At 40.0% G+C, this 72,089-nt stretch overlaps 1 protein-coding gene and 1 long non-coding RNA gene across 4 annotated transcripts; one reads left to right on the top strand and one right to left on the bottom strand.

Moving 5' to 3' along the window:
• The first annotated feature begins 13,833 nt into the window (after window positions 1-13,833).
• On the top strand, window positions 13,834-27,140 carry SLITRK4 (SLIT and NTRK like family member 4). Of its 3 annotated transcripts, none has more exons than XM_036888202.2 (2): window positions 13,834-14,656; window positions 19,058-27,140. In XM_036888202.2, the coding sequence occupies exon 2, from the start codon at window positions 19,108-19,110 to the stop codon at window positions 21,622-21,624; it is 2,517 nt and encodes an 838-aa protein (XP_036744097.2). In that variant the 5' UTR covers window positions 13,834-14,656; window positions 19,058-19,107; the 3' UTR covers window positions 21,625-27,140. The 3 variants fall into 3 exon arrangements, with proteins under 3 accessions (XP_036744097.2, XP_036744096.2, XP_036744098.2); XM_036888201.2 differs by lacking the exon at window positions 13,834-14,656 and adding an exon at window positions 15,236-15,455; XM_036888203.2 differs by lacking the exon at window positions 13,834-14,656 and adding an exon at window positions 15,638-15,971.
• A 22,379-nt stretch (window positions 27,141-49,519) lies between these two features.
• LOC118913894 (uncharacterized) lies at window positions 49,520-51,894 on the bottom strand. Its single transcript, XR_005025394.2, has 3 exons — window positions 51,832-51,894; window positions 51,602-51,738; window positions 49,520-49,815 (listed from the first exon to the last, which is right to left on the bottom strand). It is a non-coding gene; the product is annotated as an uncharacterized LOC118913894 (long non-coding RNA).
• Between the last annotated feature and the right edge of the window lie 20,195 nt (window positions 51,895-72,089).

Genomic DNA, 72,089 nt, shown 5'->3' with positions numbered 1-72,089 from the left:
CAACGATTAATGCATGCTTTAAATATCCTTAATTTTGATCACTTAAAGGGTGTCAGATGATCGGCTATGGAGGTACACTTTTCTGATAATATTCCTTTCTCTTAAAAAAAAAAAAGTAGTTCCTGTGTGGTGACCTCCAATGAGTTCTACACAACGGTATAAAGGGCATATCAAAGTGTGGGCAAAGGGTCTGTTTGTATTTATACAGAGGATCAAAGCCTAATTTGGCTAGCCAGAAAATGAACTAAGATACGATATGAAGAAGAACTTCCAACATCAGCACTCTCTGGAAGAGTCACATAAGAAGATGATCATCAAAAAACCTGAACAAAGATCCAGGCGATGCTGCAGTTGTAGCTGCATTCATCCCACTGGTTCCTGGACTTGCCATTGGAGTGAAGAAGGAGATAGCTAAGCTGGCCTGTGCATACAGTAAAACAACAAATTTGACTGGATCTACACTGTTGGAACTCAACCAAGAATTAGGAGAAGTGCAAGTTGTAGCACTCCAAAATCTTACAACTACAGACTATCTACTGTTAAAAGAACATATGGGAGGTGAACAGTCCCCAGGAATGGGTTGTTTTAATTTGTCTGATTTCTCTCAGACTGTTCAAGTTCAGTTGGACAATATCCATCATATCATAGATAAGTTTTCACAAATGCCTAGGGTACCTAACTGGTTTTCTTGGCTTCACTGGAGATGGCTGGTAATTATAGATATGCTTTGGTTATGTAACTGTATTCCTATTATGTTAATGTGTGTGCGCAATTTAATTAGTAGTTTAAAAACTATACATGCTTAAGTTACTCTACAAGAAGATATGTCAAAGAAATAATCAATCTTCCCATGTTTTCTTCCATCTGCTACTCCTATAGCTTTTCTTCTTCCCTCCTAATTACAACCCTTAAATAGAATTCGTGCCTCATATCGAATTTACCGAGTATCATAATTCCACCAAGTGGTAAAGATACCTCAAGACAATTGCTGGGCATAGAACCCACACGGCATAAATCTGCAAAGAAGTAAAAAGCTAACCTTTTCAAACAATATGGCTTCTCTCTCACTTACCAACTTTACATTTCCCTGTATGGCTCTGGAAGATGACTGGTTAGCCAGAGACGGGTAAGATTCCTCAAGGGAGGAACAACCTAAGACAGGCACAGTCACAGGGGGGCCATCAGGTGAGAAATTGGGGATCAACAGAGGTGAGGCTTAGAACCTCACCCCCTCCCCTGTTTTGAGAGAAATCTTCTGCATCCGTGGATGTTTTATTGCCCTTGTCTAGCTTGGATTAACACATAGTCTACAGGCACACACCTGATCATCTACATTTGCTCTCTTGCAACACTAAGCTATGTTTTCTACCTTTATCTTGCATCTACCTACCACTTCAGCATTTTATTAAAAAAAATAATAATAATAATAATAAAGGGAGAAATGTGGGATTTACATATAAATCAAGTATAAAAATCAAACAAATATTCATATTTGACCTGATTGTTTATAGTTCATAATGAGTGATCAAAACCGAAAGTTTCTGTGATGACTGCCCTTGTACTGTTCACCATGTAAGAACTTATTCACTATGTAAGAACTTGTTCACCATGTAAGAACTTGTTTGTTATGCTTCAGAAGATTGGAGACTGACAAGAACTAGGCTGGGGGTGGATCAATGATTGTGCATTGAGCATTGACTCCCCTATACAGAATTTTATTGTTGTTAACAACCATTTGATCAATAAATATGAGAGATGCCCTCTCAAAAAAAAATGCTGAAACATAAAGATTACTCAAGCACTATCCATGACATTTTTAACTGCATGCAAGATTGTAAAATGTTGGCTGATTAAAAATTATTTAAAGAAAAGATGATTCAAGTACTTTGAAGTTACCACCAGAAACATTCTATAGTAACTTGCATGGAATTACAATGGAATTTACTTTGAGGGGCAACATAAATCACTTAAAATTCTGATGCTATGATCATCATAATTCACTGGTAAGTATTGGAGGTTATCTAAGCAACACTGGTTTAGCCTGTAGCCTGCTTGGTGAGGTACCTTCATTTGTATGGGGCATGGAAGCTATAATTAACCATTTGGCAAAGAGGATAAGAGAACTCCTTGCAGGTCGCTAGCCACTGGCAAATAAATCCAAGTGACAAGGAACAAGCCCTTGCTCATAGGTGTGAGCAGTTTATGTGTGAAAGCCTAAACTAGCTCAAACTTGTTAGCCTTTACTTTCCAGTTCTTTTTCTGGGCCTTTCAGTATGTATATTAAGATGGGTTTTCTAAAGAAAAGTCTCCAAATACCTATTAGCTCCTCACCCCAAATAAGGCTTGGAGTCTAAGGACTTCTGATCAGTTACCACTGAGTCAGGCCCACATATTGTTTTATCTTTAACACTGTAACCCAACTACCTATAATTCCATTTCATTCAACTCACCTGACATGTATAAAGCATGCCTGGTACTGGGACATATATATATATAAAACCTATGTGCTACTGGATAGGGGAGCAGAGGAGGTAAATAGAAAAATAAATTAACACAGTAGTACCATGGGAAGTCTACAGTTTGTTGGGGAAGGATGTTAGGTATAATTGACTAAAAGATAGTAAAGTACTTACACTAGTTTGAGACTACACAACTGGTTGAAAAGCTGAATCAAAGGTGTTGAGGTGACAGCATTGGGATCCAGCTTGAAGTATCTTCCCAGGACTTCCATAGGCATAGATGGGCTTCGTAAGGCTTCCAGGCAAAGGGAACAACAGTGGCAAATACTGAGCATCCAAAGCCATAGATTGCTGTTTTTCTGGAATAGTTCTGATTGAAAATGATCTCTTAATATCAGATTGGATGGGAGGCAATTTTTTTTAGAAAACACAAATAGTATCCTAATCTAGCAAGAGAGTAAGAAATTATAGACAAGGAACAATGACTGTAATAACTGAAAGAAGCCTGAGATCTATATCACCCATCACATGATTTCCTAAAACTGTAATTCGCATGAGGCCAGGGACTGTTTAGTTCCACCACTAAAATCCTAGTGCTTAGCAGTAGTTCCTGACACAAAGTAAGTGTTCAAAAATGATTTGCTGAATGAATGAAGCAATGTTATTTCTGTTTGCCTCTTTCTTTTTTTTCTCATAGTGATTAGCAGGAAAACACTTCAATTAGGGGTATGTGAGAGGACAGAAAAGAGAAACTGCTAAATCCTAATCTGCAGCCAGTCCTATAGAGCAGAGGACCCCCAGGGGCTATGATGTGTGGCAGAAACAAAAAAGATGAGAGAAATACAAGGTAATGTATGAAGTCTGTGTAACGGAAAAAAGAGGAATATTCAGAGAGCTGGCTGAACCAAAGGTATTCCGTATGGAAGGCCTGTGTAGTTCCTCTAAATCGACCGATTATTGAATTGTCAAATCTACCTGTTGCCCTGTAATCAGCAAGGCATAGTCTACATTTTCCACTAGGCTGCCCAGGACAATGTGTGCTGTCCTTTCCATTTTGTCATTCTTCAGCATACAGCTATTGTTGCCTCCTGTGGCCATCACAGGCCAAGAGATCGCAAGGTTGGCATCAAAAACAGTTGTAATTTAATAAACTGATATTATTGAACAATGTGACAATGAAAGTTGTCTGACATCTATAGTGGTTTCATCTCGGAAGATTAATCCTGATTACCAAGGATAGCTTTGGGTGCTGTTACAAAACACAAACAGAAATGAATCTGCTTGGAACGGCCTTCTTAGTACTTCCATGCTGCCTCTTAATACTTGACCAATAGAAAAGGTCAATGGAAAACTAATGGAAAAGGTAGGCAGGGGTGATAGGACTAAAGGTTCAAAGGCTTCAAGAAGGAAAGTTTGAGTCTGATTGCTGACTTAGGACAAAGGACACGTGGACAGGGTAATGGAAGAAAGGGGTTATAATATTATTTACAACCTCATGAAAGAAAAAAATACTGTAGCAGCTGCACATATTTCCTCCCTTGCTTGTTGTATATGTGTATGCATACACAAACATATATTGCATAGTAACTAGTATATATATTCTATATATATATACACACACAAATATATATATATATATATGGTTTCACTCATAGTAACTAGTACTATATTATATATATCCTTTAATATAGTATATATATTTTTTCTCACTCCTCTTTTCCCCTTGTTATTTTATATAAGGAATGTTGCCAGCAATTCATTTTACAAGTTGGTCTTTAGGTTATATCATGTTTAGGTGGAATTAAAAGAGTTTTTTTAATATCAGCTAGAGATAGACCTCATGACTATAGGGATTTCACATTGGCAGAAAGGGAGAAGCATCTTCATTTGGGGGGAGCATAGAGTTAAATATGGGTAGAAGGATGGCTATGGGTATCATGTAACCAAAGAGTAGGCTGTCAGGTGCTTCCATACACTGCTCGGTTACCCTGGCACTGGGCCTCTGAAAACCACATTTCTCCTTTGCTAACTGGCTCCCCATTAAGTTTTGCCAATGGAGAGCTAGGAGGAGGCTGCTGGTTTGGAGGAAGGAGGGGACGGGATCCTTCCTGATGGCTTGCTGATGCTGTCAGCAGTGCCCCAACCACTGCCATCTACTCGGCAGCAGCAGTGGGTTTCAGTCTCCAGTTTCCTTCTGCATCCCAAACCATTTTTCTTTTCATCCTAGCTCCCAACTTATCAACTTATGTGACTTTAATCATGTTAGCTTTAGTCTGTTTCTTATATCCTAAAGTATTATTATGACGACTTCTTTATAATCTATCAGAGTGTTGTGAGCATTAAAAGAAAATATCTGTGAAGCTTCTTAGAAATGGGAAAAGATATAATTGTGAACTAAGATTTAATATGGCCAAAGAAATGTTTCCATATTAAACCTTTGGGAAAATATAGAGGCATCAATCCAGATGAATGACTAATAAACTAAAAATTAGTCAAATAATAATACAGCCACAGCAGGGAAAACGCAGGGTTTTTTCTTCTCAAATAATTTTGTAAAGAAAAACACTAAACCTCAAGAAGATAGAATAGCAAAAGAGGATTTCAGTGTAAGATGCCAAACACCAAATGTTTGGGGATGGCTGCTTTCTTTACTTTCCTTCGATCTTTCTTCCTTTTTGGAAGCGAGAGTAAGTGGAGGTGGGGGTGGGGGTTGGTTTATACAGTAAAGCAATGGAACTGAGACAAATAATGGCCAGTCCTGACTACCAACTGCTGATGAAACTCTGCTCAAGTTCCAATGCAACAGTCTCTCCAGGATTGTTTATTAGTGGTGGACTGAGCAAAAGCACTAATTAAATGCCATGTTAAAAGAAAGAATCAAAGCAAACAATAAAAAGGTGTAAAGTCTCTTGACATCCATAAACAACAATTAGAAAGCATCACTGTCAGGCTGAGGGAGGAGTCCCAAAGGTAAACGACTCTACAAAGTAAATCTGCAGTGGTTGTGACCTCCTAAAACTGTCAAAAAATGTGAAGGGACCCACTTTTCAGTCTTGGTAAAATAATTTCGGTAAGATTCTTTTCTTTCCTGACATATTTTTCAAATGACTGATTTAAATATTGTAGCGTATTTGTGTATATCAGTAAAGAATAAACAAAGTAATAATGTGAAACCAGACCTTCTCATATGTAGGATATTTTGCCAGCAACTCTTGAGAATAAGTGTGTGTGTGTGTGTGTGTGTATATATATATATATACACACACACACACACACACACTAAGTAGAGAAGATAGTTGTATTTTTCTGTCAGGTCCACCTGAGAAGCTAAGTTCCTAACACACCTATGTAACTTTGATACTCCTGGAAATCACAAGAGCTTCTTTTCCTTGTCTGTCTCCCTTCTTTAAGTTTTCATGATTTCAAGATCAAATTTGAAGAGGCTTACTATCTTGGTGTCTTCTTTTCATTTTGTCTCTTTTGGTTATATTGGTTATTTCAATTTCTGGCACTTCCAAATAATGTAATTTCTTATTTTATAGAGCATTTCCTGTTAATGTCCTTTCCAAATCTGCCTGGCACACAGTAAGTTTTAACTCTATATTCTGGAGGACTACCAACATTTTGGACTCTGTCGTCTCCAGAAGGACACACAAGTTGGTGACCTTGCCATTTGATGGAAGGGAATGTTCTGATTTTCTTAATTTCCTTGAATATGTGCCATGGAAGCCTACTATTACTGCCTTCAACTACAGCATTTCACGATATTTAATAAAAGTGAAAAAGTTGGTGAAGTTTAAGAATGAGCATTCAGTGGTTTGATGGCATTTCCATTCAATACATTATAGAATATTGTTATAGTCTCGTCCACCTTACCACTAAACTAAGAGATCTTGGAGGACAGGCAGCGCCTTTCACCTTGGTATTCAAAGTCTGATGTATAATAGGTATTCAATAAGGATTTAAAATGAACTGAGCTTTATGGGTGAGCAGATTATTTGCAGTTAGGCTATCTCAACTAACTTTCACACATTCTTGAATTCATAGAGTTATTGGAGGAAAGGGATTTTCTATTCCTAGGACAGATAGAGTAGATGAAACATACTGATTTGCTTTCAGTATACATTTTGACTCTTTCAACGTGCAGCTACCAAATCAACGACTGGGCTGGCGATGGGAAGAGAGAGTGTATTTATGTGTTAATTTTAGAGGCTGTGGGGTAAGATGCAACATGGCTCTCTAGGAACTCTAAGTATCAACTTTGACTTTTTCCAGAAAAGCTCTGAGCACAAATGTGTTTAATACAGAATTTACAGTTGGTGGAAAAGAAGAGAAAATGCTTGTTTAAAAAAATAATTCCTTGAAGAGGGTAATGATTTGAATGAGGAAAGAAACCTACTTGAGAGTTATGTGTAATTTATATACCATATGCATGGCTATGCTAAAATATCACTTGTTTCTCCTTTATCCATTCTTCCCTTCTAAACCAATCTCTTCTTGCCACTTGTCTTAATATATGATAAAAGCAGAATCTCTAATGAACTAGAGATACCTTACATAATAATATTTTATAATGAACTGGAAAAGGACCCCAGAACATGTACCTTTTGAGCTAAAAGCCACTTAATCACCAGCTCTTGCCAGTCTTTTGTTACTATGGAAATAATGTATGAAATTATCTCCCTATAGTGTTTCCAGCATGTTTTCCAAATTCAACTTCTTTTATTGCAAGACATCCCCCCATCTTTAGAAATCTCTTTTTTATAAAATCCTACAAAATTTAAACAAACACATATTAGCAAAATAGAAGCTCTAATTCATATATTGTATTTCAAGTTTAAATGTTAATGCTAACTTAGAGTCATTCAACCTGTGTTACAGGTCTTTGGGTTTGCAAGTATAACTGGCCAACTGGCCAACACAAGTCTGATCATTCACTGAATGTTAAATGCAGAATGGCACTTCCTACACTTTCGAACAAAAGCCCTCTTTACATGGAAGGATAGGAATGGACTATCCAGTTCCCAAGACCACTGGCTCCACACAGGGATGTCCTGCCACTTGTCACATAGGACGGATTCTCAAGGAGAAATCAGAATGGCTATCAATGAGACTCCTCTCCCTTCAAGGCTCAGGAAACTCACATCTCTTAAAATACAAGCAGAGAAATGCGAGGAGTCATCATTATAAGGTCCATTTGTAATTTTTTTCTCATTGCCCTGGGTATTTGGATCCTACAGTTTTGGTTTTCTGGATATTCTTTCATCCATAAAGATAATAAAAATGAAATTGTATAGGATAGCTTCAGCTATAAGAAGTAAAATGCCCAGCAACTTCTTTTAACCTGTGAAAAAAACATTGGTTAGAGGTCGTACCTTGAATATTTTTTACATTAGAATTCTTTTACTATAGAGAAATCCAAATAGAACCTAAACAATATGTTAGAGTTCAACATTTCCAATAATGAATATTATAAGAAAAGTCAATTAACAGTAGATCAGAAAACATGCCTATCAACAGTATATCTGTCTGCATAGTTATTGGATGATTGACATCGAATTAATTTATATATAGTTTATCACACTTATGTGATCTTAGATATAATTCCATCACATCTTGTCAGATCTGACTTTCTATGCTCTGAAAACAACATTTGCCATTCTCATGAAAAAATAATTTGTAGTTAGAAGAATGCTACTTCTTTAGGTCATTAAGTTTCTAAAAATATATGTTTTCTATGGATAAAATAATCAAATTACTGCCCCTAAGTCACTTGAACTTTTCTTTATACATATGTTACAAATAATGCTCCAAATAATATTGTATAAATAACAGCTATATATATTTTGGTTCCTTTTCCCTCTTTTCTTTTTCCCTTTCTGTTTATTTTCCCAAAAAGATAATTAGTGATAGGCTTCAATATATTTTAAACATTCTCTCCAGGGCTATTATGAAGAACTTGGTTGAAATAAAGCTATTTCCCACTTCTCGTAGGTCTGGTGTGCAGAAGATGAGATTCTAGACTAGAATCTTGCCTGACAAGCAAGACTCTTTCACAAAATAATGATAGTGTTTGTAATGCTCAGCTCTGCACAGGTTTTTGTTGAAATTAATGTTTAAAAATCTAATGATTGATAACAATAGGAAAGTAACTAAAGGATACCAAGAAGTGTAAGCTCCCAGAGACTTATCTTAATATAATGATTTCTAGGTTTTGAAATAATAAAAAATAAACAAACAAATAACTCCATCACTGTCTTCTATGTAACATCCTTAGATAGACTTAAGTAGGAAACCAATATATATAGTTTGCATCCTTTACTCTTTGTACATGTCGAGGTTTATGCTACTTATGAATAGAAGGAGATAATAATTCTCTGGGCCTGAAGGGCACCATTCTAGGTGTTTTGTAAACATTATCTTAGTTAATTCTCATAAAATCCAAGGAGATTGAGTTTGCCATACCAATTTTATAGAAGAGGCAATGAATGTTCAGAAAAGTTATCTGCCTTAAATCATAGAGCTATTAAATAGTGAAGCAAGAATTTCACCCCAAGCCCATCAGGTTCCAAATTTCATATTCTTTAAAATCCTCATATGCCAAATTATATGTTCTATTCACATTTACAAAACAGAACAAATTTCAAAAATTCCATAATTAATTTTCTTGGTGATTCACTGTACGTTCTGCCCTCAGTGAGTGCCCCATCACTGGGTGTATTCAAGCATTTCAGGGTTCATCTGATGAAAATGCCAGCTTTGACTAGAAGTAGTTAAACATTAAGAATTTTAACATCCCTTTAAACCTTGAAACTCTATGATTAACATTACTTTGCCCATAACAGATACAGCAGGAATTCTCTGAGATGACAACTTTTCCTATGCCAAGAGACCGAGGACAGTTTTCTCATGAAGACCTTATGTGGGTAGACATTACTCAATTTGAGTCAGATCCAGGAAATAGAAGATCCAATTCTGAACTGAAAGAGAAGGTCCTCAATCACAGATACGTGACACTCATTAACACAGATGTTCTGCTTTCCTCTGACTCACCCTTTGAGCCTCAGAAAGGGATACAGTTTATTCTGGATATAGTAATTGGGATACAGTCACACCATAACTCATATCTTCATATTATGCCTTTTCTGCCACGTTTTAGGCCCCTAATTTTGATCCATGTTCTGAATTGTCCAAAAGGAATCTGTAAAACAAGAGGGGCTAGAAATGATAAATTTTGAAAGAGAATTTAAGTTTAAATTTCTAAGGAAAATGAATACTCTTATAAAAGCACTGGAAAAACGACCCTCAATATTTTTGCAAAATAAAAACATGTTTTGCTGGCTGAGGAGAGTGTACCCTGGTTCCCCAGATAAAACTGAGCAGGGTAAAGATGGAAGGATTCTCATCAACTTTATGTTTTTCTGACAAAGCTTCTGTTGGTGTTATGGAACTTGTACAGCCCATGGGAGTAATTCTCACAGTAGACTGCCTGGCTATTAACTTCGTATTTTTTATTTCATGATCCTTATTATCTTTCAGTTATCTGGGGGCATTTGGGCTTCTTGGCCCTAATCTTTGACAGTGAGTGAGAAAGATGAGATTTCTTCAAGTTAGAGAATACTCAGAGAGAAAATGCATAAACAGAACAGACACTATTATATTAGCATCTGTGGCCTATAAAGGTGATATTCTAGAGAGTATAGGTGGCATGAATGAGCCATATGAACAGGTATCCTTAGGAGCCAAAATTACAAAGATCCTTCAAAACAACATACTCTTCTCTATGAATCCTCCAGAAACAATTTGTGAATGGAATATCTTGTGAAAAATCAGCCAATGCCTGGGGTTCTCAGACTTTAATACATTAACAGCTGACACCTCAGGTTGTCAGCTAAAACAAAACAATTTGATGAAAACAAAAAACAGGTTATCAGCTATAATATAAAGAGGTAGCCTGGGAAAAATGGAAGGTTAAGTTAGTTGACATAATCTAATCAATTAACCAACTAATCTCCCCTCTTCCAATTCACTCTGTGCCCTATCTGGTAACAGTTCTTCTGCCCTCAATTCTGGAATAAGTCTAGGGATGAACACTACTGGTTCCATTTGGCAGTAGCAAAAGCAACTCTCTCTAATAAGGGACAATTGAGACATCATGACAAGTTCAGAATCAACTCAGGCATAGAAAAGTTGAAAGAGCAGGATGGATGGAACAAGCCCACTATTGGCAAAGGGTAAATCAGCTTTAAGAGATCAGATTTAAGAGACCCTGTTATATATAATTGGTATGAACTGTTTTTCTTGTCCTTTATTGGTTTATCCTAGTGTTGAGTATTAATACTTTACTACTTGCAAGCATTTATGCCCCAAGTGTTTATCGTTATGTGAGGGGTGGGGGGATCTATTATGCTTTCAGAATTAAAAGTATCTTAATTCTTATGTGGACAAGGAAATGTGGAGTTATCAGGAAGACCTCAAAAGACCTGGAGTCAACTCTTGACTGTCACACACTCACTGTGTGACCTTAGGGTTAACTTCCCTGAGTCTCATTTTTCAAAGAATCTCTTCATTTTAGTATTGTTCAGAGAACTAAATGAAATAATGTTTGGAGGCAACATGGCCAAGAGGAGGCACTCAGTAGATAGCAGTTACTATGGTATAAATTAGATGATGATCTGAAAGCGACCTTTCAGTTTTTAAATTCCATAGAATTTGCAAAAGTTAGCAACCAGTACAAGGTTTTTCAAAGTGTATATGATTTTTAAAAAGGATTCCATTGTCAAATAAGTTTGGGAAATGCTACATGCTATATATCCTTTCCCCTTGTAAGTTAGAATTCATTTTTATTATCTTGAATTTGCTGAAAAATCCCAAAGTGAAAAAAAATTGCTTAGCTTTATGGAATCAAGTGTCCTCCAAACTTATTTTATCATAGAAACCTCTTCTCCCAGAAGATATGGTAACATCCTAAGAACTTTCTTGTATTCCACTTAGAGAAATGCCAGGTTTGGAATTTTTTTTAAAACCAGAGTATAAATGACTCTTTGAAATTAAGATACATTGAATGATCTGTGATACCTGGATACCAAATTAAGGCTAATATGATTTTAAACAACAGCAAGATAAGGCAGAATAAAGAGAGAATACAATGAAAGTGAAAGACCATCGACTAGGGCCAAGTTTTGTTGGTGTTATAATCAAGTTAGGTTGCTAGAGTTCGATTGCCTAAAACTGCCTTTGGAATTAAGGCTATCCAGGAGCTTGGTGAAATAAAAAAAACACTTGTTTATTTGCCCTGAAGGAGGGATCACAATGTATCAGCACAGTCCTAGGGTTCCAGTTGTACGCCTTGCAAAGCCAAGATGAAGTACAGTGGAACATTTATAGAAAAGCTATGGGGCTATTGCAAATCCGTCTCACAATATTTGTTTTCGTATATTTTAAGAAGAACATCAACTTTGGTTTTCTTTCAATTGCCATACATAGTGCTGAACTTTTCTTAATACTTTTATTTATTTATATATTTCCTTCCTTTTTTAACGCTAACAATTTCCTCAGTTTACTATTGTTCTTTCTATATGGATATCACCTGTAGTTATAGGCTATAGAAAAAAGAGACCACAAGACTAAAGGATTGGGTTTTTTAATTACTTTGAAAACAAGAGAAGCAGAAGGCATGGAAGCTGTTACTTCTGTGTTATTTTTATGATTTTTTAATATCATATTTAAGTAGCAAAATATTTTATATTAAAATGTTCACTTTAATGAGTTGGATATTAATCACCAATAAATTCTTAGAACTATTATTCATTATAATTTATTGATATTGTAGCTGTACTTGTTTTCAGATTTCTGTCTCCATACCCATAGGAAAAAGAACATTCCACAGTTATTACAGTCAAATATAGTGAACTCTCAGAACAGTTCCTGAAGTTGAATAAAGATAGGCATTTAAATCATCTGATATTTACTGTCCAAATCTGGCCTTTTCAGCTATCACAGTGCTTGGAATGTGCATTATATTTTCAGGTAAAATTTTTTGTTCATTCTGTTGAATCTTGTTAACATTTATAGTAAAGGACAAACAATTCACCTATCCTGATAAAATATATCGTAGCTTCCTTGAATCCTTTGCATTTTGAATGAATGCCAATTTGTTTTGGTATCCGTTACCACTTTCAAATTGCATTATACAATATAATGCAAATGTGAGTTCTTAATTAGCAGGATCTGTTTTGTTCAAATGTACAACAGTAGAGGGAATTTTTTCAACATACTGCAGCTGTTAACCTATGGAGGAAACAAATTTCACCTTACTGACAGGAGCTGCACAAGTACATATGTTCTTATGGATGGATCCCTTAGTGTTTCCATAAGCAATGCCATTTCATAATGGATTTCACATTGAATACAGCAAATTTTACCAGTGCTGCCCACTTTATTCTGCCTCTAGGTTGTTTTTGAAAGAGAAGATGAAATTTTTGAGGGCAATGAGGAATGGGGATGGAGAAAGGGTTCTTTATGAAAGATGCAATATTTACCAAGGTCATAAAGAAATATGCCTATATACACATATCTATTTAAATATTTAAATATTGTATGTGCATCTCTGTATACATGCTATGCCCAGCAAACATTTGCATGAATATAAACTGAAACTGAAGGCAGCCTCATGAAATGATAAAAATGAAAACATTAAACATATATGAATAGGTATTAGTGATAATATAGAAGGTAGGACAGTATCTACAAATAATGTAATAAATCCTTTGCTCATTGGATTTTTTTTACCTCGATTGGGGGCCTTTAAACATCAATTATAGTAAATGTTTAACTGTAGGAAGTTCGGGCAGAGACCCAAATTCTGGTTTCAAAGCTATTGCTAGTTTTAGCTTGAAGAGTTTTTCATTTTGAAGTAAAAGCATTTCCGGGGACTGGCTATCCCTATCGTGGTAGCTAGAGCTAATGGAATTTGGATAACTGTTTTGTTCAAATGTACAACAGTAGAGGGAATTTTTTAAAGCTAAAAGACAGAACACACGTCCTGAAGAAATGGGTCCTGCAATATTGCTTGAAATGTGGCAAAGAATGGGCTACTAGGAGTCCTAGGGAAATACTTTCCATTTATAATTTAGCTCTGTTTACTTAGAGCCAGTTTATTCCCACAGACACAAAGTAAAGAGAGAATTGTTTTTCTCAGCCAAGCACCTACAAAAAACGGCAGGTTGGGGGAAGGCGAGCAAAACCACCACTTTCGCCTTTTCTTGCTAGGAAAGCCAGGTATTTGAAATAGACTAAGGATAGCCAAACTCCCTGCCCCACAGGTACGTTTGTTTTCTTACCAAGCTTTTTAACTAAATTACTAATCTTCATGAAATTGGTTTGAACATTAGCCCTTCCTCAGGATAATCCTACCCTCGTGGGTGAGCACTAACAAATGGGTAGAGAGGGGCCTAGCCAATGCACGCGCTGGAGTTGCAGCCTGGATATTTGCAGTTCAACTGCTAAAGCGTCTTTGGTATAAACATGACAGTGAGGGGGCTACAAAAGTGACTTTTCATAGTCCATTCCTCTCCTTTTCCGTCTCCCCGAGGTTTCCTGTGGGTCTCTTCCCATTCTCTCGCTGCAGACCCTTCCATATAGCCCAAAACCTCCACAGACCTTGTCCCCCTTCCCTAAAATCTCACATTCACCCCCATCCTCCCCAACCAAAGTCCCCTCCCAGTCACCACCAAAGCCCGGAGAAGTGGAACGCACACAATGCCTCCCTTATAGGGCTTGAGCTGAGAACTGGGCATGCTCAGTAGCCGGAGCAGTTTTTTTTTTTTTTCATCTTTTGGTCTCAAGTGCGGCATCTCTCCCAGTCCCACACCTCTCTAGTCTCTATCCCTTTCCCCTCTCCCCACCCCCAGCTCTTTAATCACCCTCCTTAACCCGTTCTACACCAAAGACTCGCAGAGTTCTGAGGTGCGGAGAATTAACCCGTCTCCTCCTACACCCGTGCACTAGTCCACTTTGAGCTAAAGCTTCACACTTTTGCCTTAAAGCCCCCAGCCCCTTCCGCGCAGACAGGTAGAGGGAGTGCGACTACTACCGGAGCCCAGGAAACTGGCCCAAGAAGGCTTCATCCAGGATCGCCCACTACTGAAGAAGTATTCCCGGAGCCCTCTGTTCTGCGGGGTGACAATTAGCCAAAGGTACCGTACCCGGGATACAAAGCCCAAGTGCGACTGTTGTCTTTGAATGTCATTGTTGTTGACTCACCCCCCTTGATCCTGGGATTATTCAATTCCGCGTAGACTCGACGCCCCTCTCTACCTCCCTCGACCCCCCTTCCCCCGGCTCTCCGACGATTCTTGGGCTCTGCCTGGGTTCTTGCTTGCTCTCTCAAAGGAACGCCCCGAGTGTGTGTGCGCGCGCGCGCGTGTGTGTGTGTGTGTGTGTGTGTGTGTGTATGTACGTGCCTCTTTCTTAGGGGACTGGGGGAGGATGTGGTGGGAGGATGGAGATTGGCGTGCTCGCGGTAGGGGACTGGGGTCCCTCCGCGTGAGGAAAGGGGTCGCTCCTCCCTAGGGGGTGTTTTGGGCATAAAGAGGGGGCGGATGCCGGAAGGAAACTGCGCTGTCTTCCCTGGACTGTGGGCAGAGGAGGAATCAAGTGGGGGAGTCTGGGTGGGGGATTGGGGGCCTCGGAAATGTGCGGGGGTCTAGGTGCTTGAGCCTCTGGAGGGAGGCTGCGGGGGACGGGGGCGGAGACTCGGCGCGTGGATGTAAAGGTGCAGCCCGTGTGCGAGGGGCCGGGTGCGCGCGCGCTGTCTGGCCGGGTGCGCGCGCGCGCGCGCCGCTGCCCGCCTGATTGCCTGCTGGGGCTTCTTGGTGGGTTTGACTGGAGAGCGGGCCGGGAGGACCTCGATCCGGGCTAACGTAGCGACCCTCGAGGAAACTGCAGCGCCTATCGCGGCGCGGCCGGCAGTGCGAGAGCTGTCGGGCTCCAGAGGTGGGTGAATTTCCAGCGGGGGCTGCACGAGCTGCACCGACACGCGCTGCCTCTTCCCCACTCGGCTCGGCACCGCGCGCGCGCGTGTGGTGTGTGTGTGTGTGTGTGTGTGTGTGTGTGTGTGTGTGCGCGCACGCGCGCACACGCGCGCCAATGGGGGCAGGTAGATTATTATTTTTAGTTTAGGTCGTGTTGGTTTGCGGCCGGCGGAGTGGCCAAAGCGGCTACCCTCTCCCCACCCCGCTTGCCTGCCCGCAGCGCGGTCTCAAGTCCCTGAAGACCGAAAGAATCTGATGTCCTCAGCATCGCTGCCTCCGGGCGGGCAGGGCGGCGGGGAAAGTGTCCTGGTCTAGGGCGGCTCGGGCTGTCGGGGTCGCTACGCGGGGCTGGGCTTTGTTTTCTGCGTCCCGCTTGCTGGCACTCTAGGCGTACTTGGATCTGGGGCTCGGGGCAGTGGCCCACGAGCTGCTTGGAGACTGCTGCCACTCAGCAGGACAGGGAACACGAGATAAGCCGGTGGGTAACTCTAAAAGCCCTGCAAAGCTGGGCAGCGCGGGCAGCGCGACTTTGCAAGCTGCCCGAATGTTGAACCGGTTTCTGGCTTGGTGAAGGCAGCGTTCCGGGGCTGCTCAGCGCACGGGGGCAGGGGAGCCCTGGGCCGCCGCTCTCGGCCACGGAGCCACCGGGTCACTCTGCCGGTGACAGCGGGCCAGTGACGCCCCAGTGGCCATAGCCCTCGTGGCCCGAGCTGGCCATCTCTTCCCCCCTCAACCACGCCACGGCCGGGTCTAGATAGGTGGATGGCAACTCCAGCAGCGGGACGGGAGCGCGCGGAGAAATGTGTGCGCAGCGGGGCTGAAGACCCCCCGCGACATCCCGAGCGGTGCCCGCCTCCGCGGCCCGCACCACGAGGCCGCAGCTTGGGCCCGGGGCCGGGGAGGGGGCTGCGTGCGGGCTCCAGGCACTGGGATGCGGCAAAACATTGCGGTACGCGCCATCGCCGGCGGCCCCTCTAGCCGCGCCGCAGCCGGCCCGAGGGAGCGCACGGGGGGCGGCACTGACCGCGTCTCCACACGCAGCCCCTGTCCCCGCCCTGAGCGGGCGGGCGAAGGTTTCCCGTGCCACCTCCAGGGGAGCCACCTGGGCCCAGCCTTGCCAGTTGCCTGCCCCCCCGCAGGCCCGCTCCTCCGCATCCGCGCCGAGCGCCAGGCGCAGCGCTTTGGAAGAAGCCGCCTTTGTGGTAAGGCTAGGTTTGTGCAGACCTGGCCAGCCGTGAGAGCCGAGCGCCTAGCGGGGCGCGGGGAGAGGGACAGAGACGGGAGGTGTAGGTAGGGAGACGGGCTGCTCCTAGCAGCACGAAAGAGGGCTTTTGGTACTCAACTCATACTTTGTGCGGTTTTTTTCCTTTTTTGCTTTTTTTTTTGCCTGATTGTAAAATGTGCATGTTTGAAGGGGACCATGTGAACGTGAGGTTTCTTTTGCTTGCATCCGGCTTCCCTTTCCCCTCATGAGAGCTCCCTTCTAGCTCTTTTCCTTCCCCTCTCCACTTCTTCACGGTCTCGGGCTCTCTCCCTTGGCCTCTCTTGCCTGCTCTGCCTGGTGGAACGACTTCCCCGCTCCCTCTCCTGGTCCTCCAGCTGCCTTCGGCCGGCTTCCTCTGCTTCACACGAGCTGCACTGGGAACTTCCTAGCTCGTCCTTGTGCCTTTTCCCCCCTTGCTACTTAAAGTAGAAATTACGAGGAGGAGGGCCGCTTATGCAATTTCAATCTGTTGAAACTACTTGTTCTTGTTTTTGTACTGAATTCAGGTTATTGGGGGGAGGGGGTTTGTTTTTCAGTTTGATATAGGGTGTCTCTTGAGCGGGGGAGGGGGGCTAACAAGAAATGACTCAACTGAACCAAAATAGCTGTTGAAAACCGATCAATAGGAAGGCAGAGAGATCATATGAAATTTTATTTCACAATGAAAGTTGGTTTGGATGATGTCATGCTTAAGAATTTATGACTTCTTTTTTGCACTGCCAGTCAAGCTATCATGGTGAATAGGGGGAAATGGACATCTATGTGGTCAGCCAAGGAGCATCGCGGCAGTGCAGGCTGTAGTCTGGACCAAACTACTTCAAAGGCAAATCTTCCTGGGTCGTGGCTAATGGATTGTCTACCTTGCGACATGTTCGGTTTTATCACTAGCTGATGCCGCGTGGGCAAAATAAACAAAGGAGTTTCTGTGTGACACTTTTTTCTTTGAAGCATCCCTCATTGTGTTCCTGGGTAATTTATTTATTTAATTAATATTTGGTGGTGACCATACTGAAATTGCAGCCAGCTTCCCATTCAAGATGGAAAAGACATGGCTAAAATTGCACCAATAAAATGCACAGTGCTTGTTCCTTTCAGTCTTTTCCAGGAAGCATTGCATATATTTGCATATTCATGCACCGGTTAAGGAATTGGCTACCGCGGGTTAATTTCCTAAACCTTAAACCCCACTAAGTGGTTCTTGGTTTGGTTATAGACCACCAAGACCTGGGGTGTTAATATTGGGAGGGGGATGTTTAGGGACTGATGATTTTAGAACAATCACTGGCTGTACTAAATGTATCTGGTGCTGCAGATAAAGCCACTCAAGGATTGTAGTGTGTGAACTCCTCTTCCTCAGCAGGGTCAGTCTGTGGTCAAAGTGAAGGAGATAACCATTTGAGCCAAGTGTCAGTCAGACCTGGGTTCAAAATGGCATGTAAAGCAATGGGAGAGGGCTAGGTAGGCAGGAGAGCCGGTTCTCAAGACAGTGCGAAAGCTGTCTGGACCTCAGTGAGGCAATGCAGGAGCAAGCAGGTTTCTCTCCTGCTTTCAGGAACCCAAAGACAAAAGGCCTTTTAACCCTGTTTGGGAGATGACAAACAGGAAACTAGATAGCATTTATTTACCTGAAATTAAAATTTGGCCATCCCCTGCTCAGCTATCTTTCTGGAACTTCCCATGGGTCATCTGTGTTTTTTAGGCAGCAGCGTACAAAAGTGAGCTGATTCGTGGCAGTGTGCTTACCTGTGGGCTGGAGCTCAGGCAGGTCTCGTCCCAGAGCTCTCTCCTCCTTGATCTTTTGAAGTTCCCCATCTACAGCAACCCAGTCCTCCCATTGCCATCCTCCGTTGAACCCAGGGCTCCAATATCTTCTCTGCTCAGTCTCTTAGGCTAAAGCTTAGAGAGTTGGAAATGGATTTGTGGTGCTAACGATGTGGAACAGTTGATGGTCTGAGATCAGTCATTAGCATTGCAAATAGAAAGCTTAAGGTCTGTGTTCAAGGGCAGAGCTTGGTGGTTGATATAAAATATTTTCAGATTGTTAAGGTTTAAGCATAATCAACAATCTTTTTTCCCATTGTGTGTTCTTCACATACACAATTTGTATGAACTATAGGAACAGAACTAAAATGTATGGCATTTGGTGGTTATTGTTCAACTGAGTAAGAATACTTGGAGTTTTTGGTGCCTTAAAAATACAGAGCTAATAACTGTAGCCATGTGTTCACTCTGGTATGATTTAAATACAAATAACTTTCAAGTAATGATCATTGAAAAAATGTTTTCTTTTTATTTTTTAGATTATTTCTCTTTATTCAGAAGCATTAAGTTGTTTGCTGATTGCAAGAAGATGTTGCTTTGGCTCTTTCTGATTTTGTCAGCCCTGATTTCTTCAACAAATGCAGATTCTGACATATCGGTGGAAATTTGCAATGTGTGCTCCTGCGTGTCAGTTGAGAATGTGCTCTATGTCAACTGTGAGAAGGTTTCAGTCTACAGACCAAATCAACTGAAACCGCCTTGGTCTAATTTTTATCACCTCAATTTCCAAAACAATTTTCTAAATATCCTCTATCCAAATACGTTCCTGAATTTTTCACATGCAGTATCCCTGCAGCTGGGAAATAATAAACTGCAGAACATTGAGGGAGGAGCCTTTCTTGGGCTCAGTGCATTAAAGCAGTTGCACTTGAACAACAATGAATTAAAGATTCTCCGAGCTGACACTTTCCTTGGCATAGAGAACTTGGAGTATCTCCAGGCTGACTACAATTTAATCAAGTATATTGAACGAGGAGCCTTCAATAAGCTCCACAAACTGAAAGTTCTCATTCTTAATGACAATCTGATTTCATTCCTTCCTGATAATATTTTCCGATTTGCTTCTTTGACCCATCTGGATATACGAGGAAATAGAATCCAGAAGCTCCCCTATATCGGGGTTCTGGAACATATAGGCCGTGTCGTCGAATTGCAACTGGAAGATAACCCTTGGAACTGTAGCTGTGATTTGTTGCCTTTAAAAGCTTGGCTGGAGAATATGCCATATAACATTTACATAGGAGAAGCTATCTGTGAAACTCCTAGTGACTTATATGGAAGGCTTTTAAAAGAAACCAACAAACAAGAATTATGCCCCATGGGCACAGGTAGTGATTTTGATGTGCGAATCCTGCCTCCGTCTCAGCTGGAAAATGGCTACACCACTCCCAATGGTCACACTACCCAAACGTCCTTGCACAGATTAGTGACCAAGCCACCGAAAACAACAAATCCTTCCAAGATCTCTGGAATTGTGGCAGGCAAAGCCCTCTCCAACCGCAATCTCAGTCAGATTGTGTTTTACCAAACGAGGGTGCCTCCCCTTACCCCTTGCCCAGCGCCTTGCTTCTGCAAAACACATCCTTCGGATCTTGGACTGAGTGTCAACTGCCAAGAGAAAAACATACAGTCCATGTCTGAACTGATACCAAAACCTTTCAATGCCAAGAAGTTGCATGTCAATGGCAATGGCATCAAAGATGTGGACATCTCCGACTTCACTGAGTTTGAAGGACTGGATTTGCTCCATTTAGGCAGCAATCAGATTACAGTGATCAAGGGAGACGTATTCCACAATCTCACTAATTTACGCAGGCTCTATCTCAATGGTAATCAGATCGAAAGACTCTATCCCGAAGTATTTTCAGGCCTTCATAATCTGCAATATCTGTATTTGGAATACAATTTGATTAAGGAAATCTTAGCGGGCACCTTTGACTCCATGCCAAATTTGCAGTTACTGTATTTAAACAATAATCTCTTAAAGAGCCTGCCCGTTTACATTTTTTCTGGAGCACCCCTTGCTAGATTGAACCTGAGGAACAACAAATTCATGTACCTACCTGTCAGTGGGGTCCTTGACCAGCTGCAGTCTCTTACACAGATTGACTTGGAGGGCAACCCATGGGACTGCACTTGCGACTTGGTGGCATTGAAGCTCTGGCTGGAGAAGCTGAATGAAGGGATTGTTGTGAAAGAACTAAAATGTGAGACACCTGTGCAGTTTGCCAACATTGAACTGAAGTCCCTCAAGAATGAAATCTTATGTCCCAAACTCTTAAACAAGCCATCTTCGCCACTCACGAGCCCTGCGCCTGCCATCACGTTCACCACCCCGCTGGGTCCCATTCGAAGCCCTCCTGGTGGCCCAGTGCCCCTGTCTATTCTAATCTTAAGTATCTTAGTGGTCCTCATTTTAACTGTGTTTGTTGCTTTTTGCCTTCTTGTCTTTGTACTGCGACGAAACAAGAAACCCGCAGTGAAGCACGAAGGCCTCGGGAATCCTGAGTGCGGCTCCATGCAGCTGCAGCTGAGGAAGCATGACCACAAAACCAATAAAAAAGAAGGACTGAGCACAGAAGCTTTCGTTCCGCAAACCATAGAACAGATGAGCAAAAGCCACACCTGTGGCTTGAAAGAGTCCGAAACTGGGTTCATGTTTTCAGATCCTCCGGGACAGAAGGTCATTATGAGAAATGTTTCCGACAAGGAGAAAGATTTATTGCACGTGGATACCAGGAAGAGACTGAGCACAATTGATGAGCTGGATGAATTATTCCCAAGCAGGGATTCCAATGTGTTTATTCAGAATTTTCTTGAAAGCAAAAAGGAGTACAATAGCATAGGTGTCAGTGGCTTTGAGATCCGCTATCCAGAAAAACAACAAGACAAAAAAAACAAGAAGTCACTGATAGGCGGCAACCACAGTAAAATTGTTGTGGAGCAAAGGAAGAGCAGCGAGTATTTTGAACTGAAGGCAAAACTCCAGAGTTCCCCTGACTACCTACAGGTCCTTGAGGAGCAGACAGCTTTGAACAAGATCTAGGTCATGCAATCTTACTTCATACAGAGGACATTTATTTAATGATGAAAGTGCCTTTTGTTGACTTCTAACTTCCAAATACTATATTATCAATAGGCATAGAGGCAGGTGTTTCCAAGGGAGTCTCATTAACTGTAGCTGCAAAGATGTGTCCAGTAGAAGAGAATTTCCTTAATAGATTTTACTACATAAAACCTATACTGTGGAGTCCTGTGGGGATACTGCAAACTCTATTGCCAAAGGGATGCTCTATATACATAATACACTGAATTTAACCTCAAGAGGCAAATCTGTTTTGTACCCCAATGCAAAACCTTCGTCTCTTTGTGCTTTGTAAAGCAAACTCAAGAAAACTGGTACCAGTGTCTGTACCTCAGCTGGGTCCTTCATCTTGCACGTAGATTAACTATTGGTGGAACTGGACTAATCCTTTTGATTTGTGGCATTGTAACAACTCTGTGTAAAGATTATCTGAAAAGTAAACAAAACAAAACAAAAAAAAAAACCAAGCATGCAAAGAGAGAACATTGGATAGTATTTGTAAATTGGTAACCTTTATGGCCTGCATCTTGAAACCGCTGGATTTATAATGTTAAATTGTGCAAATATTTGTTTAAAATATACCATGCATTACATTACTATAAAATAAATTTGAACACTTTAAGCATTACCTGTCTATACATAAAACCTAAAAGAGAAAAAAAAATTAACATGAGTTACATAGCATTTGTGGTGATCTGAAGAAATACGTGATGTTTATCAGAATTAAACATGGCTCAAATTAAACTAACATTAGAGTTTGTTCTCAGTTATGTGAAATACCCACAATCCTTAAAGGTTGTCCAAAATTAGCAAAGTGCTTACCGTGTGAGCGCACCCAAAGCTATTTTTGTAACATAATTCATATTTATGAAGTACTTTGTATACTCAATAGGAAAATATGTACTCCTTAATATGTATTTAATATGCCTGACTTGTTTTCCTGATCACAGGGAATTTATCAATAAGTATAAATTCAGACAGAAAATATATACCAAACTGAAACTGAAGCTTCTGTGTACAGAAATATTCTGGACATTGTGATCAGGTATAATTTAAAATCAAAACAAACAAAAAAACACAAAAAACAAAAATCCAAAAAAAAAAAAACAGTTCTGTGCTATTCTTGAGAATTTAGCATATTACCTTCAGATCTGTTACCAACTGTGCATTTTAAAATAGGTTCCTTAGTTTTATAGTATCTTGTCTGGGGCAGTTGTTATTTGCCATCAGTTGTCTTGCTTTTCCGGATTCTATGAGCTTCATTCAAATAGCTTTCACTACAAATATTTAAAAAACTAATGAGTAAGGTTAGTAGTTCTGTCTTGTATGCATCAGTCTCCTGATCTCTCATCACTCTGACTACTCTCAGATAATCCAGTAGAACAGTAAACATCCGGATAATCCCGCCTATCACAGCCACACTGTAAAATGCTTTCATTGGTCTCAGATGACTTCACAGTCTTGCAGCTACGAATGATGTGCCACTGTGTTTGCTTGTGCTATTAACTTCTAAGTCAAAAGTGGTCCAAGGAAAGAAGTACTTGATAATGGGAGATATCTGACGTTTTTTAGGAGCTCCCAATTAGCAGCGTGACATCCCCAAATTGCCTTCTTGGCCTGCCTGCATATACATAACTTTTGTGCTCCATCTGTTACCATTCCTGTATTAATCAGTAAGATAACCAAGAAGGTAAACATAGACATTCTTCATGTATTTCAAGTGGCATATGTTTTGGTGCAGCGTCCAAAATGATATTATAGTTAAAGTGGTAACAACAGTCCCTTTATTAATTACTGATTTCAGGGCTTTATATGTTTGTTCCAAGATAAAAAACAAACAACTTGGCATTCTTGGAAGTGTGTATGTGTATGTGTGTGTGTGTGTGTGTGTATGTATACTTGGGTGTATTTGCATACATATAGATAATTTGGAGATTTTTTTTAAATAGCAAAATTGTCTCCATATGTATGTGCTGGTGCTCTTAAAACTTTAATGTATAATTTTAATTTTCTTGACAATGTCTGTGAAAACTTTATATGAATATTAAAAAAATACAAACAAATACTTGCTTTCTGATCTTGAAAGAAAAGATATGAAGATGTGTGCCCAACAGCTTGTTTTCATCTACAGTTTCATAAGGACTTTTAATAAGCAATTACCATGCTTGCATGCATCCATGGATTAAAGGGCTCCTAATGCATACTGACAGGATAAAGACGCAAAGGCTTCAAAGAAAGTGTTTTAGTTTATCCTGTCAATAAAGTATGGATTGAGGAATCTTAAATAGACACTTATGGGAGGACCAGAAAGCTCCATCCATAATCGGGGGATAATAGTTCATGGGGATGATGCCTTTTATTCAGTGTGGTGATGCTTTGAAGATGTTTCAAGGTTTCTGCAGTTGTCAATGGCTGGAGTACCCGCCACCATCTCAAAGCTTGCTGTAGCATATTGGCTATCTCATACTCTTATCATGAAAGGTATAAATGTTTAACATTTTTAAAAAAGTAATTTAAATATATGTGGTTATTTGGAGGTTTTAATTGTAAGTGAATGACAGTAACAAATCCTTGGTTAAGGCTGATATATTTTCCTTAACTGAAGTCATTGTGCCTACATTATACAGTGTATACTTACACTATTTTGCACCTGTCTCTCATCAGTTCTACATGTACATTTTATGATAATATAGTTAGGCATAAGTTTTGAGTTGAGAACAAGAGCAGTTAAAATACTACATTTTTATTGGCTTCAACTGTAACCTTGATGTTAGTTTAACCCCTTGAGAAATGAGATATATGCCAGTACAGCATTTTTAGTAGTTTGATTCGAATCTAGAAAATCCAAGAAGTGCTCATTTCTAATGTGGTCTGACACATCATGGGCTTCTTGGCATTGTATCATGTGCTTGGACGCAGAGTGGTTGTAAAGAAAATGAGATCAAATGAAATCAGTGAAGGGGTTGAGATAATATGTCCGTGTAATATAAATCAAGTTTTAAATTATTTTTTTATGAAATCAATAAAGATGATTCAATTCTTTAAAAGTAAATCTTTGTGTAATTTTATGAGAAAGCAGCTATTAAAATGCAGTGACTCAAGTCTATAAGGCAATTTATATTCTGTATTTACTTTTCCATTCTGATTACTAAACTGAATAAATGTATTAATTAGAAAATTAAGACCAGCTTTCTTTTGTTGCTTTTTAAAAACATTTCATTCTTTAAACCATAAGGATGCATAAAGTATACAGGGCATGGCCTCATGAGTAACATCAACAGGTATTGCAGAAAGAACACATCTAGAAATGTATGGCAGTAATATTCTATAGTACCTTTTGCATGATTTGTACATTGACATTGTATGAAATGAGCACAGTGAGTTTTTTTTGTTGTTGTTGTTGTTATCGCATCCAAAGAGCTGGGGAGAAAATATATTAAGAATGTATTTATAATCACTATTTTGAAATAAAGTAAAGAAAAGACATTGTATTGTTTTTACCCTGATTTGATTATTAGTATTTTAGGTTAGTTTATAAGACAAAAATGAAATAATACTATAAAAGCAGTTGTAAATCACAGAAAGGAGTTGTTTTAGTGACTTCTGCTTGCTTTTAATAACATCAAAGTACTAGAGGAGATTTATTAAATGCCATTTTTATGAAAGTATTAATAAAATTGTTTGCTGCAATGGTATTTCTGAAGCCACAGTTTGTTAAATATATGTACCTTTCCATTATTTTTCAGAAGAAATAAAGCAGTAACCAAATTGATGTTTTCATCTAGATTTGAGGGTAAGATATAGAGCTTTGGAATATTGTTTGTATTAAAGTTAATTGCTAAATCTACATTAAGAGATACTTTCTTTCCAAACATCTTTGCAATCTGTGTTCTTCTCCACTGGCAGCCTCTTTGGAGAACAGTCAGTGCCAAGAGCAACATGCTTTGATTCTTGCCTTTTCCCATTAATCTGTTGGAATCTGACATAACTGCAGATAAGCAAATATTAATATTCAATCTTAACTATCTACTTAAATCCTTTCAAGAGGACTTCAGAATCTCTGTAATCCATGGCCAGCCTGACCAGTTACAGATTAGTTACCCATTTATGGGGTAGCTTGTGATTTTTATTTGGTTCTTTCAAAGATGGCCAAAATCATCAGTTCATCACTTGACCAGAGTTTTATGATTGAGAAAAATGGAACAACTACATTATGGTTAATGTGAGTGCAGCAAAGATTATAAATAGATCACAAGGCATGTTTCCTTGTGGGAAAAGATGGAAACAGAGGGAAATAGAATATAAATTAAGATTACTGTGGCTTTGGGTCTAGAGCTGGCTAGGCTGAAGATGGGAACAGTATAGATGGCACCAACAAGTACTTTTGAACTAAATGTTTTATGTATCACAGGATATGCATCACGTGATTGTATGACTTACTTTAGTTCCTTAAGAGTACTGAGCACAGGGCTTTGGGTCCCAGCCACTTAAGTTACATAGACAAGTATGGCATCAAATGAAGGTTTGGCCTCATTTCCAGTGCTCACTCAGTTAGTCAAGGTGACATACATCAATTTCACCTGCTAATTGTTAACCCTCAATTTCAGATTTGATGTGGATCTGTCCTGTGTTAAATTAAAAACAAATGGGAGGTTGAATGAATTTTAATAACTTATTTTGTGCAAAACTGCCCTTAATCTAATTTTGAATTTCATTTTTTTTAAGTTCCCATTGGTTGATAAGGTTGCATTTCAGAAGGGCAAGTGAAGGAAAGCAAACTGTGTTGTTTATCTTATATGAAATACTATGACTTTTTAATGTTTTAAAGATTATTTTTAGCCTGTTACTTCTATGTCTACAGAGGGAAAATGAAGCGAGACTCTGAGGCAGATACTTGAATCCTTGGAGCCAAATAACTGCTATTTATTAAAAGATTCAAATTTTTCATTAAATCATAGTTACCAGATCCACTAACAATAGAACCCAAAACCAGGGGAGAATTAGTCAGACATCCACCTTTAGGTTGCTTTTGTAGGCACTGGCTAAATAGGAATTCTGGCGATTTCAATAATACATCAAAAATGAAAAATTACTTGCTTAACTTAAAAAGCTCATGAATAAGGCCTTCAGAGAGATGGTATGAGTATGTAATGAAAAATATAAAACATCACTTCCAAATTAGCTATAGGAAGGAAATAGCCTTCTAAAGTTCCTGAACAATACATTTCTCTTAGTTGGCGTCTCACAAATTCTAGATCCTGTTCTCTGCTGCTGGTTGGCAGCCTAAGGAAGCCATGTCGTGTCATGGGTACTGCTCACAGAAGCCTGTGGGAATCGCAGTGAGCTCAGTTCTCCCTACTGGGAATTCCAATGTATATTTCTGTCATTGTGCCATGTAAACTGAACCATTGTGGTAAAATTCTGAAGTTGATAATTCAGTAATTTTAATGCTGTTTTCACTAATAAAGATGTTTTCTTATAGGTCATATTTGTAGCCATCCAGTGTGTTTATTAGTATGAAACTAGTGAAGCTCAACTTCAAAAACAAATGCAAATAATCTGTTTCTTTGCTGATGCAGTTCGGTTAGTTTGCACGATAGGCCAGGTGTACCTACCTACCCACCTAAACACACATACATACACACAAACACACACACACAGAGGAATACACATAAATAGTGAATTGTGCACAAAGGGAATTATTTACTTGATGTAAACAAATAAAATGTGTCCTCCTTGACTACCAAGATATTTTAAATCAAAGTAGTAATGGGAGCCCAAATGATAATTGTCATGTTCTTTGCTTCACTTTAAATTGAATCCTGATCACTGTGTCATAATTTAGTAGAATTTAGGCCCAGTCTATCTCCCAGGACCTCCTTGGATTTCTATAATGTCTACTGTCCTCAGGTTTGGTTTTGATTTTCCTTATTTGTTCACTTTATCATCGTTATCATCCTCAGTCTATAAGTTTACTTAACATACAGTGCAGTATGTAAGGCACAGGTACCCAACCCTGGTGAAAGTCCGTGCTGCTACTATCTTTCAAAAATATTATTCAGAGAAACATAGAGGGACATCTAGATCCCAAACAAAGAACCCACAGTACAAATTTGATTAGAAATTGGTAGAACATCGTAGTTAAAAAAGAAAAAGAAGAAAAGGTAAGTTGAAGATGATTGACTAAGCTCTATACCTCAGTGAAGATCAGGGAGGATAAGGGCAAAGTATTAAGAGAAAAAAATGTTTGCTTTTCAGATAGAACTCAGAATCCGATTACTGAACAAGAGCCATGGTAAATTATGTCAAATCATAGACTTCTTCCTCCTTATTCTCTCTTTCTCTGCTTTATTCCTTTTAAGTATATATATGAAATCCAGGATGTATCAACACAATCTTCCTAAGTTTTTAAAGAATTCACTGGTCAATTAAGACAACTAGTTACCCTTTCAGCGCCCATGGAATTTTTTTCCTGGGATGACTGACATGGATTGAGTAATTGTCGGGGCCTCCTGATAACAGCTCTAGCTATAAAACCTGATATATAGTATTTGTGTTAATGAGAATAGGAAGTGAAACATGCATATTACATATGATGAATTCTGATAGAGAGCAAAATAAATCAATACAAACATCTGGGTTCCTAATCTTGTGGTTAAAAAAAAAAACTGCTGAGCTCTTGGTTAGTTTTCAGAAATTGTATTTCAATACAAATTACCAAGTGTGTATTTCAGAAGCCATTTCCTGCAAGAATCCCCAGGAAGTCGTGTCTCTGCCATGGGTTGCCTTGCTCCATAGCAGTATGTGTTACATTTGCCAAGATCTTCCTGCTGAAAATTTTTCTTTTCTGCTGCTATGAACAGCCAACATCATCTGTGGCATGGGCTAGCTGAGGGAGATTTTTTTCACTGTTGTTTCGTTGTTAGTGGCAGTATACAAAAAAAAATCTAGGATTCTGTGTCTGACCATATATTTGCCATTGTAGTATTACCAACTAGAGAGGATTTCGGTTATATATATGTTTTTCGCATTGCTGTTTGTTTTTATTTACCAGTTATCTTCCAACCCACATCAGCTACTAGTTGTTTCATTCATAGCTCTCCTTCAAAATGGAAGATAATATCCACCCTGACAACTCAGTTATTTATAGAATCAGCACATTTCTATCTGCTCATTTCATTCTATACCTTCTATAAATATAGAAAATTTCACTACAGGAAGTGATTCTTTAAAAAGAAGTCCTGCTGACACAAAAACAATTATAAGAAGACAGAGTTAGTTATCAAGAAAAAAGTCAACTTTAAGAAGCTGTTTCTCGAGTTAGATCTCCTCGCACTTTAACTCCTGAGCTGGACTCAAATCAGTTTGCTCTGGGGTCCCTGCAATAACTACAGAAGTGTATTCTTGCCGACATGTGGGCAGGTTTGACATGTGTTGCCATAAACATGACTGTTATTTTCTCCTCGCACTCTATTTCAGAAAATAGTCATTTGCTCGGATTTGGCATAGCTGCTGAAATGCTCCTGTATCAATTCTCACCGTGAAAATTCACAAAGCATTTTGTTTTCCTATATGTAACTAAGCAGCTACACAGAAATGTGTATTGGGAACTGGATAAAACCAGCAGGATAAAGAGAAGACTAGTGTGTCCTTAGGAAAACAGGGCTTTTAAGAGAACCCAGACACAGACATTTTATTAAAACTACGTCAAGGCAGATCACTTTCCTTTTAACTTGTTGACTTTTTGTAGGCATCAGTGTGTGCCTGATAAAGGAAGTAGGACTCAGTTCATAAACAGCATCCCCATTCTCTGCAGTCATCTTGGTTGCCCAGACTGTGCTGCAGTATAGAAGGTGTGGGCACGTTTGATCATTTAATCTTAAATACAGACCTGATTTCAGCAGCTCATTTGAATAAAAACACATTGGAGAGGGCCATTTTCTACCATGATGTTCTTACTGTAGTCAAGTAAAACTGAACTAAACAGTCTATTCCATCTTAAAGGTTATCAGAGCAGGGTTAAATCAAGAGCCTGTTGTTGAACAGTCATCTTCAATGTGTAAGAACCATCATAGGAAGATGGGAGTGTACATGCTCATTGAATTTCCAAATGGGGTCATTTGTCCCATTTCCTTTCCTAGGGCTAGAGAGGGAAGGTGACTTGCCCAAGGTCAAATAACATATTAAGGCCAATCTGGTCTCCAGCCTGATTCTCCTGACTCACAGGATAATGCTATTTCCATTACACTGTTCTATTTGGAAGCTCCAGAGGGGAGAATGAGGATCTGTGGGGGAGGCTTTAGGGAGACATCCCAATATAGCATAAGGATATTTTCCATAAGGTTTTGTAGCAGTCCATAACTGGAATGAGCTAGATTCAAAATACAGCGTTTTTTATCCATGGAAGTGTCCAAAATGAAAATGGTTCTCACAAGGGGGATGGGTGTTATTCAAGAAAATTGTTCTGAATGCAAGCTTGGACTAGATGATGTTGGAGGTCACTTCTAACTCAAAGATCCTAGGATTCTCTGGTTCATACACTAAAGTTATATATTAAGCAAGTCAAAACTAGCAAATATGTTTTTTGCCCAAGCATTCAAATGGTCTGTAGTAGTTTCATTACAGAGAGGTGATACAGACCAGGTATTAGAATAACGAATGAATAACCCAAAACACTAGTGAGATATTAGGCATTATTTCAGAAGAGATGTAAGTTTCCCTCTAATTTTTAGCATTTTCATTTTGTGTCAGCATTTCAAGGAGAAGAGCCTCTCATGTTTAAATTTTTTACAAAGGGAAAAACAACCTCCTTTGTACATTGCACTGCAGATGGCACTCTCGTAACAACCTCACACTAGAAATGATAAGACGTGCTTATATTTCTTATTTCAGTCCTACATTTCAATTTTGAGGTTATTTCTTGAGCTTGGCAAATGAAACACCAAGGTTAGTTTATTGTAATATCATCTTCTCTAATTGGAGCTGGGTCTATTTTTTTTTTTATTATTTACCCTCAATTAGATAGAATTGAAAATTATTCCAAAGAACTTTAATTCAGGTTATAGCTCAACAGACTATATTAAAAAGAGCAACTACAAATTATCTGAACTATAAAAATATACTCTCAGAAATTCATATTTGAATTTCATTCCATAGAGACAGAAAGTTTTCTTTCTACAAAAAAAAGAAGAAGGAAAAGAAAAATCCCTTCAGCCCTCAGTGGTTTGGGTTGTTTACTTTAGGGATCGGTTTTTACAGATTCTGAGTACATCCAAGATCACTCTGAAATGCAATTCTGAGTTTGTTTTCATTCAAAGCCATTAACTAGAGCCCCTTTCAAAGTGGCTGCTGTGCATTCACAGACCCCTATAATCACAAAGAGTATTTCTTCAAGTATTAGATAGTAATTCATTCAAAATCTGCAGTTTATGCTTTGGAATCATACTTCACCTCTAAACAGTCACAGTGTTAAATGTACAAATAAGCTCAACCTAATTATTGTTTTGTTTAAGTAGAAAAGAATAGAAGGGAATACAAATACTTAGTTTGATTTGTTGCTGACGGGTTAGGATGTCTATTAAAGCCAGGCGTATTGACCTTCTGGCCTCCCCTCTCTCCTCATCTACTTGCCTACTGATGCTACCACTTTACCCTGCCTGCCTCCCCGGGCAGCGCCTTAGCTCCCCACTCTAGCATCCTTTTTTGTGTGGCCAGATTCTCTTAAGAGTAAACTCCCCACCCCCAATAAAGCTCCTTATTAGGTCTAAGGTTTTTCTTTCTACCTGATTCACATCCAGAAACCAGATTCACATTGCAGCCAATTCACAAGCGCATTAGTATGTCAGTACTCTCAGAGGGGTTTACATATTTAAGAGGGGATATTGAGGGGTAGAGGAGGAAACCATGCTAGGAAAAGAAATGGTGGCATTTGGGGCCTGTGACAAGCAGTGGACTGAAGCCTCCCTTGGTATCCTTCAGTCAGACTATGTGTAAAGCTGGTGCAGCTCAGAAGGACTGGAACTGGGAGACTGACTTAAACTTGCTCTCCTGTGACCCACATTAGGTCCCCTGAGTGGCTTTCACTCATTCAGCCTTACTCATTTTGGAGTGGGGAGGAAGGGGAATCAGCTAAGGCTCTCCTGTGGGTATGACATTTAAATTAAAGCCCTGAAGGGTGAGTTCAAATTTGTTGTTGAAGAGTGAGGTCGGGGGAAGGCATTTGAAGCTGAGGGAACAACATGAGCTAAGACCCCAGTGTCAGAATTAACTCACTGTGTGGTGGTAGTGAGGTTGGCAGGGACTAGATCAGGGACTGGCAGACTTGCTCTGCAAAGGGCGAGGCAGCAAACACATGAGGCTCTGTGGGCTGTATGGTCTTTGTTACAACTAGTTAGCTCTGCACTGTAGCATGAAAGTAGCCATAGACACTGCATAAACAAATGAGTGTGGCTGCGTTCCAATAAAACTTTATTAACAAAATAGGTAGTAGGTGGATTTGGCCCAAAGGCCCTAAGTGCCAATCCTTAGACTAGACTGTGAAGGGCCTGATAGGATTCTGACTACCAGGTGCTTTGGGAAGTAAATGAACGTTTTAAAACACATTGAGGTGGCATGACTAGGTTGATTTAGGACAAACTACTCAGTTGTACTGAGGCTAAACTAGAGGGAATGAGGAGCAGGACGTAAGTGGGGAAACCAGTAAGGAAGATCAGACAATAGTACTGAAAAAAGCCCAAGGTGATCCTAAGCTATTAAAGATGAAGGCAGTATACAGCTGTTAGTGACATTTGAATGTAGACTCTGCAGGCCTTGCCAATAGACTGGAAATGCGAGTCAAATGGGATCCGCAGAGTTCTTTGGCATGAGTTACCGGGCTGATGAAGATGCCACTTGTGGAGATGAGGGACTCTAGGGGACAAGTGGCTGGGAGAGTTGATTTCAAGAGAGTAAGAGCACGGTTTTGGATATGTTCAATTTGAAATGGCTGGAAGTCTTCAAGCTGTGACGTAGGTGACTGCCTTTGTCCAACAGGAGTTCTGAGGGACAGCTTAGGGAATACAATTGAGAATCATCCTCAGTGGCACTGAAGGTCATGGAAGGAGGTCACAGGCTGGGAAAACAGGGCCCTGCAACGAGTGCGGCTGCTGTAGGGCTTTGTTCTGCCGTGCTGTCTGTGTGCCAGCTATATCACAATCACCTGAGGGCCTTGGCAAACTAGCCTCTCAGGCCTTCTGAATCAGAATAGCTGTGGGCAGGGCCCACGAATGTGCATCTTAATGCTTCGCAAGTTATTCTTATTTACATTAAATTGTGAGTCTTTGCTGTTGTGGTAACTTGGAAGAGAACACACCTGCACGAAAGAGAAATCAGCACCTGACAGCTGGAGGGAAAACCAGGAGGCTACAGGGGCCTGGGAGCAAAGAGCAGAGTCTTTCAAGAAGGATGGCGTGACAGCCCGTGCCCCGTGTTGCTGAGAGACGTCAATGCTGTCTCACCAGGCTTTTCTGGTACCGGCCCCGCTGGGATTGCACCCAGGGCAGATGTTGGAAGAGCTGTGGGACTCCATGCCCTAGCAGAACACAGAACCGCAGAGAGGAAGTCGGAGATGGTCTAAGAACCGAGACAAGAATCAGGACCAGAATACTGGCCAAAGTGGAAGGAAAGACAGTGCAAAAAGGACTCCAGGATTCCAGATGAGATGCATGGAAACAGCAAAGCCAGCAGCAGAGCCACATCCTGATGGGCAAGGATGGGAAAGGATAAGAGGTCAAAGTGAGCACCTAGAGTCAGTGCCAGAGGCCTCCACGTGTGCCATCATGGAAGGTCACCAAATGCCAGCACTTTTTAAGAAGCTTTACTCTCAGTGGGGCTGCCCCACCAGGGATAAGGAACAAATAGGGGCATCTTGGAGCTTCAGCTGGTTTCTGGGGGCTTTGTAATGGAGCAAATTCTCTCAGGAAAACTCCACCCCCACCCATCCCCATGACAGCAACATTTCCTTAATAGGGAACATTCTTTACATTTAAGTTAATCTACATCCACTGCGTGCCTCGTCGGTGTCTTCTCTGGGTTCAGTGCTGGAGGGTACTGAAGAGCTGCACCAAGTCACAGCCCCCAAAGAGATTACAACCCAGTAGAGGAGACAGGTCTGAAAGTGACTAAATAGAACATCATGTCCTCAATGCTACAATATGAAGACAATGTGCTACATGAACAGGTGTTCCATTATCAGGAGCAAGGAAGGCTTCATGGTGGAGGCATCACTTAACCTTACCTTTGAAGGATGGATTGGGTTTTGATATGTGGTGATGGAAGTTCCAGGTAAGTGAACAGTTTGTGTAAAGGCAGAGAGGGTTGGGAGAGCCTGGTGTTCTCAGCATACTGGGTGGTTCCGTGTGACAGGAGCATTGCCTCCCCAGGGGTATCTCTAACTGCTGGAAGATGCATTGTTAGCTCAAGCTCACGATGTGTCAGACTGATCTTATCATTTTCCCTGCACAGAATGTTCCTCCAGTCTTTGCCATCCTGGTTATTCCAGCAGAAACCTGGGCATTATCCTGAGCCCCGGTCTGTCCCTCAGCCCACATCGGCAAGGCCTGGGGACTTTTCCAGGCTCTATCGTTTAAACCTCCTTGCCACCATACTGGTCCAAGTCTCCAGCCACCATCATGTTTCTAGACCTCTGCTGAGGCTCCTTTGCTGTTCTTTCACCCAACCTGCCTCCATGCCCTCCCATCCACTTTCCATACAAGATCAGCCACAGTTATCTTAAACTCCATGTCGTACTCAAATCCCTTCAGTGACTTCCCATTGCCTTTAGGCTAAGATAAAAATAGCCAAGAATTGGCATTTATTGAGTGTTTATCACGTGCCAGCCACTGTTCTAAGCACTTAGAACATGTACCATTTAAATGATTTCTTATAACAACTTAGTGTTATAGGGCATTACTGTTGACCCCAATTTACAGATGAAGAAATGGAGGCAAAAGGAGAGTTTAAACGCTTGCCCAAGGTTATACACTTAGCAAGTACTGGAGCTGGAAAACAGACCCAGGCATTCTGGCAACATATCCCAGGCATTTCTTTACTATGCTACATGCTCTACAAAATGTGAATTCTTTAGCATGCGTGGTCTACATACCCAGCACGGCTGGCCTCTGCTTCTCTTCTATAGCCTTACTTCATGCCATTGTTACAAACTCTCCCTTAATTTTCTGTGTAGCATACTGAAAAGACTGCAATTATATGAATGTGGTATGCTCTTATCATCAGGCTCTTGAACACGTGGCTGCATCCTTCAGTCCAAGCCACCCTTTGTTCCTCTTTTTGCCAGGTTGACTTCTATTCTCATTTTAGATCTCAGCTTACTCACCCCCTCCCTCAGAAAGCCCCTCCTATACATTCCACAGTGCCCTGTGCTAACCCTTGTATCAATGCTTGTGCCTGGTATTAAAATTACATGTCTTCTTATCTGTCTCTCTGATTAAAATAAGAGCTCCTGGAGTGCAGGATCCATATTCTGTTAATCTTTTATCCTCAGAGCCTAGCGTAGTACCTGGCACCTAGTAGATGGTGAACAGATATTTACTGAATCAATAAATATAGTAGTTGGAAGACAGCAGATGAAGTCTGGGAGAGGTAGGTTGGAGTCAAATCTTTTAAAGTTTTGGATTTCATGCTAAGTTATTTGTATTTTATTCTGCAGGAAATAGGGAGCCATTAAAGAGTTTTGAGAAGGAAGAGACATAATCTGAACTTTTTATTTAGGAAGATGAGTCTGATACTCTGTGGAGTTTAGAGAGAGAATTTTGAAGGGAATAAAATAATTAGGATATTATTAAGATAATTAGAAAATTAGGATATCAGTTCTTGATGCACGAAAGAACTACTTTGAAACTTAGCAGCATGCAGCATGAGTTGGGTAGGGTGGCTCAGCTTCAGGCTTTGTGTTTGTGGGTTAGCTGCAAAGGCTCTGCTATAGATTGCACGAATGTGGGTTGGCTGATCAAGGCTGGCTTGTCTCCAGCCCATGGGTTCAGTACTGTCTTCTTCATGTGTCTCTCATTCTTCCGGGACCAGCTGGCCACCTAGGGGAAGCTCTTCTCACACGAATGTCAGAAGCACAAGAGAAGAAGCCCGACAACACAAGTACATATCAAGGCCCTAAACTTGCATGATGTCATCGACCAAAGAAAGTACATGAGCAAATCTAATGCCAAAGGGGCAGGGATAAAGACTCCTTTCCTCTCATGGAGGTTAAAGGGGAGGGAGTAACTATTTGCTAAACATTGATCTAATCTATCATGGATGCTATTACTATAGTCTAGATCATGGGAGAGTAAGGAGGCATGCCTTGCCTTAAAATCTGAAACAAAATTTTAGGGGATGGGTAATCATATATATATATTTTTTTAAATATTACTTTCACTCCTACCTTTCAGAATCATTAGTAGCATTAGCTATTGTTAGTAATCAAAGTATCATATCCCTGAGGTCCAGTGGGATGGAATAAAAGCTTGGGAGACACTGCTTTAGATGAGAGGAGAAACACACAAAAAGACAAATAACTGGATACAGAATAAGGAGAAAGAAGAGTCAGTGATGATGCAAAGTATTAGGGAATAAATGTTCAGTAACACTTAAGTGATGGCTTAAATGAAGATAAAGTATAGGAGGAAGGAATTCATTCAAGATGCATCTATTATGTACAAGTCCCTTTTCACAGACACAAATAAGATGTGGCTCCTGTTCACACAGATCTTAAAGTCTAGTGGACACAAAACTTATACACATAAGACATACCTCCAAATACGTATTGTATGATCTGGAAAGAGGTAAATGCCATAGGGACAGAAGAAATTGTGTGAAGTTAATTCCACCTGTAGACATCAACTGCGGAGGAGGTGCTGATAAAGCTGAGACTTAAACAGGTGGTAGAGAGGATGAGGACTAAGCTAAGGCACAGAGCTCGACATGTGTGGAATGCATGTGAGGCACAGTCTGTGAAGGGTTAGTGGGCAGTGGGGTTGGGTATTTAGGTATTCTTCAGTTTCTTTTAATAGCAAAAGACAGAACACCAGCCTGAATTAGCTTGGACAAAAGGAAATTTCCAGGAAGGATTCTAAGACATCTCAGAAAACCATAAGATGGGCAGGGAAAGAGAAGAGCTGGCTAAGAGGTCACTAACCACAAGACGTTCCAGATATCTCTCGGCAGCTCACATCCCTGCTTCTCTCTAGGTTTTCTCTTTCCCACTACTCTTCTTTCACAAACCAATCTACCCACAAATTATTTTGAGTATACCTTCAACATATACTCAGAATCTTTCCACTTCCCACCACTCTGCAGCTATCAACTAGGTCATCGTGGTCTTTCACCCAGATACTGGAATAGCCTTCACACTAACCTCCCTGTTTCTACCCTTGTTCTCTTCAGTCTCTTCTCAACATGATAGGCAAAGAGATCCTTTGATCTGAGTTGAAAACAATTCATTCCAGATCATGCCACTTCTCTTTTCCAAAGTCTCCGTGGTACACCATTTCTCTCAGAATAAGAAACTAAAGTTCTTATACTGGGCTATAATAGCCTACACAATCTAACCTCAGTTACTGTTCCAACCTCGTCACCTATTACTTTCTCCCTCATTCACTCTGTTCTGGATATACTAACCTCCTTACTGTTTTTCTGACATGCCAGATACATTCTCACTTTTTAGTCTTTGCCATTTCTTCTTCTTGGAACACTCTTCCCCAGAGCCTCATAACTCACTCCTTTACTTCCATAGGTCTTGGCTCAAAAAATTAATTATCTTCTCAATGAAGTCTACCATGACCTCCCAATTTAAAACTGCAACCTACGTGCTGTACCTCCTCTTTACCCTGCTCTGCACACTGCCCGGCCACCACTGTGATATGTATCACCTTCCAGCATACCATGTAATTCACTGTACTATGTCTGTTGTTGCTCATCTTCCTCCTCTAGAACTTAAAGTCCACAAGAATAGAAATGTTCATATGTTTTGCTCACTCCATATCCCCGTAGATCAATGCCTGGCAAGAAATAGGTATTTAACAATTCTGTTGAATGAATGAATGAAACTATAAGAAGATGATAGTTCTCATTTGAACTCCATGGCTGAAGGATATGTGTGCAAGGGCCTTGGGGTAAGGGGAGAGAAAGAGCTAGAAGAAGGGAAGTGCTGTCTTGGCAGACAAAACAATCATTCCACAAAGTTAGTTACAGTGTCACCTCCCTTATGTCACCTGTCCCAGTCCCCAGTTAGCAGGACTCTTCTCTCTGTTCTCAGGGCTCTTTAAACAATCCTCCATAAGAGCATGAATTTGGATTCATTCTCAGCTGATTATTTTGAAGTCTTTTCTCTTGGCAGTGTTGAACTACTTGAACCACATGCTCATAGAAAAGAGTTATGGTGAAAAATTAACTCCCTGGCCCTTCTTTCCATGTTCCCGGAGATGGCTTGCTACCAAGAACCACTCGTCCCCACACAACTCAGCTCAGTCTCACGAATGACCCCTTGAATACCTATGACAAGACCACACACAGATCTTCCACATTCCCTTCCTTTGTCTTATAAATGATAAGCTGACATATTTGTCCCCACTGACAAATCAGAACAAAGTGGCCACTAACTGGACTGGACTGAATTTTGTTGGGCTTCTCTTCCTGCCCAGGGCCCTTGAATTTTGACCTAACCTCAGCCTGAACCAGTATGCAACTCCTCTTAAAAGTATAAAGCCTCATCTTGAAGGTAAAACATTCTCTGGACTTCCATGCCATCAAGGCCATCCTTGCTCAGGCCACATCCCCACACCCAGTTCTTTCTAGACTTATTCTTCCTTGTAAAAGAAAAGCTCTTCTGTGCTCCACCACCAAAACACTCAGAGATCTCATGATTAAAGTCCTCTATTGCAATAGCTCTCCTCTGTTTATTATAATTATCTTTCCCCCTAATATAATAATTATTTCCAACAAATTTTCTCCTTATGTAAGTTCAGATTTGTTTTTTATTTTTTTGACTTGCTCCACTAGATTTTGATTTTCTTCTGGACAGGACCATGCATGACTCAGCTCTGTACCCTTGGTACCTAGCATCAGGCTCGCCAACATAGGCATTGTTATATATTAGCTGAATGAATACAGGGATGAATACATACTACATGCTAGGTGCTGAGGTATATGCTTGGAAAGACAAAGGAGAACAAGACCTATTCCTTCCTTTAAAGATCCTGCAGCTCAGAGTAACTTTTCTTCCAGTAACATTTCTCTTCACACAGAAGTTTGGCACCATTTAGGCAAAAACCTCACTTTGTACCTGTACCACAGAAGTAGACTAAATCATGCATCAGCCTGCATTTCTGGCTGTTTATCTCCAGCCTGAATTAGAAAGGACTGAAGTCAAGGTGTTTTCTCAATCAAGTAAAAGAGTCTGTTTTTCCTTCTAACTCACTAAAGCCCTTGAGGGAGTTTGGGGTTATTGTTTTTAAAACCTTGAAAGCTGGGCAGGCAGTGCATTCCTCCTATTTCTGTTGGTGGGTGTGCTCTGCTAAGCTCAAACGAAGCTTTTGTTGCCAGGATCTGTGTTGTTCTGATTCTTTTCAGGCAGCTCAGGGATGAAAGCACTGAGCGCTGCAGATTTTTTAAAAGGGCTCTGAACTGTTCCATTCAAGGTAACGTCTTTGCCCCCTTCTAGCCATTCCCACATGGGGTCTTTATGTTTTCCAGTTCGCCCAAGTTTCAGGTGATAGGGAGGGTGTCAGTTTCATTTCTTTATTTGCCTCCCTTTCCTGTTTTTCTCTTTCTCTGTAAGGAAGGACCCGTTGTCATTTTCTTTTTTGTGCGTCTCTGCTCTGCTGTTGGAGGAAGGAGGGTCTTGGTGAGCTGTTGCCTTTCTGGGAACAGAGCTCACCTTTGGAGTGGGATTCTTGTTTGTCTTGGAAATAAAGCAGCAGGCTGGGTGGTCTACTCAGTTGCACTTGGGTCTCAGTAATTAGAACCCTGTGGATCAAACAGTAACGGAGTGAAGAGAAGGAGCCTGCTCTCTCTAACTTGAAGCTGAGTTTCCATTTGGGCCCTGCTGGTACCAAAGTAAAACTGGCCGACTCACTGTGTGCAGCATCCTTCTTCCCACGGGGCTTCTGTTCATAGACATGGAGTTGGTGTGTCCCATGGGAAGTGGGCTTGGGGAGGAAGGGGCTCTGCAGATGACACCCTGCTCTGCGAGGTGCCGCAGAGAAAGGTAGAAATCCCAGCATTGAACGCCAAGTGGTAAGGAGGCCACCTGGTTTAGTCATGACAGGTGAGGGGGGGATTCCAGGTACATTTGATGAAGCTCTGTGGTTTCACTCCTCTGACGTTCTTTATTTCTTTTCTTTTTTCTTACCTCCCTGTATATGTAGATTTGCCTGTCACTAATGGCGGCACTCGAAATTATTTTACAGTCACAAGGATCTCCCACAAAGCAGCCCAGGACAGGGCTTGCAAACTTTTTGGAGCAAGTGGAGATGAAACCTAATAGCACTTGCCAGCATTAAACATCATTACCCGCTTCTGCAGCGAAAGTAGAGACATTTCATGGGGCACTGAACTTAGTTTTTCCTCACAGGGGAAAGGTCAGAAAAAGGGAGCAAAATTAATTTGGAGAGAGACAGACTATAAAGGAGTTGAATTAAACAAAGTCAAAGGACTCATCATCATAGAAAAGTTGAATAAAACTTTAAGAGAGGACATTTCCTGTATTCTGTTTTTATTTAACAAAATGGAACTGTTTTTTTTTTTCTCCTTTCAAGTTCCCTACGTCTTCCCTCAGCTACCATGTAAGTGCCCTCAAAAACACTCCAGACTTTTCTTTGGGACCGAGTATGTTCAGACACTGTTGCTTCTTTGGGTTTGCTTTTAGCTTTCACTTTGGACACATTCAGCCTGTTTACACCTGGAGCTGTTGTCATCTACCCAACAGAGATATCTCCTCTGTGGGTCTAGAAGACGCTAATATAATACTCGAAAGGTCAAGTGTGGCTAATGCCTTTCTCCATCTGGTGATGGACCTAGGTTTTGGTGGTTTTTTCTTTCCTTCCTGCTGTTGCTCCATTGAAGTGCTGTTAAAAAACAAGGGTTGTTAAATATTCTAAGGGGTCCAACTCAAGGAAATCCTATCAAAGAAGGTAATAACTTCTTGGCACATTCCCATGCCTGAGCACAATAAACAATTTTATCAGCACTATCAGCAACTTCAGAAAATCTAGTCTGCTGGGATGCTTTGCAGGGGCTTTGTAGCTCTGGCCCAGGGATTTTCTATACATCAGTGACACTAGAAGCATGTTGCTTGGTTGTTTTTCTGAAGACAAAACAACTCATTGATTGATATAGCTAGTCTCCTTCCTGGTTTGCCTGCTAATTGTTACCTAATAAGGATACAAGTTAGCATTTACTGAGCCCTTCTATGGGATAGTTCCTGGATGAATAATTTCGTTTGTGTGATCCCATTCAATATTCTTAACCACATTTTGTGTGGTGGGTGCTATGATTAAAAGACTTAGAACGTGGAATCTTTAGAATCAGACTTATTCTAAAATTTACATCTTAATATTACAAATAAGATACCAAAAAATCTCACTTCCCCTTTTTCACAACTAAAGTCATTGAGCACTATCAAAGCTCCTGTATTACCATTAAGACTGCCATGATTGTCACTGGGATTCCTTGTTAAAATACTTCTCATCAGGTCTCAACTGTACAGACTGGGCTTCCTGTGATATTTGCAACCTGGCAGATCACAGCTTTCCCACTTGCTCCCAGAGCAAATGGTTTTTCAATGATTATGATGGATTAAAATTTTTGTATTGTCTTAAGAACACTCAACAGGAGATTTAACCTCAACAGATTTTTCAGTGTACAATACAGTATTGTTAACTATAGGAACTATGTCGTACAACAGATCTCTAGAACTTACTCATCTTGCATCACTGAAACTTAATACCTTTTGAATAGTAACTCCCCATTTCCCCCAGCTCGTGGCAACCACCATTCTTGTCTCTGTTTCTGTGAATTTTACTATTGTAGACACCTTATACGAGAGGAATCATGATATTTATCTTTCTGGGGCTGGCTTATTTCACTTACCATAATGTTCTCAAGGTTCATCCATGTTGTAGCATATATCAGGATTTCCTTCTTTTTTAAAACTGAATAATGCTCCATCATATTATATAACACATATTCTTTATCCATTCATCCATTCATGGACATTTAGGTTGTAACCACCTCTTGGCTACTGTGAATAGTGCTGCAGTGAACATGGGAGTGCAGCTATTTCTTTGAGAACCTGATTTCCATTCTTTTGGTTGAATACTCAGAATTAGGACTAATGTTCCATATGATAATTCTAGCTTTAATTTTTTTGAAGGATTTCTATACTGTTTTCCTTAGCAGTTGCACCGTTATGGCTTCCCAGCAACAGGGTACAAGGGTTCTTATTTCTCTGCACCCTCATCAACATTTGTCTTACCTTTTTTTAAGTAACAGCCATCCTAACAGGTATAAGGTAATATCTCATTGCAGTTTTGATTTGCATTTCCCTGATGATTAGTGACATTAGAATCTTTTTGTATTCCTGTTGGCCATTTGTATGTCTTCTTTGGAGAGAAGTCTATTCAAGTCCTTGGCCCATGTTTTAATAGGGTTGTTAGTTTTATGCTATTGACTTACAGGAGTTCCTTTCATAGTCTGGAAATTAACTCCTATCCGATACATAGTTTGCACATATTTTTTCCCATTTGGTAGGCTGTTTTTTCACTCTGTTGATTGCATCCTTTGCTTTACAAGAAACTTTAGTTTGATGTAGTCCCACATGTCCACTTTCCCTTTTGTTGCCTGTGCCTTTGGTGTTATGTCCATGAAATCATAGCAAGACAAATGTCATGAACCCTTTCCCCTGTTTTCTTCTAGAGGTTTTATAGTTTCCTGTCTTACCTTTAAGTCTTTAATCCACTTTGAGTTGATTTTTGTTTATGGTATAAGGGTCCAATTTACTTCTTTTTTGCACAAGGATATCCGGTTTTCTCAATACTAGTCTTGGTACTCTGATCAAAGATCAGTTGATCACATGTGCATGTATGTACTTCTGAGCTTGCTTCTCTGCTCCGTTAGTCTATATGATAGTTTTTGTGCCAGTACCATATTGTATGTATATTTGCTATATATTTGAAATAAGGAAATGTAATGCTTCCACATTTGTTCTTCTTTCTCAAAGCTGGGCTATTTGAGGTCCTTTATGGTGCCCTATGAATGTTAGAATTGTTTTTTCTATTTCTTTAAAAAATGACATGGGGATTTTGCTAGGGATTGCATTGAATCCATAGATGACTTTGGATTATATGGACATTTTAACAATATTAAGTCTTCCAATCCATGAATATGATTGAATGTCTTTTCATTTGTTTATGTTTTCTTTAATTTCTTTCATCAGTGTTTTATATTTTCCAGTGTATAAGTCTTTTATCTTAGTTAAGTTTATTCCTAAGTATTTTATTCTTTTTTTGTGCTATTGTAAATAGGGTTGTTTTCCTTGTTTACTTTTCAGCTAATTCATTGTTAGAATAGAAATGTCTAGAAAAGCTATGAATTTTTGTATGTTGTTTCCTGAAGTAAATCTCACTTGGTCATAGTGTAAATCATCTTTTTAAGATGCTGTGGAATTCTGTTTGATAGTGTTACGAAGGAATTTTAAACAAAATATTTAATTTAAAAAATATGCAATGTTTACAATTTTTTAAAAAGATTGGCAATGAAACAGAAGACTCTCTTATCTCTGACCCACAGTCTCTGAAGGGAAGGAGTAAGAGAAATGAGCGAGCTGAAAGAAAACTCAGACGGACAGGGATTGTGGTTCTTATTCATCTACTAATTAGCTCCTTGAACACAGTATGTCTTTCCCCTTTCCATCTCAGTCTCCCAATCTGTTGAATGAGGGTATTAGTGCCTTTTATTTTTACTCTAAAAAGCTAGTTACTTTTGTTATTATTCAATGAAAAGTAATTCATACGAAGGATAAAGACAAACCAAACCAAACAAACAAAAACAGAACTTTACATATATGACCCAGAGCAAGTCTTCTCCCACCTACGGTCCAGCCCTGCTCCCTATAGTCAACTGCTGCTAACAGTTTCCTGGACATCTTTCCAGGACTTTTTTCATCATATCCAGGTGTATGTGCATATTTTCTTTTGTGTTTGCTTCTGGTAGAAGAATAGAGGGTTCTGTATAGGAAGAGGCAAAAAAGTACTTCAGCTGATAAAGTGCAGTCTTGGAAACCATACAACCTGGCTTTACGTCAAGTTCTGTCACATACCAGCTGTTTGAACTTGGCCAAGTCACTTAATTTTCTGTGTACCTCCAATTCCTAATCTGTAATATTTGGATGATAATAGAGTCCACCACATAGGGTCTGATGTAAACACCAAGTGAGTTAATAAGTAAAAGGTCAGCACCAGTCACTCAGTAAGTGATCATTAAATGTGAGTTAGTCTACACTTCCTTTATTTCTTTGCATATAAGAGGATCTTTCCCCATAAATAGCTTCCCTAACTTTATTGTGTAAGAGTGCCATTTTCCCCACACCCACAAAAACTTCGTGAGCTATTAATTTTGTTTATATATTTACCACTCCAATATGTGAAGAATAGTATCTCATTACTGCTTTAATTTGCATATCTTTAATTATGATTAAAGCTAAGCATCTTTTCCTATGTTTATAAGCTATTTATACTTCCCTTTGTATTAACTGCCTGTTCATGTTCTTGACAATTGGGTGGGTTTTAAAACTGATTATTACTTTAAATATTATCTTCAATCAATCCCATTGTATGGAAGTTTCCAGAATTTTGACTCCAAATTGAAAAAAAAAATAACCTACTGTCTTGCATTCCCCATTTAATGGGGAGGAAACCAAGTTTCAGAGAATTTAAATGACTCACATAATCTCAGAGCTAGATAATGACAGAGCTGGAATTTTGACACCTCCTTGTTCTCTCTCTCTCTCTCTCTTTCTTTAATGGGAGCAGCTACACTGCTTTTTAAACAATACCACTTTTCATCTTTGCTAAGATATAGATACAGCCATAATCATCTCCCTACCACATTCTTTGCTACACAGAAAGGTAGCCATATGCTTTAGCACGTGGAAAGTCCTATTTACTTGGCTTTCCTATAAATGTGTAGTGTTAAGGAGTAAGCCCTCTGCAGTCACCACAAGGAAAGTCTTTTCACAGAACACAATGCTTATAACATCTTCAGCACCGCCATTCCACAAAGTTCATTTTGTTTCCGTGTTTCTTCATCTATCATGTCTTCTTGGGAGAATATTATGCTCACATTGTATTCCATTATGTAGTGTTCTGAAAATAACATATTAGGGGATAATTGTGTCCCCTAAAAAATAGAATTGTTTTTACTAAAATGAAATTGATCAGGATGTTAATTTCAGGCTTATATATATATCTGTACCGGTCAGACAAACCTAGAGGGAGAGCCCTGAAAAGAAGAAAGGGTGCATAGAAGTGAGAACAGCAAGCAATTTCCTTCCTTCTGTATTGAAACTAAACACTTGGTATTCTCATTTCTGAATGAAATGAATGCTGCCATTATTTGAGTGCTTATTCTATTCCAGGCACTGTGCTAAGCTTTTTATATACATTACCTCATTTAATACTCACAGCACTTTGTGAGACGAGTGTTCTTTTGTATATGAGAAAAATGATGTTTCAGAAGCCTAAATAGTGCCCAATATCAAATAATTAATAGTTGGTCGAGACAAGATTCTAGTCCAGGACTCTGACAGTATTTTTCACATGCACTCATTGTTATGTTGTCTCTAAATATAAAGCATATGGTCTGAACTTAGGTTATAAAAGAGACAGAAGACAATATGCTGGTCCATGTGTGAACAATTAGAGATGTCACAAATGGAATAATCAGTCTCCAATTTTAGTGAGGTCCTGCTAGAACAGTAGATAGGGCATTCATATATCAGATGAACAATGCCCTAGGCCCTAGAACAGTTTTCCAGAATTGTTCCACAGAACACTGATTCCCTAGGCTAGTGGGTGATTTTTTTTAAAAAGGTTCTATGTCCCAGTACTTTTTGAAAATGTTGATTTTATTAAACAGGTTTATTTGCTGCAGTTCTCAGAGTGTTTATTGTGCTAATATGCATTTTTACAGTCCAGGACACATGATAGAATGTTCTATGTTTCCTAGTCTGTTTGACTTGCAATTCCCTTCTTAAAGGTCTCATGTACCATGGAACACACTTCGGGAAATCCTGACTAACTGGAATCTCAAAAGTCCCTCCTAGCTCTAGGTATTTATAATGCCATGATTCTATTACTGGTCATGAAGAGTCAAGAGAAATCTGCTATGTATATACATCCTAATCCTATGTTCTTGGCCTAATTAATAAGTATTCAACTGTGTAAGTTCGTAATTAAGCTCAAGGTGATATTTTCTGTACAACTTCCTGGCAAGATTATTGATAGTTCAAGCATTAGCTGGAAGACTAAACTGGACTTTGGGTTCCCAAATCTAGCTGCATGTCAGACTCAATTTAGGTATTTGTTATAAATGCAAATTTCTGGGCCCAACTCCCAGGAATTCTGATTCTATATTTGGTGAAAAGTTCTAGAAACAATTTTTAACAAGTTCTTCAGGTGTGTGTTTTGTCCATATGTGAACATTTCGAAAAAGCCTTAGATATAGAGTCAAGAAAGTCTGTGGAGATGCTAACAGAGGAGATCTCAAACTTGTCCACACCCCAGTTTCAAGAGTTCTTACCCAAGACCTTGGAAACTAGAGTAGAAATTGTGAAGGGCTCTTTGCGAACAACTCTACAAGTGAATTCTCTGTTTCTGGGTCACAGATGTATACTTAGGGACCACTGGTTTAAGTGACTTCTATTCTTCCCAGCCATGATATCCTTACTATCTGAAGAAAAGCATGGTGTCCAGGATGAGGCCGGTTATAGTCTCAACTTGGTGCTTTGCAGATGAGACTGGAACTGGGTGGGGCACTGCTCAGATATGACCATCACTACAAGGAAGCAGGGACAAAGTGGACCAAGGTCAGGGAGGAGGGACCGTATGCCATATGAGAAATGGTTGAAGAAACTGGGAGTATTTAGCTTGAGGAGGAAAAAAAATGTGTGCTGGCAGGATTATTACATTTAAATATTCAAAAGGCTGTCCTGCGGAGGATATATTAAGCTTGTTTAGGATGCTAGAAAATGGCAGAAATGTCTAATCAACAGAGGGTAAAGTACTATGTTTGTGCACTTATTGGGCCAGGAACTGCTCTAGGCATTTTATGATTGCTATTTCATTTAATACTCACAATATATCTGCAAAATAGTACAGATAAAGAAATAGGATCAGAAAGGTATATTTTCCCATGATCATATGGATAGTATGATAGTGATTAAGGCAGTTAACAAGCATTCCATTTCTCCTCCTTCCAGACACAGGGTAAGGTTGTACTTCCCAGCCCTATTTGAAGATAAGGATGGGCATGTGACCTCTGGGTGGAATTTTTAAGTCTCTATTTGATTTACCATATTCCTCTTCTCCTATAGTGATGATAATAAAAACATTTGCCAACATGAAGCAGAGGTCCTTTGCCAATATGGATGAGATATATAACATATAATAGACCTTTCTCAATGACCATGAAGACCCAAGAGAGAGTTGCTATGGATATATACCCATAATCTATGTTTTTGGTCTAAGCTGTAAGTGTTCTGTTGTATAAATTTCTATTTGTCACTGGGACTTTGGAGTTATTTGTTATTATAGCATAACCCCACCCATTCTGGCTGATACAGCTTTTAAGTAGAATCTAGTCTATTCTGCTTTCAAAATCTGTGCTCTACTCATTAGAAGACATGGCCTCTCAGATGACCAGTGTACGTACATTCCATAGCAATGAAAGAGAATATCTCATTAGTTAATTCATGCAAATACCTGATAATCACCTGTGGGAGCTATTATAGATGGGATTGATAAATCAGCTGGTTGAATGATCTCTCCCAACTTTGGTAACCAATGATTTCCTAATTCTGTGAAAGACTATAGAACCCAAGTGCAAAATTGGTGTGTGTGTGTGTATGTGTATTCCTCCTTTACTTTTCTAGGCCTAAGGCATTTCTTCTCTATATGGACCTTGCTCAGCCCCACCACAATTGGTCTTTTTAAGAAAACAGAGATCCTGCTTTTTTCCTAATAGCCATGAAATTTGGCTTCAAATCACAACAACCTGACTATTGGTTTTTATTCCTAATGACTTCCCTGAGGAGAAAAAAGCATTTGCATTTCAGCTCATTCTTTTCTGGCACATAATATAGTCTTACATTTATTTATAAACTTGGTGGGTTGCACCTTCCTGTAGGTTCTCCAAAATTAGTGTTACCCCCAAATATTATTTCTCCATATCATACTGGGGACGTGGAGCAATTTCTGGCCTGAGACCTCCTTATCACTACAATCACTTCCACATCTGCACTGAAGCAGATATCATTTTAGGTGTCACCCTGTTGGAGCTAAGATGTGAGAAAAATCAATAAACAGTTTCTTATCTTCCCATGCATTGAATATTCTTATTTCTTATCTTGGTTTCTATTCATGTAATTCATCCAACTGCAGAGACGCTTCTGAAGGCAGCGAATAGACTATATTCACTTAGCTTTGCAAGAACAGAAACCACAAAATTATATTACAAATTATCAGCAGCCCCCTTGAGGGTGGTCATGGGTGTATAGGGCATGGAATGACTGCGAAGAAAAACTTCTCCCTAGAACTTTGGGACTAAATCTGAAAATATCACTCTCCAAAACTGATCAAGTTATCTATTGGATATGACTGGACATCTTCAAAATAACTTAATGAATGGCATTTAAATCTGGTATTATTGAGAAAGGCTACATCCTGCCTCTCAACCATGAAGATCAGAGTGTCTCTTAATCAAATACAGAAACCAGATTGCTTTTCAATCTAATTAAGGTCACCAGAGAATGTGTGTACCCAGGAATGTAGTTTTGCAGTTAGTGTAAGTATGTTCGATGTACTTACTAGTAAAATGCTCTGAGAAAAACAAATTACATGGTTAAGTTGCTAAATACCCATCCCAAAGCTTCAAAAGGTACATTAGCATATCAAAGGTATTGAAAAGACCTGTAGAAAAGACACACCTCTTTAGCTTTGCTTAACCCAGCATACCCCAAATGGTTTGCAATGTATTTGCTAATGAGCACCACCCCTTACCCCGGTGTTTTTAAACAAAGAAGCACATTTTGGCAATTACTGAGTTAAGGAAAAAGTAAACTCTAAATGTATCAAATGTTTTATTAATGTGGGAAGACTGATAAGCTTGGCATGGAAATTCTGTTTTCCATTTGTTTTATTTTGAACACCTAACTGATCCTTTGCTCTGAGCCTCAGTTTCCTCTTCTATAAAATGGACATAAAAATGTTGTATGAAGTAAAATATGCTTGCCGTAAGAAGGCAGTGGAGTTTAGTGGTTAAGGGCATAGGTTCTGGGACCATACCCCTTGGGTTTGAATCCTGGCTCCACTGCTACCTATGTATACGATGTTGAGCAAGTTATTTCAACTTGCTTCCCCTCTCTTTTCTCATGTGTAAAATGAGAGAATAATAGTACCTACCAAAGAGATTTATTGTAGCACTCCTAGCATTAAAATAATTCAGGTGAGCATTTCACACACACATAAACATAAGCTATTATTTTAGCTTGACCAAATACCTGAGTCAGTGTAATTGCTCAATAAATGGTAATTAAATTTTAATCAGAAGTAATCATGTTAACAGAAGGGCTGAAGTTTGTATGAAATTTAGGAGGGAAGGGACATAGAGGAAGAATCCAAAGCAGGCATATTCCATATTCCATATTTACCCAGTAATGGTGGCTTTGATCAATGTCCACAAAGATTTCTCTTCCCTTGGTAGGTCAGCCTGTAGCGCATTAGTCTGTCACAGGTGAAATATGCTGTTAAAATCCTCCAGCTCTAATTTATCTTCTGGTCAGCTCAACATATACCAAACAATGCTCTGTCAGACTTTCCCAGAAACATTCTTAAGGGAGAGAGACACAGGTGAGGATTACTTCCTGTTCAACATTTCTACCTCAGTCCTAGATCCTAAGACATGCTTAAATATTATCTGTAGTTGCATATTTCCAAGAGATTTACTATGAAGAAACTCATAGTAAAAGCACATCCACAAAGGGTGGCTTAAATAAATATCAAGAAGAGACAAAAAAACCAAAGAGAGATGGGGGAGATAATTGTCCCAGGAAAAGGGGAATATATAATTATTGTAATTGTGCACTAATTTTAGCTCTAGAGTCATTGAGATCTGAATTCCACTTTTCAAACTCAGTCGCTCCATTCCAGGTTTAACTCACCAATCTCACACCTTTAAAAAAGTTAGAATTACACTGGCCATTTATTCAGATCTTTAATGGTTAGCGTCCTTAGTTCCCTAAAGCCCAAAATCTTCAATCTCTGATGGCAATTTTTTAAAGGAACTATTGGCATTTTATGGATGATACACACACATGTACACACACACACACACACACTTCTCTTCTATATATGCCTTTGGACCCAATCTCCTCTTTCCTAGATTAATGTGCCTGATTACTGTTACTCTTGGATCTTCTCAACTCTCCTAAACCCGCTATAACATCATATTGTGTCCTCCTATCCCTTTAAGAAGCAGAAACATCTCTGGCAAGGAAGGTAACAGTCTATTTTCCCAAGCCCAGTAGACTGACTTCATCCTGCTTGACTTCAAAGCAGCATTTGTTAAAGCTGACCACTCCATCTTCTCCTCTCTTGTCTTGGTTTCTGTGCAAACATTTTCTTGGTTTTGCTTCCCGCCTCATTAACAGCTTCTCAGTCTCCTATACTGATACCTTCTTCTTTCTCTCAGCCTCTGCATGTTTGGGTTCCTTAGCATTCTGTTATGGGGTAATGGCTCCCCATCTTAATAAGAGTAAACCCCTATAAGACCTTACATCATTTGCACCCCTCACTCCCTTTCTGATTGGGTAGTCCCATTTCTATCCTTCCCTTTACATCAATACTCTTTGAAATATTAATCACTACATATTGTCTCCACTTTCTCTCTCCCCATTTTCTCTTAAAATCATGCTTTCATCCAAACCACACCACTCCACTGCACTGAACAGCTATTGTCAAGGTCACAAGTGACTTCCTAGTTGCCAAATACAAAGATCAGTGTTCAGTCCTCCCTTCCGTGACTGTCCACAACATCGAGAAAGTTGAATGCCCTCTCCTTTGTAAAATACTGATTCACTTGATTCTGGGACACCACTGTTTCTCATTTCTTCTCCTGCCTTACTGACCTATCCTGCTGACAACTAAACATTGGAATGCTTCAGTGATTAGTCCTCAATATATTTTTTCCTCTACTTACACTAATTTCCTAGGTGGTTCTGTCTACTCCCAGAAATACCATCTATATACTGATGATGCCCAGATTTTTATCTTCTGCCCAGAATTCTTATCTGAATTACATATTTGTACACTTGCCTGCAAACTGTACATCTGTACTAATAGGCATTTCAAGCTTAACACATCTAATACCAAACTACTGATAGTACAGCCTGAAACCTGCTCCTCCTACAGTCTTCACCATTTCAGTAAATGGCAATGTTATTGTTGCTATTGTTCAGTTATTTAAACCAAATGCCTTGGAATTAAAAAAGCTTTGTCTCCTTTTTTATCCCATATTCCATAAGCAACACTCAAATAAATCCTACTAGTTTTACCTTCAAAAAATAAACAAAAATCAAATCAAAACTAAACAAAAATAGAACCCAGCCACTTCTCACCATATCATCTCCATTGCTTTTGCTGTCGTGCAAGCTATCGTGGTTTCTTGCTAGTGACTTCAAAAGAGGCTCCTAATTAGTCTGCTGGCTTCTATTCTTGCCTCTTTACAGACTGTTCTCTACACAGCAGAGTGATCCTATTAAAATGTGTTAGATCACGTCACTTCTCGGCTAAAAACTATCTAATGGAGCTCATGTTGTTTAGAGAAAAGCCAAAGTCCTTACAGTACCTTTTAAAGGTCTTCATAATCCAGCCCTTGGTTTCCCTAACCTCATCTTCTACCCCCTCCCTGTTGCTCACTCAACCCAGGTCACACTTCCGTCGCTGCTATTCTTGGAACATGACCGTGTTAGTCACGCTCTTGCATAGGACATTTTCACTTGTTATGCTCTCTGCCTGGAATACTCTTCCCCCCAGGAGCCACATTTCCCACCCCCTTTCATTTGGTTCTTGGTTCACGTATCACCTAGGAGAGACTACCCCAGACCATTTGTTATTAAAAGCATCTAGTCACTCTCTAACCCTGTTATGCTGATTTATTTTCTTCATAGTATTTATCACCAAGTGAAGAATTTTGTTTGTTTATTGTCTGTAATATCTAATGAGAATGTATCTTCATGAATACATGTCAACCACTGTTTTGCTCACTGATGTGAGCCCAGTACCTAGAATTTTACCTGGTATACAGTAGGTGCTCAATAACTATTAAGTCAGAGCATGAAATGAATTTTCTTTTTACACTACAGTAGAGTTCACAGATTCAAATACCTTCAGTGGTACTTCAAATACAGTAATTCATTTCACTCATTCATTCATCCCAGCATTTGTTGAGCTAAACCCTTGGGCTACAATGATAAAAAATAAAGCAGTTCTTATTCACATAAAGTCTGATCGGTTTCCTCCCTTTTTTTCCCCTAAATTTCTTATGCCTGCCACCACTCCCATTGAAATGTGTTCCTTCTGAGTTTTATATCTTAATAAAATGCTATTCGTCACTATATAGTCAGCTAAGTTAAAACTTGAGGGTGTATTTTGACTGTTCTTCCTTCCTATCTCCCCACAAACCCAATCACTTACCATGTTCCATCAGTTTTACTTAGCAGGATCTCTAAGAGCTATCCTGTCTGTTCTGTTTTTGCCAAATAAATTTCACTTTTGTAAGCTTTACCACGACTACCTTCTTAGTCCCTCATCATCTTTAACTTGAAAATTAATTCAATGGATTTTCCTGCCTTCTCTCCTGCTCCCATCCCCTCCAACCTATTTTCTACACTGTAACCAGGGTGATCTTTCTCAAGGGCAAATATGACCATATCACTCCTCTTCTTAAAACCCTTGATAGCTTTCCATTGCCCACAGGACAATATTCAAATACCTTAGCATGGTCTCTAACACCTTCAATAATCAAGTCACTGCTGACCTTTCTAGCTTTAGATACTGTTATTCTTTAAGCCCAGTTCACATGTGACCTTCTTCAAGATCTTTCCCAGACCTTCCTGTGTTCCAGTGAATACTCCAGGTAGACCACCAGCATAACCTGACCATACTTCATTAGGAAGAATAGTTTGTCCAGGAGAATGACTATTTTTTTCACTGGAGTGTTAGTGCTAAGTAGTCACCTCATGATTTCAAATACCTTCTCTGCTGGAATTGTTTTCTTCCTTCCCAGAACTCCCACTGTGTTTCATCCATCTCTTTCTTTAGACACCTTTCATTCCAGTTAGCTCTCTATTGCTATCACCACTACTAGGCTCAGAGCCCCTGGAGGGCAGGACTGTGTACCTCTTACTTTAATCAGCTCTCCAACCTAGGTACCACTGGGCCTGTTTCCCTGGACTCAATTACAAGGCAGCCAATCAGTGCTTGCTGAATGAATAACTTTTACATTTTATTACATTTCTATCACACAGTTTCCCTTTGATGATATGATTCATCATTTAAAAGATGCTATTATAATACATAGGTCTATTAGTTTGCTAAAGAACTGTTTAGCATTTCCTGTTTTTCTAAATTCGGCAACAAAATTATCAAACAAGAATTTAGTAAATTTCTCACGGAAAGTAACATTCTTTTATTATGTGAGAGACTTAATTTTTATTGTTGAAACCAAGTCAATATATGTTTGATCCCTAAATCGCTGGTTTTTCTATTTCTCTTTATTAAATCAGTCTTTTATGACTGATTTCACTATTGGCTGAACTAACTCTGCAGTTGACCTTAGTTAAGGGAGACAAAAATGGTATTATTATCAAGCATTTAGGTAAAAAATAATGGGAAATAAACTAATACTTCCAATTGGTATTTTGAGATTTGAGGATATTTATTTATTTGTCTTTCAGTGGAATTGTTTTGATAAAATCAGTACCAAAATAATTTGTTTTTCATTGTCTAATTGGAAGAGATATGTTGGAATCACAAAAACAGCCCAAATGCATCTTCTCCTGATAATACCATTTCAATGACGGGCATCAGTTCTGAATATCTTCCCAACAATTCTTAGACACAGATATCATTCTATTTTGCTCCTCCTAGTTGGCTCTGTTTGTAACTCATCAAGTATCTTGGGTAAGTCCCATGAGTCATAGAAGCTGAGAGTGAGCTAGATCAGAAATACCAGATGATCACTATAAAAGGCACACTTTGACCTCTTAAATTATGCCAAGTGACAAGGCTCTTTCATAATTGTTGATCTGACACATTTAAATCATTTAAATGATCTGGTGTCTTCAACATTTAATTTATTACTAATGAGAGACTGTAATTGCTTGAATTAAGTAGACTACATTTATCATAAGGTCTGGCACATTTCTACTTCCATTTTAAAAACAATATCAAAGAAAAAATGTAGAAAATTAGATGCATGAAAATGCATTGTCTAATCAAGAACCATGATCATTACCAGCTGTCAAAGGATATCTTAAAATATTTAATGAGCTAAATTAAGCTGTAAAGACATGTCATACCTTTTTATAGAAATTTACCTGAATTTGACCCTTTGATTTTACTCCAGTGCAGCATGAAACAAGGAGACAGAAGGAACAGAACATAATGGAAGAAATAGCACCAATCCAGGAGTTAAGACACTGAGCTCAAGCACATTTTGCTGCCCAACTTCAGGCAAGTCATTCTCCTAGTCTAAGTTTCCTTTTTACCCCCCTGTAAAATGAGATGATTAGACTGGATCAAGGGTTTTAATTGCCACAGAATCCATGCCTATTCCGTGTCCATAAAATTGAATTCAGCTGAAGTCCGTTCAAGCCAACAATCATGAGGAACAGCTACAGCAGCATATTATAATATCATATCATAAAGTACAACATGAGCACAGTACAAAGCTTTAGAATCAAAGACAAGAATTTGCAGGCTCTCAACTGACTATCCGTATGACTCTAAATAAACAAAGTCACCTTTCTGAGATGTAGTTTTCTATCCATAAAATGGGGATGATGATGATACTACATATCTTTCATGATTGTTGTTAAAATCAACTGAGGTAATGGGTATTTTGAATTATGCCATAAACATATCTTAGAGAATGTAAAGATAAATCTTACCCTGCTTACCCTTAAAATGATTATAGGCTAGAAAAAAACAGCAAATAAGCAATGAACTTAGACACAATGCAGTCTGTGAGGAACGCCACAAGGGAATTACAAGCCAAGTGATTTGAGAATCATGAAGCCCAGGGGAGCTATTTCAACTTGAAGACTCAGAGAAAGACCTGTTTTCCCTCAGTGATCACTTACTGAGTATCTACTTTGTGCTGGACATGGGGGTAAAGAGATGGACAGGAATGGACACTTGCATTTGAGGTGTTCAAAAGACCTGTGAAATGATTCTTAAACATTTTGCCTCAGAGACTCCCTTTAAGAAGCAGATCCGACTAAGGACTCTATCCTCAGAAATAGGGGCACATAATTTTGCATTCAAGACCAGAGGGTTCAAGAACACTGTAGAAATTCATTCTTACACATTGTGTCCATTAATTCCAGGTTAAAAATTTCTGGCTTAGTTGAAGTCTTCATAAAAAAGGTAGCATTGAAGGTGAGTTCTGGAGAATGGCTAGAATTTCAAATGCTGTGGAAGAACAATCTTCTTGGTCTTTGAACCTGTCCCCTCCCCTCCAATCCCACAGCTCCTACTGACCACTTCTGCACATTCGTTGGCTTAGGATAAAGTGCCTAGTTTCCACTTTGCTGTCTTTCTTGACACCTGTGTGCTCCCTAATTCATGGATGCTTGACTGACTTCTGGATGCAAGATTCTTTTCAAGGACCTCAGGCTTCTGAGCTAGCCTACTCTGCCACCCTCCATCTAGGCATTTATCCCCCTATACCTGGTCCCACTTTTTTATTGTTGCCAATGTCTTTCTTCTTCCATTCCACGTCCCATGCTGTCTTTCTGATCCACTGCCAGCAACAGGCCCAATGGGATGACCGAACATGTAGTGAAGAGTTATTTTTGAGCCAGTATGTTTCAGATCCAATGCCTACTCTTAAGAAATTCAGCCTAGCCCATTAGTTCTGTTTTTTCATTGCCCCAGTTGGTCCTTGATTTAATGTCATATCTACATGAGACTTTATTTTTCACAGAATAGACCAACTGCAGTAACAAATGATTCCCGAATCTGAGTGGGTTAACCCAATAAAATTTGTTTCTTATGTACCTTTCTGTCCAGTACAGGTAGACAGAGGGGAGGCTCAGCTCTAAGCAGTTTTCCAAGTCCAAGGCTGGCCATGTTCCATACATTGCTCTCAAAACTGTTTTGAGAATTGGCACCTAAAGGGCAAGAAGGAATGAGTCAGTGGTGGTGTGGTGGTGGTGGGTTGGGGGAACTCTGGATGGAAGTAACATAATCACTTCCACTGGCCAGAACATGGCTGTGTGGCCCTACTAACTGGAGCCAGGAGGAAAAGCAGTCTAGTCTGGGCTCATGAGGAAAGTGGAAAGAATTTAGTGAACACGTAATACAATCTCTACCACAAATGACCATTATTTCAGTCAGTCCTCCTAAGAACTCTGGGAGTTAGGTGACATGGGTTATTATCTTCTGTTTACAGATGAGAGAATAGGATCTGAAAGATGAAGTGAACTGCCCGAAGCCACAGAGCTGGTAAATAGCAGAAACTATAGTCAAACCCAGGCCATCTGCTCCAGTACCCAAATTCCTTGTTTCATACAACGTGATCTGTAGGTTATACTAAAATATAACCCCTGAGTGTTAAGGGGAGAACCCTTAGGGAAAATTACATCAAAGTGAAATCTGGTGACAACCTACATCAGAGAAAAGGCTCATTAAAATGCAGATTCCCTGGTCCCAACCTGCACCTAGTCAGCAATTCAGCATCTAGAGGGGTGAGTTGAAGAATTTACAGTTGATTGTTCTGTTCAGGAAATAGTTTGAGAACTCTCTACTTTAAGACTTTACTTGATTTTCACCTTTATGCTTAAAAGAAAACCAAGTACAGATCCTTATAGGAAGCTGACTTTTTACTAGTTTATAATCTGGTCTCTGCTGGAAGACCTCCAAACCTGACATTGGTGATAAAAGATTCAGTTGTATTTTAATGTTTAAAGGGAAATGGATTTCCTTCTAAAAATAGGCAGGTCAGGGTAGGGGTGGGCAAGGGTCTATAACAAAATTATCCCTCATGTAAAGAAGTGCTTACGAAAAATTCTGGCTCTCCCTGCTGGCAAACTGACTAAAGACCTGAAGGAAGTTCTGTAGTAATTCAAGTAAAAATAATCTTACTTTCTGTTTAATTTAGAGCTTTATGTGCAATTCTGAGATAAAGCCTTAAATTGAAGATAATTTTAGAATTACAGGTTCTTTCCCTGTCATGTTGCCCAAATATTGAATATAGATTTCCTTGCACATTTAGCATAAATACTGCATGGTCTATGACATCAGGGGTATAAATATTTCATAATTAAGTAACAGATATAGCAATCACTCATCCAGTTTAATAAGCTTCTGAATTCATACCTTTGCGTTCCACCCCGGAAATGTGAGAATGCTGATAAGTCTCTTAATTATATTTTATAATATTTCATGTTAACATAAAAATTATATATAATATTTTACTTCCATGTTGAAATCACTATTAAGTTAAAGAATGTTAAGTAAGCTACCTAAAAGCCTTATAAAGTGTTATTTAGATAGTCAAAATGTTTGCTTTTTTTCCCTCAAGGTGGTTTTAGACACTAATTGTATAAATTCCAACTTCAGGCTTAAAATATCCTTCTAGGAACCATAATTTAGTTTGAATTATTTATACTCTTTAGAAGAGTCATGCATGGAGAAATGCTGAATCATAAAATCGTGGATAATACTTACGGCTGGGACGATCATTGCCAAGTTCCCTTGAATGGTCCTATTTTTTGCCTCAGGAAATATAGGTGGGTACTGGTACAATTGTGGCCATCCTGGTGGTGATGGGAACCCACTCTTCACCCCTTCTGAAGGATGTCGACTGGGTATCTGATTTTCAGAGGACCGAGCCCAGAGGTATTTTATCTGCAGCTTGAAAGCTAAGACTCCAGTTTTCTGCCTGCCTCTGCCTCTCACAAAGGAAACCTCAGTGTTCCCACCTGGGCTCTAACAGACTGATGACTATGAAGGATGCTTGGGGCTGGCCTCCATCTTTTCAGAGGCAGCATTTGAGGCAGTTCTGCACCTCTAATTCCACTCCTGCGAAGTTATACCCACATGCAACCATTGATATTCCAGTAAACTTTACATCTGAGTTCCATTGAGGTCTAGTTTTAATCTTACATGAAGTTGGAGGGGGCACTATTTGGGAACTGTACTCTAGTATAATATGATAGTCAGAAGTAATTATTTTAGAACTAGATAGGCTTGGGTTCCCATCATGACTGTCACATACTAGCAGGCCAACCTCAAGTAATTAATGTAATCTCTCAGAGCCTCTGTTTCTCCATATAAATGTGGATAATGATAGAATCATAATATCTATCTCATCAGTCTATTGCTCAGGTTAAGGGAATCTATTTCTCTATTCATCCATCCATCCACCCATCAAACACATATATTCTGTGTTTATATAACATAGTACTTGGCAGCCATAAGCACTCAAAAATGGTCTATGGAGTCAGGGAAATGGTTAAGATTACACAGGCCAAGCGTGTAGAGTGAGATAAGAAGAGTCTAGAACAGCAACTTGAGGAACACCAAACCCCAGTCTGAATCTCAGCTGTCACTCACTAGCTCTGGGACATCAGGTAAGGGGCCCTATTGTACATAAACTACAAATGTTTATTAGCAGCAAGGGTGATGTTGATGACTTTGGTGGGAACTTTTTCAGTGTAGGGTCACATATAGGAGGAAGAAGGAGTGAGTGGGCAGTGAGGAAGTGCAAAAAATAAATATCACAGCTACCACCACCACCGGGAATGAGGTCTTGCTGTGAGCCAGGCTCCATTAAGCACTCCTCAGGAGTGATCTCATTCCCACAATCACTATATCCATCTTACAGACGAGAAAATTGAGGCTCAGGAGACTTAAGTAATGTGGGCAAGGTTACAGATAGTAGGTGCCATAACTGGGACACAAGCACGGTCTATTTTCACACCCCCATGCTAGTACAGTGAAATATTAGGAAGCTCTAAGGCATTTATCTAACAGCTGCCACACATGAGGAGATATTGTGTACTTACTTTTCTTAGCACTAGGGCTCTGAAGAGAAAACACATAATAAAGCAACCTTCTAACTCAAATAGCTGTATTTCCGGGCTGGGGCTTTGAACCAAGGGCACTACACATTTACTGGGGTGAATAAGATTTCTGATTTCCACTAATGATGTGACTATAAGCCAGGGCTGCTTCAGCTGTGGTACCCCAAACTGGAATTCTTGGAGCAATGCCAAACATTTAGCTGGAGTCACAGAGAACAACCAGCAAAAGAAAATTCCCAGGGAAGATTTTGGAAAACGTGGCATAGGGTCAGGAAAGAGCTGTGTTTTACCCATGAATTTTGGGGTGCTCTCTGGTATCCTGAATATGTGTGGATCTTTCAGTCTGACTATCCTCATGCAGCTCCCCTTAGGTTGGCTTCATAGTCACATTGTTTATTGGGCACCCAGTCACAGCCCAGCTGGTCACAGGGGCTGGTGAGGCTGCAATTACAATGAGTAGCAGACAGCCGCTGGGATGCTGCAGTCATGTTTGCATGGCAGGAGAGTGCAGAAGGGCTGTTGAGGACCAGTTATAGCTTCTGTTCTGCTTCAGCAACACATTACTATGCCATACTCTAGGCCCATCCTGGACCTCACCATCACCTGCACTGCTAACCTGAAATAAAAATTCAAACTCTCCCCTCTGGACTGGTTGGGAAGTTGAAAGCAGCAGAGAACCAAAGCCAGACCAACCACAGTTGCACTATTTCTTAGTTGTGTGACCTTGCACACTACACATGATTTAACCACATAGGGCTTCAGTTCCCTCTTATATAAAATGTGGAAAATAATAGTATATACCTCTTAGGGTTATTTTGAGTTGATTGTTTAGAATGAAGGTGAGCATATCAAGGCAATTTACAGAGTCAATGTGTTTCCTATCAAAGTACCAACAACATTTTTCAATGAACTAGAACAAATAGTTCTAAAATTCATATGGAACCACGAAAGACCCTGAATAGCCAAAGCCATCCTGAGAAAGACAAACAAAGCTGAGACTATTACTCCTAGACTTCAGTCTACTACAAAGCTACAGTAATCAAAGTTTGGTACTGGCTCATAAACAGACCCATAAGTCAATAGAACAGAATAGAGAGCCAAGATATAAACCCACACATATATGGCCAATTAACATATGATAAAGGAGCCATGGATATACAAATGGGGAAATGACTGCTGTTGGCAAAAATTGGACAGCTACATGTAAGAGAATGAAACTGAATCACTGTCTAACCCCATACACAAAAGTAAACTAAAAAATGGACCAAAGACCTGAATGTAAGTCATGAAACCATAAAACTCTTAGAAGACAACATAGGCAAAACTCTCTTGAATATAAACATGAGCAACCTTTTCCTGAACACATCTCCTTGGGCAAGGGAAACAAAAATGAAAGTGAACAAATGGGACTACATAAAGCTAAAAACTTCTGTACAACAGAGGACACCATCACAAAACAAAAAGTCAATCTACGGTATGGGAGAATATATTCATAAATGATTTATCTGATAAGGGGTTAACATCCAAAATATATAAAGAACTCATATGCCTCAACACCAAAAAAATTAATAACCTGATTAAAAAATGGGCAGAGGACCTGAACAGACACTTCTCCAAATAAGAAATACAGATGGCCAATAGGCACATGAAAAGATGCTCCACATCACTAATCATCATGGAAATGCAAATCAAAACCACAATGAAATATTACCTCATAACTCAGAATGGACACTATCCAAAAGACAAGAAATAAGGAGGATGTGGAGAAATGGGAACTTTCCTGCATTGTCGGTGGGAAAGTCAATTGGTCCAGCCACTAGGGAAAGCATTATGGAGGTTCCTCAGAAACTAAAAATAGAAATGCCATTTGACCAGCAATTCCATTTTTAGGAATTTACCTGAAGAAAACAAAATCCCTGATCTGAAAAGATACACGCACCCCTATGTTTGTTGCTGCATTATTTACAATAGCCAAGATATGGAAACAACCCAAGTGTCCATCAATAGATGAATGGATAAAGAAGAGGTGAAGAGGTGGTACATATACACAATGAAATATTATTCAGCCTTAAAAAGAAGTCTAGCCTTTTCCAACAACATGGATGGATCTAGAGGGTATTATGCTCAGTGAAATAAGATGGAGAAAGACAAGTATCATATGATTTGACAAATTTGTGGAATATAAAAACAATGCTAAACAGAATGATCAAAATAGTAGTAGACTCATAGACACACAGAAGTGACTAGTGGTTACGAAGGGGGAGGGGTTGGTGGGTGGGGGAAAGGGTGATGGGGATAAAGGGCACGGTAATTCACAATCACAATGTAAGTTGGTCATGGGGGTGGTAGTACAGCATGGGGAATGTAGTAAATGATTCTGTAAAATCTTTCTATGTTGACAGGTAGTGACCCCACTAGAGGGAGTGAGGATTTGATAATATGGGTAACTGTTACACTGTGTTGTATATTTGGAACCAATATAAGATTGTATATCGATGATACTTCAATAAAAACTTTTAAAAATTAAGAGAAATGAAGGTAGGCATATAGTAATGCTAGGTCTTGTTACTGTATTTTTTCTCTCTCTTTCCTTGAACCTGCTTTAAAAAATCCATTTGATATCTCCCAACTTTAGATGCTTCCATTCTCTCCCAAACCTTGCATCACTTTTCTTCAGTTTTCACCTCCTCTTCTATTTTAATCCAGATGCTAGATCTATCTCTTCTATTAGTCACTGGCTAAACCCTTCACCTCCTTTGATTCTTCACTGTCCTGCATATCATCTGAAAAAACCATAACCATGGATCAGTCCAGCTATCTTTAAATGTTTGGTCTCCTGCTCTAAGTTCTTCCTTTCCCAATCACAGTTGAAGAGGTACTCTTCTTTCAGTCTGAAGCTAATTCCGTTTCTTATCCATCTTCAGGTAAATGATCCACTCTCCTCTATCTTCAGTCTTGTCTACTGCTTTCAATGAAAGTATGTTCCTTCTCATTGACATTTAAACATCCTCAGTGTCTCCCACCATAGAACAGAATGCAAAAGAAACTATCAAAACACACCCTCCAATGACCCTATATTTCTATCCAGTTACTGACCTAGAAGAGCAATGCTTCTAGATTCTAGATTTCTGGAATCTAGAAAAAGCAGTTTATGGAATGCTGTCTTCACATGCTTATTAGCATTAGCTCCTTAGTTCACTGTGGTCTGTATTTTGTCTCCCTCTTTCCACTGGTTTTGTCTGCCAAAGTTATCTGTGCCTTATGGTGGCACTAGTAGAGGGTAGAAAAATACAGAAAAGTTTTATCTGCCTCCACAGGATATAGTACAATACCTGACACTGAATAGGAGCTCAGTAAATATCTCTGGGAAGAAGTAAAGAAGAGGCACAAAGAATCAGGCTCACTATGACAAAAAAGTGACTTGCATTATTTCTGTCTTGAGCCCAGGCTAGTATAAATACATATTAAATTCAGTGAGAAAAATTCTCCTTGAAAGAATGGAGAGACTTGGGTTGATTTTGATTAGGTAGTAACAAATCATGCCAGTTGGTTTTTTAATTTTATTTTCATTAAATATTCATGAGCAAATTGCTAATTCATTTCAGAAACAAAAGTATAGAGTGACATGTTATCAAGTGTTAAAAAGAAACAACAGGCCAGAAATGGAGTCACTTTTGCTGAACCCCACCAAGACTTAATACCTAACCTAATTGCAGTTTCAGTGTCTCCCAGGAGTAGAATTTTAAACCAATCAGTCTGGAATTTCCTTATCAACACTAGTGAGACAATCTGCATAATAACACCCCCTTCCTTTTCCCCAAGGGAAGGTGACCTTGCCTGACATGATTTTTTCTTTTCTTTATTTTGCTAATAACCTCTTTGTCCCACCCTGTTTCTGCTTATAAAATTCTTCCATTTTGTACAGCTCCTCAGAGCTCCTTTCTACTTGCTAGATGCTATGCTGTCCCAGTACTGAACTGTTGATTAAAAAAAAGTAGATCTTCAAATTTACTCAGTTGAATTTTATTTTTTTTACACAAGTTTAAAGCATTAAGAGACAAGCCCAGGAAAGTTTGTGAACCACAATTTGAGCAACACTTCTTGAGAGATCTAAAACATATGTGCAGGGAATGTGATCCCCTTTCCCCAGTTGCTCCTCACTATTATCTGTATCTTAGCTCCACCCCAGATTTGTTTGTATGTTCCTTTTCTGTCACTGATATTCATGGCAGCTTTTGATTTTTAAGGTGAGGAGGAGGGAGACATTTTCCCTGAGTTCTGGTATGGAAGGAGAATTGAGGTATGGAGGATCAAGGGCTAGTCTTCCGTCTATGCAGGGCTGCCTTGACCCAGAACTCTTGGGTAGCCTCCATTCTCAGCTAAGTGGAACTTGGCTGCTGGAAGTTCCCAGTTGCTTCTTCTCACTGAGAATTGCCCTAGGCATCAAAGAACTCTGCCCTGGGTTACATCTCCTCCTGCAGGCTGGATAACTAGATAATTCAGGGATACAAAGCCTGGTCAGCCTTGGTTGAATATGGGACAACTCTGAAGGGCCACACCAGATCTGGAGCACCCACAAAATCAGCTGAGGCTCCACTTGTAACCACACTGCAGATTGGTATCTTCCATTGCTCAACACTGCTTCCCTCACCTCCTCAAATGTCTGCTCTTATCTAAGACAGGATAAGCATGGCAATGAAGGACACAGATGGTCCTATCTGGATATGTGTAAACATGCCAGGATGGGCAGGTCCTTTGTGGTTAGCCACTTCCAGAATAAAAAAGAGTGGTGGTGGTGGTGGTGGTTGGGTTCCAAACTGCCCTGCCTTCTGGGAGACCAGGGCTCAAGTAAAGTTCAGCACTGTCACTGAAGATCTTTCCCCAGTCAACTTCTAAGAAGCAATTGTCCAGCTCAGACTATGTCCCAGAGAACCACAATTTGCCATCTAACACTTTGGACTGGGTTTGAGTCCTCTAGATAGATGCATGGGCACCAGAAATCTATAAAATTGTATTTTTATGAGATAATAGGTGAGATTCTGGGCAAGCAAGGGGTCAGATACTAGGCCAACGCTTTCAAAATTATTCATGTGCAGTGAGACTGACTGCCTGATGATCTGCTTCAGGGCCAAGGTGAGACATGGAACTGGAGTTCTTGGAGGTTTTTCTCTCAGCAATCCCCAGCACCCTGAAGATGGGAACTTGGGAAGGCATCTAGATATATGACCCTTGATATGTACCTTGGGCTTTGGGCTTTGCTAGATGGGCAGTGATTGTGGTGAACCCTCTTCCTGCTGGCTTGAAGAGCAGCAACCTGGGGGTGAAAAAGCAAGAAAGAATAGAGTGGACCCTATATGATGCTTGCAGCTGAAAGTCTCGTGAAGGACTCTTGGAAAGTGCCAAAAGGTATATGAAGGGGACATTTGGAAATAGAAGTCTGATTTCCAGCAGTCAGGTTGGTGGAGGCCGGAGCTTCATGCTTTGGTCATGGAAAGAAAACGTGACCTTTCAGGCTGATGGAGTCTGGGAAATCTGGGTTCTATGAAGGAATCTTGAAGTCAGTCTCATTTAAATATGAATGTTGTTTCTTGGAAAGTGGGGTCACATTAATCTACAATTGCATGAGGAACATTATGTTTACTAGACTCCCCCCATCACCAAGTGCCCCCCACAGACTCCATTACAGTCACTGTCCATCAGCATAGTAAGATGCTATAGAATCACTACTTGTCTTCTCTGTGTTGCACAGCCCTCCCCATGCCCAACCCACATTACACATGCTAATCACAACACCCCTTTTCTTCCCCCCACCCCTGCTTATCCCTCTATTCCTACCCATCCTCCCCAGTCCCTTTCCCTTTGGTAACTGTTATTCCATTCTTGGCTTCTGTGAGTCTGCTGCTGTTTTGCTCCTTCAGTTTTTTCTTTGTTCTTATACGCCACATATGAGTGAAATCATTGGGTACTTCTCTTTCTCTGCCTGGCTTATTTCATTGAGCATAATACCCTCTAGCTCCATCCATGTTGTTGCAAATGGTAGGATTTGTTTTCTTCTTATGGCTGAATAATATTCCATTGTGTATATGTACCACCTCTCCTTTATCCATTCATCTACTGTTGGACACTTAGGTTGCTTCCATTTCTTGTCTATTGTAAATAGTGCTGTGATAAACATAGGGGTGCATATGTCTTTTTCAAACTGGGCTGCTGCATTCTTAGGGTAAATCCTAGGAGTGGAATTCCTGGGTCAAATGGTATTTCTATTTTGAGTTTTTTGAGGAACCTCCATACTGCTTTCCACAATTGTTGAACTAGTTTACATTCCCACCAGCAGTGTAGGAGGGTTCCCCTTCCTCCACATCCTCGCCAACATTTGTTGTTGTTTGTCATTTGGATGTTGGCCATCCTAACTGGTGTGAGGTGATATCTCATTGTGGTTTTAATTTGATTTCTCTGATTATTAGTGATGTGGAGCATTTTTTCATGTGTCTGTTGGCCATCTGAATTTCTTCTTTGGAGAACTGTCTATTCAGCTCCTCTGCCCATTTCTTAATTGGATTATTTGCTTTTTGTTTGTTGAGGTGCATGAGTTCTTTATATAATTTGGATGTCAACCCTTTCAGATATGTCATTTACGAATATATTCTCCCATACTGTAGGATGTGTTTTTGTTCTAGTGATGGTATCCTTTGCTGTTTTTAGTTTGATATAGTCCCACTTGTTCATATTTGCTTTTGTTTCCCTTGCCTGGGAGATATGTTCATGAAGAAGTCACTCATGTTTATGTCCAAGAGATTTTTGCCTATATTTTATTCTAAGAATTGTATGGTTTTATAACTTACATTCAGGTCTTTGATCCATTTCGAATTTACTTTTGTGTATGGGGTTAGACAATGGTCCAGTTTCATTCTCTTACATGTAGCTGTCCAGTTTTGCCAACACCAGCTGTTGAAGAGGCTGTCATTTCCCCATTGTATGTCCATGGCTCCTTTATCATATATTAATTGACCACATATTCTTGGGTTTATACCTGGACTCTCTATTCTGTTCCATTGGTCTGTGGCTCTGTTCTTGTGCCAGTACCAAATTGTCTTGATTACTGTGGCTTTGTAGTAGAGTTTGAAGTTGGGAAGGGAGATCCCCCCTGCTTTATTCTTCCTTCTCAGGATTGCTTTGGCCATTCGAGGTCTTTTATTATTCCATATGAATTTTAAAACTATTTGCTGTAGTTCGTTGAAGAATGCTCTTGGAATTTTGATAGGGATTGCATTGAATCTGTAGATTGCTTTAGGCAAGATGGCCACTCTGACAGTATTAGTTCCTCCTAGCCAAGAGCATGGGGTGAATTTCCATTTGTTAGTGTCCTCTTTAATTTCTCTTAAGAGTGTCTTGTAGTTTTCAGGGTATAGGTCTTTCACTTCCTTGGTTAGGTTTATTCCTAGTTATTTTATTCTTTTTGATGCAATTGTGAATGGAATTGTTTTCCTGATTTCTTTCTGCTAGTTCATCATTAGTGTATAGGAATGCAACAGATTTCTGTGTATTAATTTTGTAACCCACAACTTTGCTGAATTCAGATATTAGATCTAGTAGTTTTGGAGTGGAGTCTTTAGGGTTTTTTATGTACAATATCATGTCATCTGCAAACAGGGACAGTTTGACTTCTTCCTTGCCATTCGGGATGCCTTTCATTTCTTTATGCTGTCAGACTGCCATGCCTAGGACCTCCAGAACCATGTTGAATAAAAGTGGGGAGAGTGGGCATCCTTGTCTTGTTCCCAATATTGAAGGAAAAGCCTTCAGCTTTTCACTGTTCAGTATAATGTTGGCTGTGGGTTTCTCATATATGGCCTTTATTACGTTGAGGTACTTGCACTGTATACCCATTTTGTTGATAGTTTTTATCATGAATGGATGTTGAATTTTGTCGAATGCTTTTTCAGCATCTTTGGAGATTATCATGTGGTTTTTGTCCTTCTTTTTGTTGATGTAGTGGATGATGTTGATGGATTTTCTAATGTTGTACCATCCTTGCATCCCTGAGATGAATACCACTTGATCATGATGGATGATCTTTTTGATTTATTTTTGCATTCGGTTTGCTAATATTTTGTTGAGTATTTTTTGCATTTATGTTCATCAAGGATATTAGTCTGTAATTTTCTTTTTTGGTGGGGTCTTTGCCTGGCTTTGGTATTAGAGTGATGTTGGCCTCATAGAATGAGTTTGGGAGTATTCCCTCCTCTTCTACTTTTTGGAAAACTTTAAGATGGATGGGTATTCTCCACTAAATGTTTGATAAAATTCAGCAGTGAAACCATCTGGTCCAGGGATTTTGTTCTTAAGTAGTTTTTTGATTACCAATTCAATTTCTTTGCTGGTAATTGGTCTATTCAAATTTTCTGTTTCTTCGTGGATCAGCCTTGGAAGGTTGTATTTTTCTAGAAAGTTGCCCATTTCTTCTAGGTTATCCAGTTTGTTAGCATGTAATTTTTCATAGTATGCTCTCATAATTCTTCGTATTTCTGTGGCGTCCATAGTGATCTTTCCTTTCTCTTTTCCGATTCTGTTTATGTGTGTAGACTCTCTTTTTTTCCTGATAAGTCTGGCTAGGGGTTTATCTATTTTGTTTATTTTCTTAATGAACCAGCTCCTGCTTTCATTGATTCTTTCTATTGTTTTATTCTTCTCAATTTTATTTATTTCTGCTGTAATCTTTATTACGTCCCTCCTTCTACTGACTTTGGGCCTCATTTGTTCTTCCTTTTCTAGTTTCATTAATTGTGAGTTTAGACTGTTCATTTGGGATTGTTCTTCTTTCCTGAGTTAGGCCTGTATTGCAATATACTTCCCTCTTAGCACAGCCTTCGCTGTGTCCCACAGATTTGTGTTGTTGAATTATTGTTGTCATTTTTCTCCATATATTGCTTGATCTCTGTTTTTATTTGGGCATTGATCCATTGATTATTTAGGAGCATGGTATTAAGCCTCCATGTGTTTGTGGGCTTTTCCCTTCTCTTTGTGTAATTTATTTCTAGTTTCATACCTTTGTGATCTGAGAAGCTGGTTGGTACAATTTCAATCTTGTTGAATTTACTGAGGTTCTTTTTGTGGCCTTGTATTTGGTCTTTTCTAGAAAATGTTCCATGTGCGCTTGAGAAGATTGTGTACCCTGTTGGTTTTTGATGCAGTGTTCTGTAGATGTCCATTAGGTCCATCTGTTCTAATATGTTCTTCAGTGCCTCTGTCTCTTTACTTATTTTCTGTCTAGTTGATCTGTCCTTTGGAGTGAGTGGTGTGTTGAAGTCTCCTAAAATGAATGCATTGCATTCTATATTCCCCTTTAATTCTTAGTATTTGTTTCACATATGTAGGTGATCCTGTGTTGGATGCATAGATATTTATAATGGTTATATCCTCTTGTTGGACTGATCCCTTTATCATTATGTAATGTCCTTCTTTGTTTCTTGTTACTTTCTTTGTTTTGAAGTCTATTTTGTCTGATACAAGTACTGCAACTCCTGCTTTTTTCTCACTGTTAGTTGCATGAAATATCTTTTTCCATCCCTTTACTTTCAGTCTGTGTATGTCTTTGGGTTTGAAGTGAGCGTCTTATAGGCAGCATATAGATGGGTCTTGTTTTTTAATCCATTCAGTGACTCTGTGTCTTTTGATTGGTGCATTCAGACTATTTAGATTTAGGGTGATTATCAATAGATATGTACTTACTGCCATTGCAGGCTTTAGATTCATGGTTACCAAAGGTTCAAGGTTAATTCTGTTTGTATCTAACAGTCTAATTTAACTCACTTCATGTGCTATTACAAACACAACCTAAAGGTTCTTTTTTTTCCCTCTTTTTTCTTCCTCCTCCATTCTTTGTGTGTTATAAATCATATTCTACACTCTCTGTCTATCCCTTGGGTGACATCTATTTAGCCTTAGGAATACTTCCATCTACAGGAGTCCCTCCAAAATGCACTGTAGAGGTGGTTTGTGGGAGGCAAATTCTCTCAACTTTTTCTTATCTGAAAATTGTTTAATCCCTCCTTCAAATTTAAATGATAACCTTACCAGGTATAGTATTCTTGGTTCAAGGCCCTTCTGCTTCATTGCATTGAATATATCATGCCACTCCTTTCTGGCCTGTAAGGTTTTTGTTAAGAAGTCTGATGATAGCCTGATGGGTTTTCCTTTGTATGTGGTCTTTTTTCTCTTTCTAGCTGCTTTTAAAGGTCTTTATCCTTGATCTTTGCCATTTTAATTTTTATATGTCTTGATGCCTTCCTTGGGTCCCTTGTGTTGGGAGATCTGTGAAACTCCATGGCTTGAGATACTATCTCCGTCCCCAGATTGGGGAAGTTTTCAGCTGTTACCTCCTCAATGATACTTTCTATCCCTTTTTCTCTCTGTTCTTCTTCTGGTATCCCTATAATACGAATATTGTTCCGTTTGGATTGGGCATACAGTTCTCTCAATATTCTTTCATTCTTAGAGATTCTTTTTTCTCTCTGTGCCTCAGCTTCTTTGTATTCTTCTTCCCTAATTTCTATTCCATTTACCATCTCTTCTCCTACATCTGATCTGCATTTAAATCCCTCCATTGTATGTTTCATTTCAGATATGGAATTTCTTAATGATTGAATCTCCGACTTAAATTCATTCCTGAGGTCTTGAATATGTTTCTGTACCTCTGTAAGCATGTTTATGATTTTTATTTTGAACTCTCTTTCAGGCAGATTGGTGAGTTCAGTTTCATTTGGCACTTTTTCTGGGGTTTGTGAGATTTTGGTCTGAACAGGTTTCTTTTGATGTTTCATATTTCTGTGTGGTGCCCACTAGTGCCCAGAAGCTCCAGTCTATGGAGCTGCTCAGCCCCTAGAGTGAGGTTGGGGGTTGTAGCGGAGCGGAGCTGGTGCCTGGGGGGAGGAAAGTGCTGTTTTCTGATTCCCATTTGCCGTGCTGGTCTCCAGTGTCAGAGCCAGTGGGCCTAGCACATAGATGTAAGCCTCTGTGCTTTGCGTCTCTAGCTGTTGTAGGCCGGGCCTGCCTCTGGCTGGCCTGACGCCAGCACAGTGACTGCCAGTTTGCGAACGATTGCCAGCAGGCCAGGAGGATGGCGCAGCAGGCGGCTGCATGTCACAGTGAGGGGCCTCAGAACTGAGCAGGCAGCCAGGGGGATGGGGCACCTGAAGCTCCTCAAAGTTCCCAACCAGCTGTGCAGAGCGGGCCCAGACAACCTTTGTCTAGCTCTCCCCTCCCCCATGCAGCAAGCTCCATGCAAACCCGCCCCTTCAGCAGCCCTCTTGCTGCTAGGAAGCGTCTCAGACCTCCTGCCTTTCCTCTGACACAGGGTGGCCAGCAGTGGATCCTATCCTCCACAAACGGCCGGAATCTCAGTCTCTCAAGCACTGCAGCTGTCCCAACTCTCCATCCTTCAGAGCACCACACAGTGTAGATTTCTGCTCCCAAAGCAGACCCCCAGTGCTAGGTGTTCAGCAGTCCCAGGCTTCTACCCCCTCCCGGCTCCGTTTCTCTTCCTCCTGCCAGTGAGCTGGGGTGGGAGAAGGCCTTGGGTCCCACCTGATTAAGGCTTTGGTACGTTACCCTGTTTCGTGAGGTCTGCTCTTTTCGTGAGGTCTGTACGCAGTCTGGTTCAGGCTTCTTTCCTGTTGCTGTTTTAGGGTTAGTTGTATGAATTAACTACATTTTCATACTATTTGTGATTTTGGGAGGAGTTCTGCATCTCACCTCTCGCGCTGCCATCTTGAATCCTCTGTCTTTTGTCTTTTTGATAACAGCCATTGACAGCTGTGAGGTGACAGCTCACCTTGGCTTTGATTTACATTGATCTCTTTTATCTTTTGAGTGTCTTTCCTCATCTGTAAAATGGGAATGATCATAGCCCCTACTTTGTGGAGTTTTTGGAAGGGCCAAATGGAGATACATGCCTGTGGAGTCCTGGCACAGTGCCTGGCACAGAGGAAGGTTTCATAAATAAGTAAGAGTAGTTATCGTTATAATTAAGAACCCAGTTTTCATGCAAGGCCCCTTCCTCATCAGAAAGCCTGGGTGCAAGGGTTTGCCTGTGGGGAGAAGCAGGGAGCAGTTTTATCACCTTTTCTGGAGAATCTTATGGTGCTGGGACCGCGGTCATCTCCCTTACAAAGTCCCCTAGGTCCGGCATCAGAAGGGTGCTTTGGGCCATTCAGTGCCCAGGATGTGGGGCTCCAGCCACTTGCCTGTCAGAGCGCAGGTGCAAGTCCTAAAATCTGGGGCAAACATGGGACACCCCGATGCACAGGCCTTGCTCAGTCAGGATGGCCCTGGCTGCCATTGCAGATGGAGGCAGATGGCTTCATACCTAGGAACAGCAGCCCGGCAGGGACAGCAGCCCAGCGGGGACAGCTTGTGCGGTGGAGAACGCACCCCCACACCTACAGCATGAACACACCAAGTCGACTCTTGGGTCAAATCCTCATAGTCCCAGTGGCAACTGTGGCCTGCCACAACCTCTGTGTGAATCAATACCCCTGCCCCTCTAGGGCAAGTCTTAAAGGCCATGCCTGTCAGTGCCCATCCGCTCACTCCTGCAGCTCCTGCCTGGCAGCTCCCTGCCCACGTCCTTTCTGAGTTCTGGCTGCGGAGCAGCACATGCATTTTCTGAGGAGCGGTGAGGGACCCTGACAGGCTGAGTGGGTCACAGGCATCTGTGGCTTTGCCTCATCGCAGCACATCTGGCACAGATGATGTTGCTTCCTAGGGAAACAGCAGAGAGGTTAGTGAGCGTGTC

Source organism: Manis pentadactyla, chromosome X, assembly GCF_030020395.1.
Source record: "Manis pentadactyla isolate mManPen7 chromosome X, mManPen7.hap1, whole genome shotgun sequence".
Lineage (NCBI taxonomy): Eukaryota > Metazoa > Chordata > Mammalia > Pholidota > Manidae > Manis > Manis pentadactyla.
This window is presented reverse-complemented; position numbering and strand designations above follow the sequence as displayed.

What these genes read in the sequence shown, in the direction of transcription:
- SLITRK4 (XM_036888202.2), top strand. Translation starts at nt 19,108, where the DNA reads ATGTTGCTTTGGCTCTTTCTGATTTTGTCAGCCCTGATTTCTTCAACA.